This window comes from Scyliorhinus torazame, chromosome 8 (assembly GCF_047496885.1).
Source record: "Scyliorhinus torazame isolate Kashiwa2021f chromosome 8, sScyTor2.1, whole genome shotgun sequence".
Lineage (NCBI taxonomy): Eukaryota > Metazoa > Chordata > Chondrichthyes > Carcharhiniformes > Scyliorhinidae > Scyliorhinus > Scyliorhinus torazame.
In genome coordinates, this window is record NC_092714.1 from 231093223 (window position 1) to 231165311 (window position 72089).

General features: G+C 44.1%; 1 protein-coding gene across 4 annotated transcripts; it reads right to left on the bottom strand.

Annotated features, from left to right (window-relative positions):
• Window positions 1-7850: 7850 nt before the first annotated feature.
• On the bottom strand, window positions 7851-57657 carry LOC140428442 (YTH domain-containing family protein 1-like). 4 transcript variants are annotated; one of them, XR_011948782.1, is made up of 7 exons: window positions 57460-57657; window positions 57200-57224; window positions 56440-56519; window positions 35572-37095; window positions 17657-17696; window positions 15582-15686; window positions 7851-11861 (listed from the first exon to the last, which is right to left on the bottom strand). XR_011948782.1 is itself a non-coding variant. In XM_072514897.1 (6 exons), the coding sequence occupies exons 1-6, from the start codon at window positions 57484-57486 to the stop codon at window positions 11818-11820; spliced, it is 1740 nt and encodes a 579-aa protein (XP_072370998.1). In that variant the 5' UTR covers window positions 57487-57655; the 3' UTR covers window positions 7851-11817. The 4 variants fall into 4 exon arrangements, 1 of the variants encoding a protein (XP_072370998.1); XR_011948783.1 differs by lacking the exon at window positions 15582-15686 and adding an exon at window positions 27035-27088; XM_072514897.1 differs by lacking the exon at window positions 15582-15686 and having other exon boundaries at window positions 57460-57655.
• Between the last annotated feature and the right edge of the window lie 14432 nt (window positions 57658-72089).

A 72089-nucleotide genomic window follows, 5' to 3' on the forward strand; every position in this document is an offset into this window, starting at 1 on the left:
AGATGAAGGCTGTACCAGGGATAACAGACAGAATGAGAGAGTAATAGTTTTATTAGGAACTTGGGCATCAAATGTAAATTTGAGGGATTGGTTGAGCAAATCAGTAGCTGCCAAAATGTTGTGGTAATCGATGAAGCCGGATAGTTGGGACTTTGAAAGTGCAGTTGTAAGTTATAGGGAAGATAGCTCCACCCCCTCACCGACCGACCCCCGCCCCACCCCTGGGCCAGATACAGAAGGATATAGTGTTGGGATGTGGAAGAGGGGGAAGTGGGTTGTGAATGATACAAAAAAGTGATCAGGTATTGCCTTATCCACAAATGAGATGAAGGGACCATCGAGACTAAGTTAGATGGCAAGGTCATGGGGGTGGCCATGAATATAGTTTGGGGAGTTTACATGGAGGCAGAGGAATTTGGGAAGGATAAGAGGGCAGTGAATTCAGAGGAGCGAGAGTATGATGAGCTGAGGTGGAGGCTGAAATTACCAAGGATGGAACATTGTTCAGTGTTGAGGCGGAAGGAGGAAAGTTGTGAAGACATCATGGTGAGAAAAAATGTAATTGTGCTTGGGAGGGCGAAAGAGAACAATGATTTTGAAAGATAATTTTAAAGCACAAAAGATTTCTGTCTAGCACGCACCCTGTTGTCACATTTAGTTCCTGTGACACAATGTTATCACTTCTAGAAATCATGACTAAGTGTAAAACATTGGACTATTTTCAAATTAATGCTTAAAACATTTTAATAGGTTTCCATAATTACAACTAAGTGCTCATCCAATGTCCCACGGCGAGGTTATATAGTCGCTCCCAAAAGTCTGTTGCTTGTCCATTCATCTCGGTAGCGTGGCTGGCAAGTTTAAGTTTTTTAATTCATATTTCCATCTGCTTTATTGGTCTTTTCCTGCTGCTGCCACATCCATCCCCTGGTACCAAACTCTCGTGCCCTATTTTACCTATTTTAACAGGCTATTGCTTCAGATTTCCTTTCCCACTGTCTTCCTTCATTTTGTCAAAAATAATTTTTACAGGATGTGGGCATCATTGGCTAGGCCAGCATTTGTTACTCTTCTCTAATTGCCCTTGAGCAGCTGGTGGTTAGCTGCCTTCATGAACTGCTCAGTCCATATGTTGTAGGCACACCCATTGCTATTAGGGAGGGAGTTCCAAGATGTTGACCCAATGATAGTGAAGGAACGACAAATTATTTCCAAGTCAGGATGGTAAGTAACTTTTAAGGGGACTTCCAGGTGGTGGTGTTACCAGGTGTCTGCTGCCCTTGTCCTTCTAGGTAGTAGTGGTCGCGACCCTATTTTGCCATTGTATTACACCCTGACTTCCTATTTATCCCTGAGCTCACACTGCCACATCCTCTTCAGCTCCACAGCTGGTGTCCAATCTCTGTAGTTTTCAATGGCACACTCTTTTTCTAAACCACTATGAGCAGGAAGATGAATCTGACAAACCTGAACAGAAAAGATTTATCAAGGGCAGCACAGTGGCGCAGTGGATTAGCCCTGCAGTCTCACGGCGCCGAGGTCCCAGGTTCGATCCCGGCTCTGGGTCACTGTCCGTGTGGAGTTTGCACATTTTCCCTGTGTTTGGGGGGGTTTCGCCCCCACAACCCAAAGATGTGCAGGCTAGGTGGATTGGCCACGCTAAATTGCCCCTCAATTGGAAAAAATGAATTCGGTATTCTAAATTTAAAAAAAAAAGAAAAGATTTATCACTTGAAAAATGTAGGGAGAAACGTCGGTGGGTAAGAATGGAGGGAGTCAACTGATCAGTGAGTAATTACGTGGGAATAGGCATTGATGGTATGCTGACTGGAGTGATGGCCGTTGGTAGACGACAGGAGTAAGCAAGTGGGGGCGAACAACAGCAGCAGGGAGAAGCAAGAAAGCAGGAGATGGGGAAGGTGGGAGGAAAATTACAAAGGCTTTGGGAAAAACAGAGAGGGGTAGTGGCAGGCTATAGCAGCAACTCCCCCTGTCACGCCACACCACACACCCAAAGGGAAAGGAAAACATATGTCAGGAAGAGCAGTAAAGAGAAGAGAAGCAAAACATAAACAGAAAAAACGATAGGCAAGAGAGATTGTGTACCCCATCACCTACAGACCCATTCTAACATATATCAAACACAATTGATCACCATGGTGTATTGATCAAGTGCAGGTGATGGAAAGTCAGATACTGGGAGAAATAATGGAACCACAGCATGAGTTCCATTTTTAACTCATATTACATCGTTAGTTTTATATATTTTTAGCTACATATTTTTATATCCATACTGACCCCAATGCAACTGGGGTGGTGTCCAGCCACGGTCCGCCATTATGGCGGCCATCTTGCCGCACACCCACTGACCACCCACCTTGGCCCCTGGTTCTGCACAGTGACACCAGCGGTATGGGTGCCTCCATCCCACCGCCCCAAACCCCCTCCCTACTGGCCACCACCCACAGGCGGACCACCCAGGGCAACGCCCACGGTTGCCCCTAGTGAGGGCAGTGCCAGCCAAGGGTACCCCTGGCTGATGTAAAATTGTAATGGTAGAGTTATACCCTTCCATCAGTGAAGCTGTTGCAGTGTCCCCATTAGCAAGAGGGGGTAATTACAGCATGGCAAGTTCACAGGCCTGTTGCACTCAAAATCTCAGGGGTGGGATTCTCCGTTCCACCAGCCCCGTTTTCCGGCGCGGTGCACCCCCGACGGCAGTGGGATTCTCCGTTCCCGCAGCCAGCCAATGGGGTTTCCCAATGTGGACCACCCCACGCCATTGGGATATGCGTGGGTGTGGGTGCGTAGCTGGCGGGGTGGAGGATCCCGCCAACGGAGAATCCCGCAGCAGATCTTTGACTTAATTAGTCCCCAGCAGACTTATGACTATGTCCCACTGACTGGCCTAGCACGGCAATGTGCATAACTAAGGGGGCTACTATATTGTTTTTCCATACATTAAATATTGTAAATAATTTGTCAAAATTTTATATTTAATAAAAGTAAAAGTAAGTAAAGCCACCATAGTCCCAGATGACCATCGGCTGCTTTCCCCTTTTGAGGGGGACAGCTGACTGGTGGTGATCTAATCTGAGGAGCACCACACCTCAAGTGAGGGGCAAGGTTGAAAGCATAGAAACATTGGACAGAGGGGGGAGGGGCAACAGGCCGAGTGGCCGAGGTGACCCCCCCATGGGACTGGGGTGGTGTCCAGCCACGGTCCGCCATTACTGCGGCCATCTTGCTGTCCACCCGCTGACCACCCACCTTGGCCCCTGGTTCAGTACAGTGACACTGACCACGACCCAGCAATTCTCCAGCCGTATTCGCAGCTAAAACCGGGGGCTTTACGCTGCGTGCCTGCTTAGCACACCACCAGACAGAGGATCGGTGCAGCTTTTGTGCCGTTTTTGCGGGTGTAAAATGCCACAGTTCCCACACCGGTGTCAGCATCTCCAAATCGGAGAATCCAGCCCAAGTTCTCCCTGAACTTGCTTCAATTCCTTATCCTTTTGTGCTTGTATTTATTTTTACAGCTAGAATTCTCTTTCTCCATCTTGCCTGAAAATTCTAACTCCAGCCTCAGCACTTCAAGGGGAATTTTGGCTAAGGTAACCTAGTCTTAACCTGGTCTGTTTTAAGATTCTATGGGCGGGATTCTCCATTGGCCGACGCCGAAATCGGGAATGGCGATTGGGCGGAGAATGGCTTCCGACGACAAAATCGCGGCACGCGCCGATTTGACGCCAAATCGCGATTCTCCGTCACCTCGAAAATGGCGTCAATGCGCCGCATGCCGTTTAAACATCGTTTGCATAACAGTAGTGGGCCCACCCGCGATTCTCCGCCTCCGATGAGCCGTGTTCCCGATGGCGCGGTCCACGTGTACCATTACAAATCGTGATGGCTGCTGAGAGAGAGGAGGTAGGACACGGAGAGGAGCGACTGCGGGCTGCCGGCCCGGACACTGGCCTTGCTGGCTCGGTTGGGGGTGCCGGAGTGGCGGGGGGGGGGGGGGGGGGGGGGGGGGGGGCGACTGTGGGTGGAAACAGGCCGGGTGGCCAGGGTGACCCCCCATGGGACTGGGGTGGTGTCCAGCCACGGTCCGCCATTACGGCGGCCATCTTGCTGCGCACCCACTGACCACCCACCTTGGCCCCTGGTTCTGCACAGTGACACCAGCGGTATGGGTGCCTCCGTCCCACCGCCCCAAACCCCCCACCCGACCGGCCGCCACCCACAGGCGGACCATCCAGGGCAACACCCACGGTTGCCCCTAGTGAGGGCAGTGCCAGTCAACGGTACCGCTGGCATCAGAGATGGGAGCCAGGGTCAGGGGTCCCCACGGTGCTGTTCATGGAGTTCCTTCCTGCACGGCATGCCGGTACGGATCACATTGACCACGGCGCTAACCAACTCTGCCACCTGCACCCAGGCACGACGAACGGCAGCAGCTGCCAACCTCCTTCCCGGGCCAGAGTACAAGGTAATCCACCACTTCCAGAGGAGGGTCTCCAGTCCCCCGTCTGTGAACCGTGGAGCTGTTCTCCTAATAGCCAGCGTGTTGGCTGGGGAAGTGTGCGTGTATATGTATACGTATGTGCGGCTCCAGCTCGACAGCCTCCTGAATGTCAATCATGGACCCAGCGAATCTCGCACCGTTTTTCATTAGAATTGATTGTGTTCCACGTGGCACCGGTGATAGCCCATTAATAGTAGCGGAATCGGTGCAGGTGTGGTACTGGTTTTTCTGTCAAGAATGTCCACGGATTCTCCGTTGGCATCAACACTAAGGGCCGGATTCACCATTGGCTGATGCCGAAACTGCGAAACGCGAGTGGGCGGAGAATAGCTTCCGACGCCAAAATCGGGGTAGGCGCCGGCTTGACGCGAAATTGTGATGCTCTGGCACCCCAAAAATGGCGTAAATGCTTTGTTCGCCGATGGGGTTAAAGTATAGTAGGCATATCATTAGCAGGCCTGACACCGGGGCCTCCGAGATTCACTGCCTCCGATGGACCGAGTTCCCGTCGGCGTGGTTCACTTGTGATCCCTTGTGCGGAAATATATACACAGTCTGGGCCCTAGCTCCTATAAGCGAACTGTGCACTGCATCCGTGCCAACTTAACTGGTGTCTAACTTTCTGGCCTTACGAGCCCTAACACTACGCCTAGGTGGTTCCGCAGATGGTACAGCAGGAGTGCAGGCTGCCTGCTGTGACTCCTGCTCTGCGACAAGGGTCCCCATTGGCGCATGTCTCCTGGTCATCGGCAGGGGCCCCATTACTCCCTCGGGGTGGCCGATGGCCCTGGGCTACTCCAGTGGTGGGGGTGTGAGCGGCGCGATCCCCTGAAGCTCCCCTGCCACCTGGCACTGCCAGTCCTAGAGGCCCGCTCTGGTCTCGACCAAGGTCTGCACGCGAGCTGCCATGGAGCACAGGTCGCGGATCATTGCTGTCTTGGACTGCACCACATCATGCTGCGACTGTGCCATCTCCCTCTGGGACTGGGTCACACTGCCCAGTATCTGCGCAACGCCAGTCAGCATCTGGACAATGCCGCCACATTCCCAGCCATGGCCTGCAGTGACTGGGCTATTCTGAGGAGCGCCACTGCAATGTCCAGGTGGTTCTAGCACATGGCTGCCTGTGAAAGGGCAGCCCTGTCCTGGGCCTCGGGCACCGCCTGCACAGAAGGCATTGAACACGCTGATCCATAGCCGAAACCGTTGCCCACAATGCCTCCACCGCGGGGGCCACCAGTGCGGTGTTGGCCTGGGTAGCACACTTGGAGGTGTGGATGCTCACCGTCTTCCCCTCTTATGGTCCCTGGGTCTCTGACTGCATCTGCACTGTGGCTGGAACTGGATCTTCCAGAAGCCCGGAACCCACTTGGATGGTAGCTGGTTCCTTGGGCTTGCCTGCCCTCTGACCGTCCGGCCCCTCGGCTGCTCCTACCTCCACCTGCTGTACCGGATGCGATGAGTGGTGTGCACCAGATAGTGTCCCAGGAGTCTCTTCATAATGTGCTCAACCGCGGTGATAGTCTCTGGGATGGTGGAGGGTGTAGGAGACAGTTGTGACGGAAAGTCAGTGTCATCCTCCGACCCGAGCTCCGGGGTGTCCTGAGTCTCGGGCGGAGGGCTGTTCAGGCTGCTTTCAATGTCAGTGTTCGGCTGCCTGGGGGCACCAGCTGGGGATGGTGGAGCTTCGGATGGATCGGCCCCACTCTGGCAGGTCCTGTAAGACACAAGGCGACATGTATGATTAGACTGGGGGGGTGGGGGGGCACTGGTTGAGGAGGGTGTGGGTTGAGGGCTGAGGAGGATGCGGGCGGAGGGGTGTGTGGGGAGGGGGGGGGGGGTCGGTTGTACACACACGTGTCATGGGGATCTGCAACTAAGCAGAGTGTCACTTCCTCGCCCGCTGCCAAACTCCACCTCGGTGGCGTCCAGTGACCTCTGCTCGGGCATGGTGAGGGGCCGCTGTTCTGGTGGTCCACTTATGGTCTTCTCCCGCTCCCAGCGGTTGTGCGCTGCCGTCTCCTTTGGGGGGGGGGGGGGGGGGGGGGGCCAATGGTCCAACGCTTGCTGCCCAGGGGTTGGGTAGATGATAGTCTGTGGCCAAGGCACCCAACAATGGCGGCTGACATGTGGAGCAGGATGAGGGTTCGGCCGGGTTAGGGGTGTGGGCGGGGTTAGTGCCAGGAGCACAGAGCAGCCAACTCACCCTGGCCATCCTGAGGTCGTCATGGAGTTTCTTCCCGCACTGCATGCCAGTCCGGGCAACGTTGCCCATGGCTCGGACTGCCTCTGCCACCTGCCCCCACGCACGTCGAATGGCGACACCTGGCGTCCTTCCTCCTGGCTGGAAAACAGGGTCATCCTTCTCTCCTCCATGGTGTCCAGCTCGGTGACTATGAACCGTGGCGCTGCTGTCCTTCCAGCTATCTTGCTGACTGGGATGGTGTGTGTGTGTGGGGGGGGAAGTAGGACCGTTTAAGTGCGGCTGCAGCGTGAGCGTCTCATGTGCGCCAATCATGGACCCGCCCAACTCAGCCCCGTTTTCCATGGATTTGATTTCATTCCACGTGGCGATGATGCTAACCCATTTAAAGTAGCTGAATTGGTGCAGCTATTGCACTGTTTTTTCTATCGGAAAACACAACGATTCCTATGCTGCCGTCGGCACTGCATCTCAAAATTGGAGAATCCAGCGCTTAGTCTCAGAAATGGAAAATCCAGCCCTATATCTTCTGCCTATTCCAAATCTGGGGTGAAGCCAAGGTGCTCAGCCAGCATCTTTAATACATCTGGCTTCCCTGCTTTATGACATATACTACATTTTACCTGCTTAGCCATGGCTTTTAACTCATCTGTAGTTAGGTATGTTAATTTAGCCCAAGTCAGCCATTTTCCCTTAAGCTTACTGCTGTAATGATTTTGTTTGGTGCTTCATGAATTTTGTCTATGTCACTTTTCCCTTCTACTTCCAATTTTCCTTTAAAGTCAGATTTGGCTTGATTACTCCAATAGTTTTAAATCCAGGATAAAGTCTTACTTCCAGTAATCAGTATGTTTTTTTACAGGGGAAGTGACATGTCTTTTCTTACCCTTTGTGTATTCCAATTAAATAATTCAGCAGCAAGATTTCAGGAGTTTAAAAAAAGGTTATTTCTCATACTTTCCCCAAATTAACAGAATGTCACACACACAAAGATTGGTTATTCAATTTGGAACTTCCCAAAAGTTGAACAGTTTATGCTGAATAAGCAACGACCCCAATTTTAATAGAAGAGTAATTTAAACAAACAGTTTCAGAAGCTTCCATACAAATTCAGTTCATGGGTAAAGTTTTGAATATGACATACTTTTATTGGGCATGACACTATGTAAAAAGCATTAACAATTATGACATTTTCGATTGCAATCACAACATAGACAAGGAAATTTGTCTATGGAATTAACTTTGGTGTACCTGCATGTGTTACACTGTCAACCAATATCATTCACAACATTATGTTTCACTCTACGGTATCAAATCAAGTCTTAATGTAGAAATAGGTGCATTTATAAGACTGCTGGATCCCACAAATTATTTATTTTTAATAAACAAAAATTCAGTTTTACACATATGCACATACTGTACATTTCGGGCAGTGTTGCCATGGTGATTTCCAATGAAATACAAATGTAACATTCTTAAAATTCAGAAATGCAGGCATATAAATCCCTTCAAATAATATTCTTCCAAATGGGAAGCACTTAATTTTTAATGTTGTGTTTTACTTCAGGTTATTAATATTGTTTAAAAAATTGAGAAAATCCAGGTTTTAATTTCAGAACAAATCAACAATTGAACTCAGTTACTCACCATGAACATCTTCATCAGTTCTAAGGTAGGGCTGGACAGAGGTGTATCAAAATGAACCTTGATAGATGATTTATCCCACCCAGAACGTGCCAGGAGTTCAAGTACAGACTATAGATCCTATTTTGCCTACAAGCCCTGGGAACTATTACCACTTGCACTTATGTTTTGAATTGGCCAACCTTTTGCTAAAACTTTGTGGATCTGCAGGTTTTGGAAAGGGATATATATTTGTTGTTACCTCACTGGTGAATAAATCGATAACCAGCACATCCAAGTTCTACTGGTATCCAGAGCTTGAGATGCATTTATACAAGTTTACCAGTAACATGTCCAAAGGTGCTTTACAGATAACAAGTGACATTGAGCCCAAGAGACATGAAGACAGATGGTAAAAAAGCTTGGTCAAAGAGCTAGGTCTTAAGGAGCATCTTAAGAGGAGAGATGGGAGTGGCTGGGGTGTTAAGGGAGAAAACTCACAAGCTTAGGGGGCCACATAAAAGCCCAGAGTTTGGAGGAATGCAGATTTCTTAGTAGATTCGTTTGGGGGTGGGGACGGAAAGAGGTTACAAGAGGTTAAAAGATTGGGAAAATGTCAAAAGATGGAAAGGGAACACCATTAAAGGGTTTGAACATGAAGATGAGAATGGTAAGATATGGATATTGGTGCCCTGGAGCACATGTGTAATGAGTGAATGGTCAATATGGTAAGGGTTAGGATATAGGCAGCACAATTTTCAATGAGCTCAGGTCTAGAGGGGGACAATGGGAGATGGCCAGATGATCTCTGGAATAGGTGGCTCTGAAGGTAACGAAGTTGAACAAGGATTTCAGCAGCACATGGGCTAAGCTGGGGAAGAGGAACCTGTGGGAAGTAATGGAAATATTAATATAAACTCCAAACTTACAGGCTCCATAGTATAAGCCTAGCTAACATACCAAGTCAAACAATTTGGGCATTTTTGTCAAGTGGAAAACATACAACATGGACGGGAGATGAAGTATGCAAAGGGATATTGACTGGTTAAGCGAGTGAGGTGGCAGATGGTGTATAATGATGGCAAAATGAGGTTATTCAATTTGTTCGGGAAGAATTGAAAAATTGAATAATTTTGAAATGACGTTAAACTGTTTCACTGTTGGTATTTAGAGTGATTGATTGATTGGTGTCCTTGTGAGAAATATAGGAAGTTATCATAAAACAAAATGCTAGACATTCACAGGTCTGGCAGCAATGCATGTTTTTATTTCAGATTTCTGCACGGAACGTGCATGTACTGCAACAAAGCAAAATGCTATGTTGGCCTTATTACAAAAGGGGTTTGGAATAAATGAGAACGGCAGTCTTGCTGAAATTGTACAAGCTTGGTCAAACCAGGCTTGTAGTACTGCGTAGCTTTGGTCTCAATACCAAAGTAGTATGTAATTGCTTTAAGAGGGGTTGCAACAAAGGTTTGCTAATTTGATTGCTAGGATGAGATGGATGTCTTAGGATAGTTCAAACGGGGTCTAGAATGAGATATGCTTTCAATGAAACATATGATGCAGAGAGTGCGCAATGAGGTAGATGAGACTGTTTCCTCTAGTTGGAGAGTCAAGAACCAAGGGTCGTCTCAGGATATAGGTCGGAGCTGAGGATTCATTTCTTCACATAAGACGGTGGTGAATCTTTGGAATTTGCTAGCCAGGAAGACTGCAAATGCACAGTCATTCAGCATATTCAAGCTAAGTTTGATTGATTCTTGGAATGTAAGAGAATCAAGGGACTGTGGGGATCGGACAGCAATGTGGAGTTGAGGATCAGCCATGATATTAGATGCCAGAGCATGTTCAAGAGAACATATGGTCTAATTCTGTTCATATTTCTTATGTTATGTAAAGCAGAAAATAGAGCAAAAATACAAAGTCAAAGAAGTGGAGAAACCAAGATAAAGATCAAGCACCACAACATTTCCCCTTTTACTCCTTCCTCCTCCTTTTCCCTCCCCCCTCCCCCATAAAATTATTATTTGGACATTATACTATGCAATCAACATGATTATGCATAACTGAAAAATGAATTATTATCCATTACTATGTCTTTTAATGGGCGTGATGCAATTGCTAGTTTTTAGATTTTACCAGAAGTTGGTGAAACCAAGGAATTTGTTTACGTGACACTTTTGAATTGCAGAATGAGGAAATATTCAGCATCACAATTCTGAACCATACTATCTACTCATCAAGGTGTTCCACTTCAAGGTGATCACTAAATGTATCAGGCAGTTGAATAGTACGATGCACTTTTTTCCCCAATTGCATGGAGTTGCTAAATATTTCAAAATTCTCAATGGTGTAATCATTTGGCTTTTTAAAAAACAATAAATTTCTGAAACTTGAGGATTCAGATTTCAATGCAATTCATATAATTGTCCTGGAGTACAGAATGCAGTTTGGCTACCGTTACAGGAATGGAAAAAGTGCTGAATACAAATGAATAGAGGCATTAAGAACAGATCACTTGTGCTTGCTAAATAGATATTGTTTATTAAGGCTTGTATTCTCCTAGAGGAAAGAAAATCAACCCAATGATGTTCATTTACCTTACAGGCAATATTCCATAGACATAACTAAAATTGTCTAAATATAAGTCTAAATGATAGTTTATTTTATTTTCTTTTAAGCTGAGGTCCATTTTTGTAACTAGGTTCAGAAGAGTTAATTGTTTTCTTTCTAACGATAGTAAAGTTCCTCTACATAAACACGTGCAAGTTTCTGTGAACTAAAGCAACAGGCATGAGCACCGTTTCATGCTTTATCCAGTCGGCAGCAATTTCAATGGTTCCCTCATTCCACATACATACAGTACAGCAAAGTACAGCTTTCAGACAGAAAAACAATCATATTTCATCCCAGAAGAATCAAGAGACGTTTGCATCAATTAATATTTTGAGACATCAACCATCATCATTCCCACTATTTGCTCCTACATTAAAGCTCAGCTTTACAGAAGGAAAAAAAGAAATGGCCGTGGGATTTTTATGAGAATGCAAATTAACAGCGACTTGAAAAGAACACCAGAAAGCTCAAAGTTAACACACATCACCAAAAACTAGTAAAGTTGAAAGCATCACATCATCCAAACTACATACGGCTGATGCAGTAATATTTCCCATAAAGGGAGCATGAAGGGCTCATCTTTACAGGGTTGCTAAACAAACGCAGGCTAAAGCTTCAGTGTAACAGAAGTTACCAGTGACTGCTACAGCATTTAGGTGCAAATTACAAACAAAATGCAGACCAGTCTGGACAAAAAAAACAGAAAGAAAACAGAAATGTACTAAAAACGTGATGTAGTTTTTAATTCCCCTGCACATAAAAGATATCACTGGAGCAGAAAGCTTTGATTTTTTTTTCATTTTGATGCTGAATCACAGCACCAGGTTCATTTTTTTTTTGAAATTCATCAAGTCATATGTTTTCTCATCATTTGTTTCGGTTCAGGCGCTCCTGCAGAGAAAGAGAAAAGTTACTTTGAAAGAGCATGAAAAGTTTAAATCCATTTGACAGAGGTATGGTGCATTCTGTGTACTACACAATGCACTAATTCCACTCGAATTAGATTTTCAAACTACACAAATTATCATTAAAAATCTTGGTTGGTCAATGTCTTTTTGCTGTTTATTTGGCAAATGTGGACTTTGGTAGAAGTTTATACAGTCCAAAGTTAATCATTTACATGCACAGTATTTTGAGGTCTTCAGAAAACATAACATGCAGCTTTTTTGTTGGAAACTAGTTCGATGGAGTGCTAGTTGAAGAGTTAAACAGCATTGTCTGGAGCGATTGTGAACCAAGGCGTTCAGATTCAAATGACAATGATCATTTTCAGATATCTACATATTTTAGGTAATGATCCAAAGCCAGCAAAGCTTACAGAAGTGGTTTTCAAGATGCTAGTCGCTTTAAGGAATTCTCAAATTTCAAGTGTTTTTTTTACTGCATCTCATGCATAATGGCACCCTTACATGAAATCGCTCATCAGTTCTTCTCAACTAAATTACAACACGTGAATAACTATTTGATGAGTTTATTTTGAGCACCAGACAGTCACCCAAAATGGAGGTACTCATCACAGTTCTCATTGCAGGCAAGCATGGGTTGTAATTTCAGAGAATGTGCCAGATTCAACCAATGCTAATTCTTAACAGTTGAGGGAGGAGGCTGTACTGCTAACAAGTTTGGCTTGGAATGGAGGAGTTGCAAGAATCAGGTCCGATGACGAAATTCATAAGGTTTCGGACAGTTTACCTCCAGTTTCACCTTGCCATATAACGAAGCGCATCACTAATGTAATGGAGTAAGCTTCTTAAAAAGCAAGCTTTGCATTCACAACATTTTTTAATCTTTTAAATAAACATTTTATTGAGGTATTTTTTACCAACGTCCCCAAACTGGTGCCCTTGCATGAAGTCGCCTCCGTATGCTCTCATGCCGACCCCTCCCCCACCACCCACTTCCTGATCATGGCTATATTCACCGCCCAATAATAGTTACTAAAATTTGGTACACCAGCCTGCCCTCTCCCCGACTCCGCTCAAGCATTACCTTCCTTACCCGCGGGGTCTTGCCCGCCCAAACAAAGCCAGAGATCACTTTGTTGACCCGTTTAAAGTACTCCAAGGACTTGATTTTCCCAATCCCACACCACCCACTGACCCCTGGCCTCGGAGTGCCAAAGGTGGGTAATTGAAAACCTATTGTTTGCAATTTACCTACTGTTTTATTAAGGAGGGAGAAATGCAGCAGCATATACCAATGGGATACTTTTACTAGCTAAATGCATTTAATTACAGGCAGAATGGCAGATGGGTTTTTCCAAAATAGTCTTTTATTACCTGTACTGCCAACTGTTAACACATGACTTCTCCAACTGAAACTTGAATGTGAAATGGAAGAATTTGCCAATAGAATATCTTCCCCTTCTAGAACAGGAAAAAAGCCTACAACAATGAAAAAAATTCACACCGAGATGTGCAAAAAGTATTCTACAATTACGCTAGCCCTTGATGTTTCAGAATTTTGTAGAATATTCCAAGGTGTTGGGTGAGTGGTAGTGGTGCACGAGAGGGGGAAGAAGTGATAGAAAAACAGATTTTCTGCCAAGAATAACAAATTGGTCAAGATGTTATGTTATTTCAACAGAAACTGGAGTATGGTTAGGATTTGATGCAATGATAAAGATCAGAAGATGTTATTTAAACAGAAACTGGAGTATGGTTAGGAGTTGATACAATGATAAAGATCAGAAGAGGCTGTGGGGGAATAGGGAGAGAAGTTATAGTGGGAAGTTAAAGGGGAGATGAGAAAATAAAGAAAGATTCAGGCTGAAACAGTTGGAAGAATTAAAAACCACTAGAGGATGCAGAGAATCGGACTGAAGCCCAGATGAAGAGGTCACTTTGCTACAACTCAGAATACCAGTACGGTTAGCCATACTTCAGGGAATGACTGTAGGCAAGAAAACAGCAATGATTTAGTGTCACTGGGCACATTAAAATTGCTCTTATTCAGCAGTGAGGTCAACAGCATTAAAAATAAACATGAAGGTTTGTAGATTAGGGTCATTCTTCAAAGGCTTCAATGGGTACCTGGCAGCTATACAGGCAGGTAAGTAAGGAGCATGGGAACAGGTGGTGGTTATTCAGTACCTCAAACCTGTACCATCATTCAATTAGATCACAATTAGATCTGTACCTCAACTTCACTGACCTGCCTTTATTCAGAACTGAGGCCTTGGCTCACATCCTGCTATAAACATGTGTCATCCTTTATTGACAGAACTGAGTCACCATATGATAGTTCACAACTGTAATCTAGTGGTTTATATGACATCTTTATTCAATAAAGTTGTATCCCTAGTGATGCTGGCAACACCATGGTTTAAGTGTTTGGAATGCCAATCCAGGTATGTGCCAAGATGCAGCTCAAATTATGCAATATAAACTCCTGAACTCCACATCTTTGGGAACTATATTACATTAGTCTTGCTGTGATCTGCAAATTTTGGCTTTTCTTTAACAAATTTGGATACTACACTGGATTGATCAGTGACAACCAATAAAATTTATTCACTGGGAACAGAAGTGACGATCTAATGCATTGGTTTTCAAATTAGGCCCCTTGATCCTACAAGATCCATAAATTCTTGTATTTTTTGACTTACTAGTGCATTATTTATGTGGCAAGAAACAATTTCTGCACTGTTTTCCCCTGAGTAGGTATCTCTGCCTGCAAGAAGTTAGTGTAACATAGTTCCTGGAATCATTGCTCTAAGTCCATAAGCCAAGTCAGCATTCTAAGTTATTCCAGCTTTCAGCAGAATGGCCACATTTATAGTGCTTGACAATATCCAGTATTATAAAAGTGAAGCTGACCCTGCATCTCCTTCCCACCATTGGCAGTTCACCCTCCTGCCTGCCAAATAGACTTACCAGTGATGCTATTGTTCTTTCCTGCTAGAGTTCACCATAAGTATTTTTTAAATTATCAACTGGGGAGCAGGAATACAAGCTTGTTGACAAAATAAAGTAAAACTGGTGCATCAACAATTGCAACAGGGATCAAAATTAGACTCAACCTTCCCCCTTCCCTCGACACCCCCTCCCCCCCACCCCACTCATAACCACCCACTTTAAAATAAATACCAACAATAAAGTGTAGTTGATACAATGCAGTTCAGTTGCTGCAGAAACCCATTTAGTTCTGTAGTATTTTCTCTTCTTGAAGCTTGGTATAGGAATCACTATCACAGACTACTACTAGGGGCCACGTACCACATTTCTCCTGTCACCCAACAGTGCAGCTAGTGATGGGTCATGGTATTACATATATTTTCACCAAAAGATAGAAGGTAGTGCATGTGACCTGCACCAGTCCTAAAAGAGTCTGCCGCCATCAGTTTCCCTTCTTCACCTTTCTGGGGATCTGGACCGTGAAGATGCAAGGTCATGTAATCCATTTCACAATACAAGCTTGATGGATATAGAATTATGCCAAGTACTATATTTTGCAATGATGCAAAAATAGATTTAGTAGAAACCAGAAGCAAATCTTAACTCGGGGAGAAAACTGCCTTCCCAGTCTCCATCTTGCCACTTCGTTAGAATGAAAATCTATTGAACGATGATTCCTTTGTTGCTCTAGGTTAAGTTTTCTATTGATGCTTACCCGAAATCTTTGAAGCAAAGCTTGAAGAGGAGGATTGATGCAGCAGTTCTGATGTAGCTCATCCTCCCTGATGCTTGGATGACTGTGCCTTCATAGGAACGGTGGCTGGAAGGGGAAGAGGAGTGGGATGACTTTGAGCACTTGCCAGCCAGAGGCAAGTCAGATATTGATGCTTCAGCCACCTTGGACTTTCTGATCTAATGCATTAAGTTGAACCAAGGTTTCTTGTTTTTACTTTTCTCAGAATCTTTGACACAATGCAACATTGTGGTCTAGAATCAGGCAGTAGTCGCGATCACCAATATTGGGAAAGGCCAGAACATAGCAATGAACTAGAAACAAGACTGAATCTGGAACTTTTGCATTTCCGAGAGCAACACGATTCTGCCCAATGGGGACACTGTACAGGCTATGAAAACAAAGTGGGTAACAAAAGGGTCAGGCATCCTAAAATCTTCCTCCCTGTGAACACTGGCTTCGGATCATTACCAAAATTTGTGGAGGGAACAAATAGAAAATCAATGTAGTTAGTTTTTTCCTAATCGTCAATGATTCTACACCTCTTATTACAATCAACATGTACCATAACTTATAACTAAAGCATAAGATAAACCACTTAATGTTGTGAAACTGTCACACCGGTATCAATTGTGAATGACCAACCATAGATCACAGTGCAAATGAAGAGAATGTAAAATAAATTATCTTTAAAATGACAAAGTCAGATTCAGCGCTCACAGGTTGGATTGGTGGTTTCCTATAGAAACACTACTATCCTATATATTTTTGGCATATAATACATATGTAGTTCCACGTTAAAAATGTAATCTCCTTGTACTTAAATTTTATTTGTACGGAGAAGAAAGCACATCAAGACTGAAAACCTTTGAATTTATTTTACTTCATGGATTAGAAGTGAGCCAGGAAATTGCAAGGAAAATTTTCATTAAACATGTTGATTGAAGCACAGCTAGTTATCCAACCATTCTTCCATGCAACTATCCCCCCCAACATGGTTGTCAATCAGGTTACATATTCAAAGACCTCCTGCAAATGCAAGCCCTCAATTTTATTCCCAAAGGGAAACCATTGCACTCTTGCCCTTCCCTATAGTTTCTCTGAAAATCAGAAAAGTGCCATGCTGGAAATTCTAAGCAAAATTTACATCTTAGTGTATTGATAGAGGCCAGAGGCATATTACATTGATTTATTGTACAGAATGTATTTAAAATCATCTAGCATTATTATGAGCAAATAAAGGGCATGAGAGTTTATCAGTCATTAATTTAAGATAAAGATTAAATATTTTAAAGTAAAAATGTGGCACCAAATTAATGAAATGGAGGCATTAACTCCCAAAGATTTATTTTTAAAGAATAAACAATTTTACGTATCTGCGTTTTGTAATACTGCTTCAATTTGTAAATGTCAATTTCTTCCTTTGTATGATAGCTTTATGAATTTACAGTTTGTACTGATCATACTCCTCACCATAAGACATAGGAGCAGAATTAGGCCACTCGGTCCATCGAGTCTGCTCTGCCATTCAATCATGGCTGATATTTTTTCATCCCCATTCTCCCCCCTTCTCCCATAACCCCTGATCCCCTTCTTGCCAGAACATGCCAGTTCTATTTCCAGATTCTGGCTCTGTGGTCTGAGTATTGGGCAGCCTCAAAGCCAATGGCTTCATTCTGGTCATTGTTCTCAATTGCATTTGTCAGCTTATTATTTGGTCTCTGTATTCAAGTGCAATTGGCTCCAACCGTTTCCTAGGTATTTGTGGTAATTCTTCTTTATTTCTCTCCCCTAGCACAGACTAGAAACTGCAATCTTATCAAAATTTTAGTGGAATCGGAAACAAAGGGAAAGCGGAGATCTGTGTGGAGGTAGAGGCTCAAATGATTCCCACAAAAAAACACAAACAACAGCATTAATGCTTACCCAGGTGGGGAAGATTAGCAAAGCCAAGACTACCAGTCAGAAGATCATCAGTCTGGTCCAAGTATGATCAGGCTTTTGTTTACTGCTGATTAAATGTAAAAACTTTTTAAAAAACTAATCACAATAGTTACCTTGTAAATAATGAGAAGCCACGGGCAGAGGAACTTTGTCCTAGGATGTTAATACAAAAAGACATGTCATGCACAATACGTAAAAATAAAATAGACAACAGTAGTATGTTAACGTTCCCCACCAACAGGATACCCCTCAATAAGAATTCATATATGACACAAACTATTCTTTCACAAAAAATCACTTCAATAGAAACAAAAACAGAAAAGGTGTATTTTGAAGCAACTATATCACTGAATGGCATTTTAGTTGACTACTGTAAACTTGTTTGTCTCAATTTTCTCTCCCCCTCCAAATTGACAACACTACGGGGGATATTTTATTAATCTGGATGGTCTGTATCACCAATATATTCAGACACAATTTATTCAACCAACAAAAAAAGACCCGGTTTGCACATGTGTCAAAAAAAAGAGGACAAATAAATAGATTATCTTAAGAGCCCCATGATGTAGAAAGAAATATTCCATGGATACAGCAACCTCCATCTTAATTTACTTCAATTTGGGAAATAAAGGAAACCCAATATAAACATGACCAAAAACGATCTGTTAACCTTGTATAATTATTATTGGCCAAGACATTCCCATTTACTACCAGGAATTTACTTATCTTGTGACAAAGATGTGGAAAGACAGTATTCTAAACATTTGCATCAATAGATGAATCCAGAGATCTTGCAATTTAAAACAAACCTTTAAAGAAATAACAATTTGCAAAAATGTCCAAATTTTATATTTAAATTTTGTATAATGCCAAACTTAAAAAACTTGAAACCGATTTATTTCAATATTTTAAATTTTCATGAGGGTCTTGCTATCCATGACCGACGGAAAGTTGATTTATGGCTGGCAACATTTGCCTCTTAAGTGAAACCTATTTCTTGTCTATACTTTCACCACTTGGCCTACCCAAAATTCCCTGGTGGTGTTCTTCATCGCTAAATCATACCTTGATCGCTTCCTTACTCCATTTATGCCTTCTCTTCCTTCGAGCACAGGGGCCACGGTTTAAAAATAAGGGGTCGCTCATTTAAGACAATAAGGAGACAGGAGAGTGACTGCAAGTGAGGCAGGTAGAGGGATCCAAAGGACAACTGCAGGAGCTTCAGCCCTTGTCCCTGTCTAGGCTTTTGAGAGGGGACTGTAGGGATGGGCAAACTGACCATGCACCGTGGTTCAGGGAACCTTTCATGTTTTTTTTTGGGGGGGGGGGGGGGAAAGAGAAGAAAAGACAAATGCAGTTGTGGATAGTATAGTCAGAGGAATAGACACTGTTCTCCCTGTGGGAGGGAAAGGATCCAATGGTTGTGGTCCATTTAGCACCAATGAACATAGATAGAACAAGGAAGGTGATTCTGTTCAGCAGTTTGAGGAGTTAGCCACTAAATTAAACAGAACCTCCAAGGTTATCATCTCTAAATTATTACCCGAGCCACGTGTAAATTGGTAAAGGATACGTAAAATTAGAGAGATGAATACGTGGCTTAAAGAGAAATGGGTATTGTTTCGTGGGACATTAGCATCAGTACTGGCGAAAGTGTGGGCTGTACGATTGAGAAGCCTACGTCTGAACTAGGCTGGGACCAGTGTTCTTGTGGACTGTACTGGGGAAAGTGTGGGCTGTACTGTTGGGACGGCCTACATATGAACCAGGTTAAGAAGTGTGTTCTTGTGGACGTATAACTAGGGAAGTAAAGAGAACTTTTAAGCTAAAGAGTGAGGGTTCAGTTGCTTGGAAAATTAGGAAGTCAAAGTTAAAGGTAGCAGTGCAGGTTAGTGATCAATCTGTGTCAACAGAAAACAACAGGTAGGGACAGATCATATGAACATTATATTGCATCAAGGACTCATATAAGAGCTAAGGGGGGGTGGTATCAAGAATGGAAGGTTTAAAAATTCAGGGGTATATAAGACAGTGGTGGCAAAGGATAGTGAGGGGGAACTTGACGGACATAGTGTGATAGGCCAGGGCAGGAAACAAACAGGAATATGCAACAGAGCAAATCCAGTTGTAAACAACTGTAAAAAAAAAAAGCTAAATGTTTTTTTATCTGAACGCACAAAGAATTTGCAACAAGATAGAGAAGTTGATAGCACAGATTGCAACATAAGAGTATGAAGAATTAGCTATTTCAGAAACGTGATTACAGGGTGACCAGGACTGGGTGCTCAACAATGTTCCAAAAGGACAGGCCGAAGTGAAAGGAGGTGGGGAGCATTGTTAATCAAGTTTCAAGGCAGTGGATAGTGATGTAGATTCAGTTGGGTTGAAATCATAAATAGCAGGAGAAAGACATGGGTGGGAATAGCCCATGGACCCCCAAAATGTGATCTCTCAAGAGGTTAGAGCATAAATGGGAAATATTAAGGGCATGTTTGAAGGGAACTAAAATTATAATGAGAGATTTAAATCTGCATATCATTTGAACAAACCAAACCGCAAAGGTTAGCATAGAAGAATTTGTGGAGTGCACCAGGGATTGGTTTTGAGAGAAGTATGTTGTGGAACCTACCTGTGAATGGGTTATTTTGGATTTGTTTTGTGTATTGAAGGAGGATTAAGAAGGGATCGCGTGGTTAAGGATTCCCAGGGAATTCCTACAATTCCAGATACAGTTTAAGGGTGAACGCCAAAGGTCCATAACCAATGTCTTCAATTTAAATAAGGGCAATTATAATGGTATGAGGGAGGAGTTGTCCAAGGTGAACTGGGTAAGCAAGCCAAGATACAGGTCAGTAGATGAACAGTGGCAGATATTCAACCAGCTGGTCCATAATGCTCAGCAGAAGATCATTCCAAACAAAAAGGATTCCACGAGAAAGAGGCAGAATCCATGGTTAACAAAGGAGGTCAAGGATCATGTTAAATTGAAAAGCAGGACAGACAAAGTGGCAAGGAATAGTGGTAGACCAGAGGACTGGGAAATTTTTAGGATTCAGCAGCAAAAGACAAACAGCACATGAAGGAGAAAATTAATTGAGAACAACTTGCATGCAGTAATAAAACAAACAGTAGGTGTGTCTATGGTTATATAAACAGGAAACGTGAAGCTAAGGTAAATGTGGGACCTCTTCCGAACGAGGATGGTGAATTAATAACAGCAAAGAAATGGTGGACATGCCACATACATTTTTTGCATCAGTCTTCACTGTGGAAATCATTACAAATATCCCCAAGGTGGCAGATGGGCCAATTTCAAATAACATGGTAGAACTTACAAAAATCCCAATCACAAGGATAGAGACTCAAGGGGCTAAAGGCAGAAAGGTTGCCAGGACACAATGAATTGCATGCTTGGGTTAATGGAAGTGGCTGCAGAGATAGTGGACACATTGGTTGAAATTTTTCATAACTTGCTAAATTCCAGGAGGGTACCGGAAGTTTGGAAAACAGTCAATGTGGCTCCCTTGCGCAAAAAGGGAGAAAGACAGAAGGCAGGGAACTATAGGTCAGTTAGTTTAACATCTTTTATTGGTAAGATGCTGGAGTCAATAATCAAAAAGAGGAAATAGCTAATCATTTAGGAAAGCTGAATATAATCAAACCTAATCAATATGGCTTTATGAAAGGTAAATCATATTTGATAAATTTTGCTCAAATTTTTTGAGGATGTAACAGGGAGTGTAGATAGAGGAGAATCTGTAGATGTAGTGTACTTAGATTTTCAAAAGGCATTTCACAAGGTGTCAGATAAGAGACTGGTGCATAAAGTAAAAGTCCATGGAATTGGAGGAAGTGTGTTAGCATGGATTGAAAACTGGCAGCCACATAGAAAACAGATGGAATAAATTAGTCCTTTTCAGAGTGGAAAGATGCAACTAGTGGAGTACCACAGGGATCAGTTCTTGGCTTGCAATTTTTCACTATTTACATTAATCACCTGGGGGAAGGAACAGAATTCAGGTTCCCAAATTTGATGATGACGCAAAAATAGGTGGAAGAGCGTGATATGAGGATATTGTGATTCCGCAACAGGATAGACAGATTGGGTGACTGGACGAAAACCTGGCAAATGAAGAAGTGAGGTCATGTACTTCGGTAGGAGGAATCAAAAGGCAAATGACCTAAATGGAAAGAGACTGCAGGTGAGTGAAGTACAGAGAGATCCAGGTGTTCTAGTGCATGAATCACAAAAACCTAGGAGGCAGGTCCAACAAGTGGTTAAGAAAGCAAGCGGCATTTTGGCCTTTATTCCAAAGGGGTTGGAGTTTAAAAATAGGGAGGTTTTATTGCAATTGTACAGGGCGTTGGTGAGGCTTCACCTGGAATACTGCATTCAGTTTTTGACCTTTACCTAAAAAGGATACAGCAACATTGGAGGCAGTCCAAAAAAAGATTCACCAGGGTAATTAGGGGCTTTTCACAGTAACTTCATACTTGTGACAATAAAAGATAATTATTATTATTAATTCCTGGGATGAGGGGGTTGTCCTATCAAGAGAGACTAAAAAGTCTGGGTCTGTATTTCTTGGGAGTTTAGAAGAGTGAGGGGTGACCTTATTAATAAAAATAATAATAATCGTTATTATCAAGTAGGATTGCATTAACACTGCAATGCAGTTACTGTGAAAAGCCCCACAGAGGAAGAATTCGGAATATCCAATTCACCTAACAGCACGTCTTTCGGGATTTGTGGGAGGAAGCCGGAGCACCTAGATGAAATCCACGCACACACAGGGAGAACGTGCAGACTCCACACAGACAGTGACCCAAGCCGGGAATCGAACTTGGGACCCTGGAGCTGTAAGCAACAGTGCTACCCACTGTGGTACCGTACAAGATCCTGAGGGGGTTTGACGGGGTAGATGGAGAGATGTTTTCACTAGTGGGAAAGTATTGAACAAGGGGACATTAAAAAAAAGATAAAGAGCACAAGGTGTCACGTAAGATACTGGTGCATAAATTAAAAGTCCATGGAATTGGAGGATGTGTGTTAGCATGGATTTAAAAACTGGTTGTCACATAGAAAACAGAGTTGGAATAAATGAGTCCTTTTCAGAGTGGAAAGATGAGGCCGGCATAGAGCAGCAATGATCGTATTGAATGGCTAGGCAGGCTTCAAGGGCCTGGTGGCCTACTCCTGCTTCTATTTCTTGTGGTCCCGTAAGAAATCTTTTCTCTGAAGGTCATGAGTCTTTGGAACTCTTCCTCAAAAGGGAATATTTTAATATTTAAGGAGAGGTGCATAGGTTCTTGATTAATAAGGAAGTGAAAGGCTATCAGGGGTAGGCTAGAATGCTGGGTTGAGCTTACAATCAAATCAGCCATTACCTAATTGAATGGCAGAACAGGTTTGAGGGGCCAAGTGCTCTACATCTGTTCCTAATTCTTATGTACCTAATTTCACTTTTTTTTTTACCTCCTTTAAAATTACTATGCTCTACCACCCCTCCCCCCCCACTTTTCACCAGCCTACTCTTCCACCTTTCCTCAAGACTCTGCAACGAGCATCAACTCATCTTTACTGACTTCAATCTCCATTTCAACTTTTCTTGTCCCTCAAACTTACTCTCCAAATATGTTCTTCCATCCATATTCATGGCCATTCCATTGATTTTGCCATCTCACATAGTCTATGTGTATTGCCTGAATCATGGATAAGGCGAACTCCAATAACCTCTTTGGATCCCTCGCCTTCAACATTGCCATAACCTCTTTCAACCACACTTGATTCTGCTATTATCTCCAGTACACACTTACTTTCTCCTGCCTCAATCACTCCCGAGAGCCTGGTTCTGGTTTCTAATGGGTGCAGACACGAGTGTATCTATCCACAAGTTGTAGAAGTGCAGCCATCTAATGCCAGATTGTTGGACAACATCGAGCACTTCTGAGCTTGCTTTCCTATACCAAAACCACCTGCTACTGCAGAATCTTAGAAAGCAAGGAGCTTCTTTTCTCCATTAAACCTCCTCCGTGTAGCCTTACCAGCAGCTCATAGGCTAATGGCTATCATTCAATCAGTTGTGCTTCACTCTTCCATTGCCCATGAAGCTACAATTCCCTGCCCTAGCCCCACACTTGCAGCTTTCCCTGTTTTTTCTTCTATTTCCCCATATATCCTCTCCAAGTACATAACTAGAAGCAGGAGTAGGAAATTCAGCCCCTCAATCCTGCTCTGCCATTCAATACGATCATGGCTGATCTCTTCTCGACCTGATTCCACTGTCCTGCCCGTTCTCCATAGCCCGTCAACCCATTACTAATTAAATATGTGTCTACCGACTCAAATTTAATCAATGTTTCAGCATCCACTGCACTCAAGATAGCGAACTCCAGATTCATAACAGTTTGAGAAGTAATTTCTCATCTTTGTTTTAAATCTACCCATTATTCTAAAACTATGACCTCTCGTTCTAGATTTCTACCGCTCAATCTCCTCTATCATCTTATCTACCTCAATTAAATCTCCTCTCATTCATCTAAATTCCAGCAAGTTAGGCCTAAACTGTTCAATCTTTCTTCAGACAAATCCCTCATTTCTGGAATCAATCTAATGAACCAGCTCTGAACTGCCTCCAATGCAACTACATAATTCAAGGGAAACAAAACTGTACACTATACTCCAGGTGTGGGCTCATCAATGCCTTGTACAATTGGAGCAGCACGTCCCTACTTTTATACTCTATTCCTTTAGCTACAAATGCCAAAATTCCATTTGCTTTCCTTATTACCTGCATACTAGTTTTCTGCGATTCATGCACAAGGACACCCAGATCCCTCTGCACCAAAGCACACTGAAAATTCTCCCCAATTAGATAACAAGTTGCCTTCCTATTTTTCTGACCAAAATGGCTAACCTCTCATTTATCCACATTAAACTCCATCTGCCAAATTCTGGCCCGCTCATGTAACCTATCCATTTCCATTTGGAGATTCCTATTCCTTTGTTGCATCTTACTATCCCATCAATTTTTGCACCATCTGCAAATTTGGCTATAGTACCTGCTATCCCTGCATCCAAGTAATTAAAATATATTGTAAATATTTGGGCCCGGAGGACTGAACCCTCTAGTGGCAACCCACTAGTTACATCTTGCCAACAAAACCCATTTATCCAGACTCACTGCTTTCTTCGGTTAGCCAGTCTTCTATCCAAGCTAATAAATTACCCCTAACCCCATGTGATCTTACCTTGTGTATTAACCTGTTGTGCAGCATCTTATCAAATGCCTTCTCGAAGTCCAGATATACTATATCTAGGAGGGTCCCCATTATCCACTTTGCTTGTTAAATCTTCGAAGAACACTAGCAAATTAGTCAAACAGGATTTATTCTTCATAAAACTATGCTGACTCGAATGGATGATATTACTTCCTTAATAATGGATTCTAACAATTTCCCAATGATAGGTGTTAAACTAACTGGTCTATAGTTTCTTACTTTCTGTTTCTTTCCCTTTTTAAGTAAGGGAGTTATGTTAGCATTCTTCCAATCCACTTGAACTTTTCCTGCATCCAGGGAATTGAAATATTATATCCGATGGATTCACTATTTCTGCTGCCACTTCCTTTAAGACCCTAGGATGCAGGCCACCGGGCCCTGGGGACCCGTCTTTCCCGAGATGGTTTATTGTGTAAATAGCTCCATTTTCAACATCTTTACAAATAAACCCACCACTGTACTTGGCATAGAAACTTGCTGTCCCATTTCCAACTTTCTAATTGTCATCTCCCAAATCTGTGTCCATCTTTCCCATAAGTCTACGTTCAAATCTCTGCAAATAGGGTTTCCTCTCCTGCTACAGCACTGAAATGGACACAAAGTCACAACTACACCCTTAATTACTTGTATTGCAGTGCATTAACCTTCCTCTTTCTCAACTACTCTGCGTCTTTTGACAGGGTTGAATAAGGCTACCATCTCCTGCAACCCAACCTCTCCATTATCCTCAATGAGACTGCCTTCACATGTTCCATTCTTCCTCATCGTTGCCAGTTTCTGAAGCAATAGCCTCTTTTCCCACCATCACAAAACTTCTGGTGGAGTCCAGATATTATCTATCCATGGTCCCTCCCTTTTTTGCACCTACGCACTTCCCTTGATATCATCCACAAACATTGCATTAGATTCATGGGGTAACAATACCAAGCTCTCCACCACCTCTCAACTTCTCCAATGCATACGCGTGCGGTTAAGACTGCTTATCCAATATCCAAACACAGATGAACCATAATATTCTCAGGTTAAACATTGCAAAGATGAAAGCCATAGTTTTCAGCGCCTATCAAGCTCCTTGCCCTCACCACTGACTTGTGCAACTAACTCGGGTGCAAAGATGAAAGCCATAGTTTTCAGCTCCTGTCAAGCTCCTTGCCCTCAGCACTGACTTGTGCAACCAACTCTGGTGAACCAGACAGTTTACGATCCACTCCACCCCAGTTTCCAACACCCAAAGTTTCTCCATCAGAAAGATGTCCACATCTTTAATATTGTACACCTCCTTCCCTCCCTCGATATATTGTCAGTCTAAGCCTTCATATGCATCTGCAAGTCATCCCCAGACTCGACTATTCCAAAGCTGTTTTAGTTGGCCTCCCATTCTCCATAAGCTTCAGCTTCTCCAAAATTCTGTAGTAAGTATCTGAGCCAAGATCATAGCCTGCTCAATCATTTTCCCTGTGCTGCTGACCTATACTGGCTCCCAATCACAGATGAAATATCTTCAAATGTAAAATCTATTCTTTTTGTAGAATTTATTTTTAGTTCTCAACTATCACCAACCCTACAACCCTCCAAGGATTCAGTGCTTCACCTATTACTGCATTCCATCATGGGTGTGCATGCCTTTTTATTTATATCTAGGTAAAACTCTGGAATTGTCACCCAAAGTCTTAACACCTTTTACTTTGCCCTCAAGAGTTACCATAAAGATCAACCTCACTGGTCACATTTTTAGCCACCTCTCAGACTATCATCTTCTTTGGCTTAATGCCAATTTTTATCTGATCACATACATCAGTCAAAGCAGTTACATGAAGAGGTGCTATAAAATGCAAGCTATTGTTGTAAGTAGAACAAAATTTGACAGTCATAAATCAATCCGGAACAAAGAATTAAAAAGAGCATGAGGGAGATTTTCTTTTAAAATCAAAATTTACTAAAAAAAAAATGTTTATAAAAAAGAATGGAGGTTTTGCTTGTGTTTGGCAAAACACATTCAAATAATAGTGCTATGTATTAATATAATCAAAACAACTGCATGCATCAAAAATTAAGAACGTAAGAGATTTTGGATCCAGCCAGGAGTTGAGAGAAGTTGGAAAACACTGCTTATCCTAATCAGGCCAGACTGCATCTTCAGACATATCCAGGGCATCTATATTTTTGTCAGATTATGCATGGGCATTTAGTAAGCTACATATTGTTCTTACATTCTACTTTGCTGCAAGATTGGTGAATTAAGGCTGAAGGCCATGTACAATTTCCTTAAATAAAAAAAAACACAATTTGATTTAAAATAAATTTAAGCATTGACGTAATAAAACAATTATTACAGCTCATTCAAACAGAATTACCATTTGGCCGAACATATTTCCAGATTACTGAAAAACAAGAAATTTTGAATATGCATGTTTGTAGCTACGGTACCCATTTATTTTTTCCAATTAAGGGGCAAATCCACCTAACCTGCACATCTTTGGGTTATGGGGGTGAAAATCACAGAGACACGGGGAGAATATGCAAACTCCACAGACAGTGATGCGGGGCCGGGATCGAACCCTGGTCCTCAGCGCCGTAGGCAGCAGTGCTAGCCACTGATCCACCGTGCTGCACTTAAGACTTTGGGTGACAATGTCAAGTTTAAAACTATATGGGTAGATATTAACAGCTTGGTCTATGCAAGCACAAACCAAACAAGAAACAGTGAAAGAATCTGGACTTGCACTGCTACATTTACACTCGTGCTACAGCGCAGAGTAGATTACTTCTTCACCATCTGCATTAATATTTGGTGAAGCAGATCTAAATTGCACACCTTTCTCCCAACTTGCTAGGAAGCAGTGGAAGGAAAATAAAGAGGTTTTTACAAAAAGGTGGACAATTTACCCTGCTAGAATTTTGCCCAGTCATGAAGGTGAAAATCTACCTAATTATTTCAAAACCACTTCCACAATATAAAACATGCATCTGACTGCAAGGACTTTATTATTACAATTGTCACGACAAACCAAAATTAAGACAAATATGCTCGATATCGCATTATGTAACAGAACCGAAAGTGAATTAACAGTCACTGGATGCAAAATAAGGTCCATGTCCAATATAGTATTTGATATGAAATAATCCCATCTTATTAGGAATGAGATAGTATTTAGACGGAGGTTGGCTTGTGTGCAGGGGTCATGACCCTACCTCTGGGCCAGAAGCTCCAGCTTTATGTTCCATTCCTAGATTAATGTGAAATTGTCAGTCTGTAATTCCTTCCATTAAGTTTGATGGCAGATGCTAAGAGCAGGATTGTTTCATGGTCAGCATACTGCAGATGGAAATGGCAAACCACTGCAATACTTTGCCAAGCATAATCATGCACCAACTCATGCCCACCAACACTCTTTTAAGGCATGGCACCTGAAGGAGGAGTTATAGACTCCATACAGAGCTGGGCAGATGTACATCTCAGAAATAGATGCCTTCTACTAATAATAGGGAGCGAGGATGGTGTCAAGAGTGTGTCTATCAGCAATTAAATGCTTCAAAGTTCAGAATACTCATAGACCAATCATTAAGAGACACTCAGCAAAAGGACAATAACAAATGCACACTAACACCTCCATGAACATAGGACCATAGGAAAGCAAGCAGGCCATTCATCCCTTTGAATCTGTACTGCCACTCAATTCATGGCTGGTCTAGATCTCAATTTCATTTACTCACTGTTGATCCATATCCCTCCAACCTGATATCCTGAGAGCCTAAAAATAATTGATTTCAGCCTTGAAATCAGTCGGCTTTTTGGGAGAAGAATTCGAGATTTTTACTACCTTTTGCTTGGAAAAGTGCCTTCTAATTTCATTCTTAAATGGCAGTGCTCTAATTTGAGGATTATGGCCTCTTGTTTTGGGAAACAGTTTGTCTGTACCCACCCTAAAAAAATCCCTTTATCATTTTAAACATCTTGTTCAGGTTACCCTGTGCATTCAGAGCTCAAACCTGCCATCTTGCTAGCGAAATGACAGTGTGCTGGGCTCTACTGCTACTTTAATGATTTTTCCCCCCCGAAACTGTGCAAGGGTGGAGCTAGTTACAAAAAAAAAAAAAAAAAATCCTGCGGGACACAAAGGAGTACATACAATACATAACTTCCCTTGTAATAACATTACTGCATAATTAGGATTTTACATCCACTTTGTATAGTCCTCTTAATTTCACATTTTACCAACAGGGGAGGGTAGAGATTGTATTTTTGAGCTTAGGAGGAAAAATAAGATTTTTTGATCTCTGGGTCGGGGGTGCTAAAAGAAAATCACTAAATGAGCTCAATCTAAAATAACTTGATTAAATGCATTTGGCCACGCATGCTTTTGATTTTCCAAGATCACCTGTAGCCATCAAATTGAAATAAATTAGAGCAAGAAACAGTTAAAAGATAACAGTTCTGGAATACAATAGCAATATAATATGATGATTGTATTTTTATGCATTTTCTATGATGGCTAGAAAGCAATCATCGACCTTTTAAGCAGAAGTATCGGAACACATTAAAAGTAAATTTACGACTTCCAGTGGCAGCATGTAGCAAGTTGGCATACAAAGTAGCTCCTGCCAGGGTAGTTGGTCCTTTTTGCCCGGTTCATGGGGAGTTTGGATGAACAAACTCGGCCTAGCTAACGTTTTAGTAAACCCATCAGCAAAATAATGTCGAAATTTCAAAAAAGGCTGCTGGAAAGAAAAGTTATGAGTGGGCTGTTCAACGGATTCTGGGAATCTGCGAAGCTCACCAGTAGAGAAGATTGACAAGAGTTGTCTCCAGCAGATGCAGCCGTTCGGATCATGACAGATATGCTGGCCGAGGCACTGGTTCCGGAGTTTGAGAAGCAGTTTGGGAAAATGAAAAGCAAGGGCAGGTGATGATGTAAACCCTAAAAAAACACTTGATTGAGGCGGCGCTTGGTCCGATTTGGGAGAAGGTGGAGAAAATCTTGGAGGCTATGAAAAAGCAAGGAAATGTAGTGAAGGAAACCCTTGTCAAGGCACAGTGATCTAATCGACTCACTGGAGGCTGAGATCTCATTGCTGGGGGAAGAGAAAAACAAGATCCTGAAGGTGATAGTGAATGACCCGGAGAACAGGTCAAGGCGAGAAACCCCAGAATTGTGGAGTTGCCAGAGGGGATGAAGGTCCGAATCCCACTTGAGTATTTTTCTCAGATGTTCGGGGCAAACTGGTGGGGGGGCAGGGTAAAGAAGAGGGGTGAGATGGTCAGATGTCCCCTCCAGGGCCCACTGAACTCTCCGACAGAAGCCTTGGGTGAACAAACCACCATGGGCAGTGGTAGTTAAGATTCCACAGTTTGCAAGAGAAGGAGAAGGTCCTGAAGTGGGCCAAAGAAAATTGGGACTCGAGATGGGAGGGGAGCAGTATTTGGATTCATCAGGACATCGGAGCAGAGCCTTCAAAGAGGCAGGTGGCATTTAATAGGACAAAGTGGTGTTGTACCAGAGTGGAGTGAAGTGCGGGATGGTATACCCAGCGAGGCTTCGGGTCACATTTGAGCTAAAAGACTATTATTTCAACACGTCTGAGGTGGTGGAAGCCTCCGTTAAAAGAACACAGTCTTGGACTCAGTTAAACGGGCTCGGAGGGAACTGTTATGGTTGTTGATGGGATGGGTTTGTTTGAGATTGTGTACTGTATGTATTTGATGTGATTCGGGGTTTGGGTATGTTATATGGAGTGGGGGGACCAATATGGGTAGGGAGTAATAGTTAAGTTAATAGCAATGGAAATGCATGGTCCCTAGTGAGAATTTGAACATTGCAGAGGTGTTGGATTTTGTTTTTTATATGTGTAACAGGGACGGGTGTGGGAGCTTCTATTCTTTTTGTTCCTTACTATGTATGGGGCAACCTCACTAGCAGCAAGGTTTTAGTCAATGAACGAGGGGGTGGTGGTGGTAGGAGCTGCGGTCTGCGGGGGAGGGGGGAAAAAGAGAAGAGAGCATTGTTCTTTGAAAGGTTGTCAGCAGGTTCGGGGGGACGGAGAACAGAGAAAAACAGAAGTGGTTGGAGAGAGGGGGATGGGTACTTCTCTCACAATGACTATGACTGTTTCTTTGTCTCACCTTTTGGATGGGGTCAGCAGCCACCTTGGGCGGGTTTGGGTCTAGGTATTTGGTGTGGGTGCAGGATAATCCTTTGTGGTGTGAATGGCTGACTCTGGATTGCGGGGGGGGGGGGGGGGGGGGGGGAATGGCGAGACCCCCCACCCGATCAGGTTGGTCACAAGGAACGTGCCGGGTTGGGGGTCCCACTGTAGAATCAAAGTGTTTTCTCTCACCTGAAGAATTTAAAGTCCGATGTGGTGCTTCTGCAGGAAAGTGACTTGCGGATGCGGACCAGACCTGACTCTGGAGGGGTGGCTGAGCCAGCTATTTCAGTCGGGCTTTGATAGTAAGGCCAGGGGCTGGCAATTTTAATCAACAAGCAGATGTGCTTTTTAGGGGATAAGGTTGAAACAGATTTGGGTGGCAGGTATGTGATTGCTACTGGGGGATTAGCGGTTAAGTTGGTAGTGTTGTTGAATGTGTATGCCCCAGATTAGGATGATGATGGCATTTATAAGCAAGCTGTTGGCCTCCATACCAGACTTGGGACACACATCAGCTGATCTAAAGGGGAGACATGAATGGTGTGGTTGGAGCCGAAGTTACACCGCTCTAGGTTGAAGTCAGCTGCCCCTACGGGGGTAGCGAATGCACTGTTAGCTAGCAGATATAGGGTTTAGTGGACGCATTTCTAAGGCTATAGATGAGTATGTAAGGTTTAATGGGAACAGGTCTGTGTCTCCTTCCATGCTGTGAGATCTTGAAAGCGGTTATCAATCATACAAGGCACACATGGATAGAACATAGAACATACAGTGCAGAAAGAGGCCATTCGGACCATCGAGTCTGCACCAACTCACTTAAGCCCTCACTTCCATCCTATCCCCGTAACCCAATAACCCCTCCTAACCTGCTTTTGGACACTAGGGGCAATTTAGCATGGCTAATCCACTTAACCTGCACGTCTTTGGACTGTGGGAGGAAACCGGAGAACCCAGAGGAAACCCACGCAGTCACGTGCAGACCCCGCACAGACAGTGACCCAGTGGGGAATCGAACCTGGGACCCTGGCGCTGTGAAGCCACTGTGCTACCGTGATAGGGAGGAAAGAGAATAGCCAGAAGCTAGTAGACAATATTCTGGAGATGGGCCGCAGATATTCAAGTGACCCTACCCTGGAGCTCCTGGCAAACAGCAAGAAACTGCAGAAGCAGTTCGATTTGTTTTCTAGGAGTAAGGCGGTGGCGCCCATGGCAGCGTTTGAGGGGGGTCATTTATGAATATGGGTGGAAGGCCAGCTGTCTCCTGGCTCACCAACTGAGATGGCAGGCAGCCTCCCAGGAGATCATTCAGGTCAGGGCAGCAAGCTGGTGTCCGCCCAGGATAGAGTAAACGGCACACTTGAGGCTTTCTAGAAGAAATTTTACAGGTCGAAGCTACTAGAGGGGAGTCGGAGATTTCAGCATATTTGGACGGTCTGGAATTTCCGGGTAGGGGGGGGGAGGAGGAGCGTGAAGAGTTGGAGACACTGTTAGGTCCCAAGGAGGTCCCAGCAACTATAGGACGGATGCAAACAGGCAAGGCCGCAGGACTGGATGGATTTTCGTTGGGAGTTTTACAAGAAGCTTGACGGTCAGTTGGTTCCCGTTGCTGGTGGACATGTTTCAGGACTCTTTGACCCGGGGCTCCCTCCCAGTGACACTGGTGCAGGCATAGATTTTAAAAAAGGTTAGGATCCTGTGGAATGTGGGTCGTACTGTCCTATCTCACTGTTAATGTAGATGGCAAGGTATTGGCCAAGGTGCTAGCAATGAGGTTAACAATTTGTCTTCCCGGGGTGATAGGTGAAGATCAGACAGGATTTAAAAAGGGGGGGGGGGGGGGGAAAGAGAGAGAAAAGAGAGCATAGGGTCTCCCTACACGCCAATAGCCTGCTGTTTATGGGACGGACCCAGTCCCCACGATGGGGGATATTATGGAGCTCCTGAAGACTTTTGCCTCTTTCGAGATAAAAGTTGAATCTGGGGAAGAATGATTATTTTCCAGTGAACCCCATGGGGAAGGGAGTTAACCCAGGTGGTTACCCTTTCGAACTGTCAGATCAAGCTTCAAGTGTCCGAGTTGTCTTGCACTGGGTATAGCTCCATAAATTGAATTATACCAGTGTGGTGAGCAAGGTCAAATCAGGCCTGCAAAGGTGGTATAACCTGCCTTTATCCTTGGTGGGCAGGGCCCAGTCTACCAAAATAAATATTCTGCCAATGTCTTCCTGCTTTCCTCCCCAAATCGTGTTTGGGGGGGGGGGGGTAAACAGGTTGATAACATATTTTATTTTGGCGGGAAAGATGCCAAGAATTCATAGAACAGATTTACAGAGGGACATACAGTCTGGGGTCCTTGCCCTGCCTAATTTGCTATTTTATTACTGGACAGCCAACATAGAAAAGGTGCTGGGGTGACGCAGTGACCCAGAGTCCGTTTGGGTACAGGTAGAGGCGAGGTCATGTAAGAGGGGGTTGGGTGCATTGGTGACAGCTTTGCTTCCATTTTCACCAACAAAATATTCTGTGACTCTGGTGGTCATGCCACTTAAGGATATTGAGGTGGTTCACACAGCATTTTAGGTTTGGGATTTTGTTGAAATTGGCCCCTATTTGTTACAATCACAAGTTTGAGCTGACGGGGCTGGATGCCATGTTTGGTGTGTGTGGAAGGAAGGGAGAGAATAAGACACTTATTTTTGGAGTGACGATTTGCCAGCTTACAGGAACTAACGGTGAAATACGGGCTCTCGGGGGCGAATTATTTAGATATTTCCAGATCCAGAATTTAGTACAGAAGACTTTCCCAATGGTGCCCACAAAATCTCTAATGGAAAGGACTCTTTTGCGGGGTTGGAGGACGGGAACACGTCGGGAATCTATGGACGCATCCTACAGAAGCAGTAAAATCAGTTGGAGTGAAAAGCAGTAAGCTCAGTTGATGGAGTGAAAAGTGAAGTGGGGGCGGGGGGTTGTGGGAGCTGGGGCCTGTAGTAGATGATGAGGTGCAGAGTGAGGTCCTTCGTAGGGCGCACTCCACATCCTCATGCGAGAGACTGGATTTGATCCAGCTTTCAGCCACCCCGAACAGGAGCCGGAATGTGGCGACTAGGGGCTTTTCACAGTAACTTCATTTGAAGCCTACTTGTGACAATAAGCGATTTTCATTTCATAAGGGCGTGCCAAATCAAGGAGTGGATGAGCACTTTTTTCCTGGAGATGGGACAGCACAGTGGTTAGCACTACTGCCTCACAGCGCCATGGACCCAGGTTCAATATTGACCTTGGGGACTGTCTGCGGAGTTTGCATGTGTTTCCTCCCACAGTCCAAAGATATGCAGGTGAGGTGAATTGGCCATGGTCGATTGCCCCTTAAGTGTCTAAATGTTAGGTTGGGTTATGGGGATGGGGAGTGGACCTAGGCAGGGTGCTCTTTCAAAGGATTGGTGCAGACTTGATGGGCCAAATGGCCCCCTTCTGCACTGTGCGAATTCTACGATAGGTGTGAGTGGTGTTCCAGGGGCTCGGCCAACCACACAAACATGTTCACATGTCCCAAGCTAATGTGTTTTGGGGTCTCCTTCTTTAGCACCATGTCCGTGGTTCTCAATATCAAACTGCAGCCCTGCCCTTTGAAGGCTACATTTGAGGTGTTGGACACACCGTTGCTACAGACAGGGGAGGAGGTGGATGTCCTAGCCTTCGCCTCGTTGATTGCCCGGAGGTGGGTCCTGCTGAAGTGGAGGTCTCCAAACCCACCAAATTCCCTGGCATGGTTAGGGCATCTATTGGAAGTTTTTGCACCAAGAAAAGAGATTGTGAGATCAGTTGAGGAGTTCTACTGAAGGTGGCTGCCTTTTTAAAAAAAAAACTAATCACCATCAGTTGCTTTGGAGGGGGGGGGGGGGGGGAGAAATTGTGTTCTCATTCATATTTTTCCTGTTGGGATGTTTCAGGGGTCTTATAAAAATTTGCGTGTTTTGTAAGATGTTGTAAAATTGAAAAACCTTTAACACAATTTTTTTTTAAAAAGTACATTTTACTTCACAAAACTTTTCAAGCTCAGTTTTAATGGAGTGCCATAAATTCCACACAACCCTCAATTAAAATTAGTACATGGTTCTTTATACTGGATGCATAAGTTGTGGGAACTATCATGTGAAACATGATATGCAAATTGTCACGTTAAAAAGCGGTTTTGAATTGAATGCAACTAGGTTTGAACAATTAGTGCCATGCTTTGTACCTAAACATCAAAACAAATTAGCAACATATTTTTGCAATCCTAAACACTAAAAAGGTACAAATTGTGCGCGCGCGAGGGGGGGGTACACTTTCAAATTGTAACTTCAAAGGATCAATTCAAATTTTCGTTTTGCAAAAATGATAATGACACTGTGCGTGTCATTGCAGTTATAATTACACCTAAAACTCACTTCAGTTTAATTTTTACAGATGACTTTCACTGCAGGTGTTTTCTCCTCTGTAGCTAGTGATTGAATTGGTCAGTGATATGTAATCAAAATATAAATTTTACAACAAAATGTCACCTAGTTGGCTGGTTACTAGATCATAAATGTACAAATGATCAAACAGGACTTACCTTACGTACAACTTCCTCTTCTTCCTGACGCTTTTCATAATGTGAAAAGTCATCAAAAATTGAGGTGGTATGCTTGTAAGTAGCAATAATTTTGAGCACTTGCTTGGCTTTCTCTAAAGGAACCTCCTGCGTGTCCCGAGAGTTAGTGACTGGTTTATTATCATTGTTTTCCAAACGGATGTGCCTCAGCTGGTTATTAGGCACGTCCTTTACAAAGATCCACTTTACATCAAATTTTCCTTTCCACTTGTCCTGTGACCAAACCCCAGCACATGTACCATAGTCCACTGCTGATTTCATTTCTGCCACTCCACAGAAGTGTCCACTGCCATTCACACTGAATAGTAAGTAAACGGGAGCCTTTCCAGCCATCGAGCGATAAGCACTGTCCAAGCGTTTGTTGCCATGTTCAGTACTGCACCAAATGGAGTACTTGATAGAGCGATGGATATCATCCTCTGAGTAGCTCTTGATAATAAACACTCGGCCATTTTTAAGATTCCAGTCAAAGTCTTTTGGGTTGTAGCAGTACGCAGCCTTCAATTTTTCAAGGACGGGATGAGTCTCATTACTTGGTAGAGAGCTAACCGGTAGATTACCTACAGAGTTGTTTTCATTACCAGTTCCAGTATTTTGACCAAAGGTTGCCCCTCTATTGCGAGGGGCTATCCAACGGTTCTGTGGAGGTTGTTGAGGATTCTGATAAGGTTGTTGTGGAAGTTGCAACTGCTGAGCTGGAGGGGGCTGAGTCAACTGCTGCTGAGGAACTGCCTGAGTATTAGGGGCCTGATGGGGTGGAGGAGCTTTTGGTACAGGTCCTTTATTGTCCCATGTACCAATGTCCATATTGTGTTTTATAGGAGGTGGGGGCAATGTGGAACCTCCTACTGCTGCTCCAGTCTTTGGTTTTAATTTTGGTTGAGGCTTGGCTGGTTTACTTGCTATGGCAGCCCATGATGTTGGCTTTGGAGCAGATAAACCAGCTGTTGAGCCATTTCCAGGTGTTGTATTGGTCATACACTGACTGTTTACCACAGAACCTACAGTCTTTACACCTGATGTCACTGCTCCAATCTTTAGTCCAACCATCCCCTGTTCAATACTATTCATGCCTGGTGCCTTATTCAAGGTATCATTGGGAAACCCCGCCTGTCCATCTACTATTGTTCCTCCCAAAGAACTAGGTGGGTAACTATAGCTGCTGCCATATGCTGAGCTTGGTGTTTGTTGTCCCTGAGATCCACCAGTTCCCCATGCTGAAAACCCTGGATTTTCAGGAAAAAAGTTGAATCTATGTTGATTTAAATATGGGGTGCTCCCTAGTCCCCCAGGCTGACCAAATACAGCATCATGCATGAAATGATGGTCTCCATTACTCAGCTGTCCATAGGTTGTTAAATATGGAATGGGAGGATCACCGCCAGTGGACCATGGTGCTGCTTCACTAAGAGAATAGGAAAATCCAATGGAAGGAGCATAATAGCTCGACAAATATGGATCAGTCATTGAAGGATAGTTGTTGCTCTGTTGATTGAAAAAGAAAAAAAAAATTATTTAGAGCCATAATAGTTATTCATGAAGTTATGCATTCCTCACCTCCCTGCTCCCACCCCTCCTTTCCCAACCTCAATGAGAATCCAGCTCAGAGGATTTGTCCAGTCAGGACAAAGATTAATACAGTATATTAGACTTCACAATAAAGTCACACCCAAATCTCCACCAGCCCACCATTTTTGAATTGTGGAAACAAATTGCATACAAGACCAACTAACAAGGTATGCGGAATTAGAAAAAAAAAAAAAAATTGCATTTCACAAGTTTCCTTAAAGATACTTTGTATAAAAATATACAATATATCTACTTTAAAATAATATGTTACACAACAAGGACATTTCAGCAATATTAATATCTTTCTAATAAAATCTTTATATCCTAAAATCAAAATAGAAAATTAACCACATCTATTTTAAATGGCATTAGTGTTCGTGATGGAACACTAGAAGGCCATTCAGAAGTTTGAATGTAGGTACATCAGGTTCAGGAGCCACTGGGGCAACATGCCAAACAAATAACTTATTTAATGACAATTCAATTAACTTAACAAGCAGCCAGACAGACATATGAATTGTTTTCAGCCAGACCAATGTTTTCCTGTTAATCTTACCATAATAATTTGAGAAATGTTAGAATGTCACAACATGATTGCAGTCTTCCCTGCAGTGTTGAATGTGGTAACACAGCCAAACACAAGATAAACAGACAGAATGCATTAGCTTTATAAATTTTAAGGTATGTAAATAGAAAATTGCACAAACCTGGGAAATGGCAAAAGCAAAACTGCAGTCTTTACTTCCTGTTCTGATGCTTTAAATATTAGCTCTAACTGTTCCTGTGTTCAGTAGACATGCTTACATGATAGAAAAATTGAGCTGTAGCACAACTATAAATCGATTCTAACATTTACAGAGTCGTAAAGAAAATTCACATTATATTTCCTCCCAGAAACCACAATCTACAATGTCTACCGTTTTTCATGGCAGCAACATCAGTTTACAAATTGGCCAGAATTCAAAGGCAATATAGGTTTTAAAGAAACGGAATAATAAGATTTAACGTGTTAGAAACAGGAATAGGCCATTCAGCTCCGTCGAGCCTGCTCCGCCATTCATTAGGATCATGGATGATCGGACACGTCACTGCCTTTTATCCACACTATCCTCATAACCCTCTACGCTCTTGTTAATCAGAAATCTATCAATCTCTAAGTTAAACATACTCAATGATTGAGCTTCCACAGCCCTCTGGGGTAGAGAATTCCTAAGATTCACAACCTTCTGTGCAGAATAATTTTTCCACATCTGTCCTAAGAGCCTTCCCCATTATTTTGAAATTATGGCCCCTGGTTCCAGACTCCCCACCCAAGGGAAACATCTCATCTGCAGCTCCCCAGTCTATTCATTTCAGTAGTTTGTGCATTTCGATGAGATCACCTCTCATTCTTCAAAACTCTAAGAGAATACAGGCCCAGTTTGCCCAATTTCTCTGCACATCTGTTTCTTCAACCAAAAAATGCCTCACATTTTTCCACATTATATTTCATCTGCCATGTTCTCGCCCACTCAGAGTCTGCCCAAATACACCTGTAGCCGTTTTATATCTTCCTCACAACACACGTTCCCGCAAACTTGGAAACATTACATTTGGTCCCCACAACCAAATCATTGATAGATCCCTGGTATATTCAATAGGTTTGATATTAAAATGTGAAACAACAACTTTTCATTTTAAAAGTAGTATCTTAAGTCAATAGAAATCCATTAAAAGATTAAATTTCATACAATTTAAGGGTTTTAACTCAACAATTAACAAGTCAAACTGGCATCAAAACCTCCACCAGTCTTGGGTTGAAGACCAATATTTGCAATGGCTCTTTAATATAGCAGGCATTGTTTTGAAACCAGGACTTTAGAGTGATGCAAATAGAGAGCATAAAGTTCTACTAACTTCCACAATGTTCTTTGATCTTGTAAAGCATATTCAAGAGCTCTCTGCCCACTGGCATTCAAATGCAGTTACATTACTAATGCCAATAAAGTGGCAACAAGTTAGTTATTTAAAAAGTTTTAAATTGTCACTGTCCGTGTGGAGTTTGCACATTCTCCCCGTGTTTGCGTGGGTTTCACCCCCACAACCCAAAGATGTGCAGGGCAGGTGGATTGGCCAGGCTAAATTGCCCCTTAATTGGAAAAAATTAATTGGGTACCCTAAATTTTTTATTTTTTTTTAAAGTTTAAAATTAAGAAATTGGGAAGCTTGAGAACTTTTAAAGTTCCCTTGCACAGGTTATAGTCAATCAGAGGTTGGTGCAAGTTAGCTTTATATCACTTACGAAAAGTCAGTGACAAAATTGTCAACTTTTCCTCCCACTTCCACTGCAGAATTTGCATTGACATGATGCAAAACCTACATTGTCTCATTGCTGAAGAGGTCTTAAAATGAAAATTGTGAGGTGTGGGCATTGCTGGCAAAGTCAGCTTTCATTGTCCATTCCTAACTGCCCCGGAGTGGTAGTAGTGGAAAATTACCTTGAACTGTTGCGGTCTGTCCATGAAGGCATGCCCACAATGACATGAGATAGAGAATTCACCTGAGGAAGGAGCAGCGCTCCGAAAGCTAGTGACATCGAAACAAACCTGTTGGACTTTAACCTGGTGTTGTAAGACTTCTTACTGTGCTCATCCCAGTCCAACGCCGGCATCTCCACATCATAAGACCATAAGACATAGGAGCGGAAGTAAGGCCATTCGGCCCATCGAGTCCACTCCACCATTCAATCATGGCTGATTTCAACTCCATTTACCCGCTCTCTCTCCATCGCCCTTAATTCCTCGAGAAATCAAGAATTGATCAACTTCTGTCTTAAAGATACTCAACGTCCCAGCCTCCACCGCCCTCTGTGGCAATGAATTCCACAGACCCACCACTCCCTGGCTGAAGAAAGTTCTCCTCATCTCTGTTCTAAAGTGACTCCCTTTTATTCTAAGGCTGTGCCCCCGGGGGGTCCTAGTCTCCCCTGCTAATGGAAACAACTTCCCTACGTCCACCCTATCTAAGCCATTCATTATCTTGTAAGTTTCTATTAGATCTCCCCTCAACCTCCTAAACTCCAATGAATATAATCCCAGGATCCTCAGACGTTCATCGTATGCTAGGCTTACCATTCCTGGGATCATCCGTGTGAATCTCCGCTGGACCCGCTCCAGTGCCAGTATGTCCTTCCTGAGGTGTGGGGCCCAAAATTGCTCACAGTATTCTAAATGGGGCCTAACTAGTGCTTTATAAAGCTTCAGAAGTACATCCCTGCTTTTATATTCCAAGCCTCTTGAGATAAATGACAACATTGCATTTGCTTTCTTAATTACGGACTCAACTTGCAAGTTTGCCTTCAGAGAATCCTGGACTAGGACTCCCAAGTCCCTTTGCACTTCAGCATTATGAATTTTGTCACCGTTTAGAAAAGAGTCCATGCCTCTATTCTTTTTTCCAAAGTGCAAGACCTCGCACTTGCCCACGTTGAATTTCATCAGCCATTTCTTGGACCACTCTCCTAAACTGTCTAAATCTTTCTGCAGCCTCCCCACCTCCTCCATACTACCTGCCCCTCCACCTATCTTTGTATCATCGGCAAACTTAGCCAGAATGCCCCCAGTCCCGTCATCTAGATCGTTAATATACAAGGAGAACAGCTGTGGCCCCAACACAGAACCCTGCGGGCCACCACTCGTCACCGGTTGCCATTCCGAAAAAGAACCTTTTATCCCAACTCTCTGCCTTCTGCCTGACAGCCAATCGTCAATCCATGTTAGTACCTTGCCTCGAATACCATGGGCCCTTATTTTACTCAGCAGTCTCCCGTGAGGCACCTTATCAAAGGCCTTTTGGAAGTCAAGATAGATAACATCCATTGGCTCTCCTTGGTCTAACCTATTTGTTATCTCTTCAAAGAACTCTAACAGGTTTGTCAGGCACGACCTCCCCTTACTAAATCCATGCTGACTTGTCCTAATCCGACCCTGCACTTCAAAGAATTTAGAAATCTCATCCTTAACGATGGATTCTAGAATCTTGCCAACAACCGAGGTTAGGCTAATTGGCCTATAATTTTCCATCTTTTTTCTTGTTCCCTTCTTGAACAGGGGGGTTACAACAGCGATTTTCCAATCCTCTGGGACTTGCCCCGACTCCAGTGACTTTTGAAAGATCATAACTAACGCCTCCACTATTTCTTCAGCTATCTCCTTTAGAACTCTAGGATGTAGCCCATCTGGGCCCAGAGATTTATCAATTTTTAGACCTCTTAGTTTCTCTAGCACTTTCTCCTTTGTGATGGCTACCATATTCAACTCTACCCCCTGACTCTCCTGAATTGTTGGGATATTACTCATGTCTTCTACTGTGAAGACTGACACAAAGTACTGATTTAGTTCCTCAGCTATTTCCTGGTCTCCCATCACTAGATTACCAGCGTCATTTTGGAGCGGCCCAATGTCTACTTTTGCCTCCCGTTTGTTTTTAATGTATTTAAAGAAACTTTTACTATCATTCCTAATGTTACTGGCTAGCCTATCTTCATATTTGATCCTCTCTTTCCTTATTTCTCTCTTTGTTATCCTCTGTTTTTGAAGCCTTCCCAATCTTCTGACTTCCCACTACTCTTTGCCACATTACAGGCTTTCTCTTTTGCTTTGATGCATTCCCTGACTTCCTTTGTCAGCCATGGCTGCCTAATCCCCCCTCTGATAACCTTTCTTTTCTTTGGGATGAACCTCTGTACTGTGTCCTCAATTACTCCCAGAAACTCCTGCCATTGCTGTTCTACTGTCTTTCCCATTAGGCTCTGCTCCCAGTCGATTTTCGTCAGTTCCTCCCTCATGCCCCTGTATTTAACATGCCCCTTTATTTAACTGTAACACCTTTACATCTGATTCTACCTTCTTTCTTTCAAATTGCAGACTGAATTCTACCATATTATGATCACTGCCTCCTAAGTGTTCCCTTACTTTAAGATCTTTTATCAAGTCTGGCTCATTACATAACACTAAGTCCAGAATGGCCTGTTCCCTCGAGGGCTCCATCACAAGCTGTTCCAAAAAGCCCTCCTGTAAACATTCAATGAATTCCCTTTCTTTGGGTCCACTGGCAGCATTATTTGCCCAGTCCACCTGCATATTGAAGTTCCCCATGATCACTGTGACCGTGCCTTTCTGACATGCACTTTCTATTTCGTGGTGCATTTTGTGCCCCTGGTCCGGACCACTGTTAGGAGGCCTGTACAGAACTCCCATTATGGTTTTTTTGCCTTTGTGGTTCCTCAACTCTACCCACACAGACTCCACATCATCTGACCCTATGCCGTTTAGTGCTATTGATTTAATTTAATTCCTAATTAACAAGTCAACCCCGCCCCCTCTGCCCACATCTGTCTTTTCGATAGGTTGCGAATCCCTGGATATTTAGATGCCAGCCCTGAACCCCCTGCAACCACATCTCTGTGATGCCTACCGCATCATACCTGCCAGTCACAATCTGGGCCACAAGCTCATCTACCTTGTTCCGTACACTGCGCGCATTTAAATATAGCACCTTTAATTCTCTATTGACCATCCCTTTTTGTTTTCTTAGTGTGGTGGACCTTGGTTTACTGAGCCTTTCCATACACTGTCATATTTTGTGAGATGGGGACTATCGTAACCCCTTCGGAGTTCTGTCTTTTCGTGCTTTTTTGTATTCCTAAGCAGCTACGATTCCCAATGATTACTTCACCTCTTGGTTCCCTGACTTTCCCTTCCCCCCCAATCTCTCGTTTAAAGTCCCTATTTACTCTTTTCGCCAGAACACTGGTCCCAGCTCGGTTCAGGTGGAGACCATCCCAACAGTATAGGCCCCCCCCCCCCCCCCCGTCCCAAAACTGATGCCAGTGTCCCATGAAAAGGAACCCCTCTTTCCCACACCACTCTTTCAGCCACGTGTTAACTTCCCTTATTCTTGCCTCCCTATGCCAATTTGCACGCGGCTCGGGAAGTATTCCGGAGATTATGACCCTTGAGGACCTGTTTTTTTTTTTTTTTAAATTTGAATCCTACCTCTTTATAATCTCTAAACAGGTCCTCTTTCCTAGACTTGCCTATGTTGTTGGTACCGACATGGACCACAACAACTGGATCCTCCCCCTCCCTCTCCAGTATCCTTTCAAGCCGGTCAGAGATGTCCCGCACCCTAGCACCAGGCAGGCAACATACCATGCGGGACTCTTTATCCTGCTCACAAAGGATACAATCTATCCCCCTGATAATAGAATCCCCTACAACTACAACATGCCTATTTACTCCCTCCCCTTGAATGGCCTGCTGAACCATGGCGCCTTGGTCAGCTGACTCATCCTTCCTGCAGCCCTGTTCGCCATCCACACAGGGAGCAAGTGCCTCGTACCTGTTGGACAGGTCAAGGGCTGAGGCTCCTGAGTTCCTGACTGCTGGTTCCCTTTACCTGCCTGACTTGCAGTCACACCCTGCTGTCCCTGGCCACTGGCAGGATTTAAACTACTTACTCTGACAGGTGTGACTGCCTCCTGAAACAGTGTCCAGGTAAGTCTCCCCCTCCCGGATGTGCCTCAGTGTTTGAAGCTCAGACTCCAGCTCATCAACTCTGAGCCGGAGCTCTTTGAGCAGCCAACACTTACTGCAGGTGTGGTCGCTGCAGCTCGCAATGGGATCTGCCAGCTCCCACATCAAGCAGCTCAAGCACATCACGAGATAGAGAATTCAAGATTTTGAACTAAGATATAGTTGCAAATCAGGATGGCGTGCGACTGGGAGGGGAATTAGGAAGTGACGGGATTCCCTTGTCCTTCTAGGGGTAGAGGTCACGGGTTCAGGGGGTTTTGCTTGTATGTTGTGAAGGGCTCTGTTGCTCTCACCCATGAAATGAGTATTCCTACAGAGTGCATTATTTTGATTGAGTACTTGGTTTGGATGGTCTGAGGTTAATACAATTGAATTCATCAACATTCTATTTTTGGACAAAATAAATGGCTGGGCAGAAAGTAATTGCCAGTAGATTATAGTTGAAGTGCTGATTTCCAGCTACAAAAATAGTTTCAGACACAATGACATTTCATACCATTATTATTTTAAACGGTTCCGTGTTATTTGGAAAAAGCATGCAATGGAATCATTCCTACTCCAGAGTCACAATAATCACAAAACCATTCAGCCCAATAATTCTATGCCAGGTTTAGCAATTAACGGAAGCTAATCTCATTTCCCAGCCTTTCCTTCTATTTATTTCCTCCAAGCTGTTGCATTTTGATCCATGGATGATTTATAGACATGTGTCTTTAAGGTAGCCTGTATCTTTAATTCAAGCAGCAGGAAGTAGTGGCCTGTGTCTTTAATTCAAACAGCAGCATTCAGAAGACTATGCTGGCTTCGACTGGTGATTGCCGATTGGCCAGTGATGGCTCGATTTAATTGATTTGGCTGGTGGCCAATGACTGGGCCCAAAAGGCTGTGCTCTGCCCAGTAACAGGTGGTGATTGAATCTAATCCCACTGGAATGTTTCAGAGCTTCAAGGGTTGCATCAGGGTGTCATTCTCTCGAGACTACAAAGGCTTGAAAGTCAAACCACAAGCTGAAAGCAAGGTTTGATGTGAAATAAAGTATCTATACAGAAAGATATAGGCCTGAATGTGATTCTGAAGCTCCAATTGGATAAGAAATAAAGCTTCCCTCAGAGTACGAAATAGTCTACCCTACCCTGAATGAATAACTCTGCAGGGAGACCATTACCAGCTGCAAACCAAGGACTTTAGATCAACCAGCGTGCTGTGGGAAACCCCGACGACAGAACCACCATTGGATGCAAAGGCACTTATCTTATTATTTCTACCCCCCCTTGGTGTTTGTCTGTCTTGTGTGTGTGGGTAGAAGGTGGGATAGTTGAGGTGGGTATTGGGTTAGCTGGTGCTACTCAGTTGCATTTACTGCATATTATATCATTATTCCTGTTATAAATTAAAATAGATTTTCCAGCTTTTCTCTTTTGGTTTCAGGTTCCTGCATCCGCAGTAAGTTGCTTTTATCCAGTGTTTAACTCACTGCCACTTCTCTTCCAGGAATGCTGGCCCTGAAGTACTGCTCTACTCTCCGAGAGGATTTCCCCGTGTCCCTCCTCCGCTATCCACCTTCACTGCCTTCCATTTCTCTTAGTGTTGGACAAGGTATTTACCAAGATTCACTTCCACAGCCATATTTTCTTCCTCAGTGACCGTCTTCGTCTCTGCCTTACTCCATGGGAATTTCAACTTAAATTCCACCCTGCACGTAATCTCCAGGATATACAATATTCTTCCAACTGCTGCACTCGCCGCATCCCGAAAGTCACACAGTGCCATGTGGTGCCACATGAAGACACTCGACATCTCTCCCCAGCAGCACCGTCTTACTATCTCTCAAAGCTGTCCCTGTCCGCAGTTTAATTTCATCCTTCGGATCATTCAACGCCTTAACAAGAAACTTTTCCTATTTCTTGCAGATGTTAAGGACGCAAGCTTCAACAGCTTAACACCACTGCCCATCCTAGGCCCTCCACCAGTCCCAATCCCTCGTACCCCATTTCTTCTAGCCCCAGCCCTTGCCGCGTGTTCACCTTACCCTCCGACCTTCCCCCTCCGAGGCGGAGTGTGCTATTCTCAGCAAAAGACTCAGCATTGTGACCTTACGTCCCCACCTCAAAGAATTCCGGTCTCAACATGTTGAACTTTTCTTCCGTCGTCTTCGTCTCTGTGCCCACTTCTTTGGGCACAAGTCCTCCCCCTGTTCCACAGGTCCTTTCATGTGCCTCCAACAGGACACCTCCGCCAGGACAATTACCTGCCCTCGATCTTTTCATTGAGAACCATCAACGGGACATTGGCCATCTTAATTTTTCTGCCCCCCGCATCCATTCCAACCTCTCTCCTTCTGGACTTTCCGCTCTTCACGCCATCAGGTCAAACCCCGACTTTGTCATCAAACCTGCCCCACCGAACTTATTTCCTCTTATCTTGACTCCATTCCCTTTGGTCCATTCCCTCCGCACCTACATCCAGGATTCCTCGGATACCCTATGTCATATTGACAGCTTCCAGTTCGCAGGCCCTAACCGCCTCCTATTCACCATGGATGTGCAATCTCTCTACACCTCCACCCCACATCAGGATGGCCTTTGAGCTCTTCACTTATTTATCAAAAAGAGACCTGGACAATTCCCATCCACCACCACTCTCCTCTGCCTGGCTGAACTCGTTCTATCTTTCAACAACTTCTCCTTTAACACATCCCACTTGAGCAAAGGGTCATCGGGACACAAAACGGTAGCTCTTTTCTCACACTACAGATGCTGCCAGACCTGCTGAGATTTTCCAGCATTTTCTCTTTTGGTTATAAATAAACAGTAATTGTGTTTCAACTTTCAAACAGGTGACTGTAATTATTGGGCAGCGAAGGGCCAAAGACTTTGGGAATTTTAATAAGAATTATTGGTTAATTCACTTGCGTTGCGACTTCAGGACACGTAGGGCTGGAATTGACCATGCACTTGCCCAGGGTGGTATAACAACAATAGTGCCTTTACTATAGTAAAATATCCCAAGTTATTTCATTTCAATGCATTAACAAAATCTGACACCATAGAACATTACAGCACAGTACAGGCCCTTCGGCCCTCGATGTTGCGCCAACCTGTGAAACCACTCTAAAGCCCATATACACTATTCCCTTATCGTCCTTATGTCTATCCAACGACCATTTGAATACCCTTAGTGTTGCAGGCAGGGCATTCCACGCCCTTGCTACTCTCGGAGTAAAGAACCTACCTCTGACATCGGTCTTATATCTATCACCCCTCAATTTAAAGCTATGTCCCCTCGTGCTAGACATCACCATCAGAGGAAAAAGGCTCTCACTGTCCACCCTATCCAATCCTCTGATCATCTTGTACGCCTCAATTAAGTCACCTCTTAACCTTCTTCTCTCTAATGAAAACAGCCTCAAGTCCCTCAGCCTTTCCTCGTAAGATCTTCCCTCCATACCAGGCAACATTCTGGTAAATCTCCTCTGCACCCTTTCCAATGCTTCCACACCCTTCCTATAATGCGGCGACCAGAATTGCACGCAATACTCCAAATGCGGCCGCACCAGAGTTTTGTACAGCTGCAACATGACCTCATGGCTCCAAAACTCAATCCCTCTACCAATAAAAGCTAACACACCGTACGCCTTCTTAACAACCCTCTCAACCAGAGTGGCAACTTTCAGGGATCTATGTACATGGACACCGAGATCTCTCTGCTCATCCACACTGCCAAGAATCTTACCATTAGCCCAGTACTCGGTCTTCCTGTTATTCCTTCCAAAATGAATCACCTCACACTTTTCTGCATTAAACTCCATTTGCCTACCACCTCTCAGCCCAGCAGCTTATCTATGTCCCTCTGCAACTTGTAACATCCTTCCGCACTGTCCACAACTCCACCGACTTTAGTGTCATCTGCAAATTTATTCACCCATCCTTCTACGCCCTCCTCCAGGTCATTTATAAAAATGACAAACAGCAGTGGCCCCAAAACAGATCCTTGTGGTACACCACTAGTAACTGGACTCCAGTCTGAACACTTCCCATCAACCACCACCCTTTGTCTTCTTCCAGCTAGCCAATTTCTGATCCAAACTGCTAAATCTCCCAGAATCCCATGTTTCCATATTTTCTGCAGTATTCTACCGTGGGGAACCTTATCAAACGCTTTACTGAAATTCTTATACACCACATCAACTGCTTTACCCTCATCCACCTGTTTGGTCACCTTCTCAAAGAACTCAATAAGCTTTGTGAGGCACGACCTACCCTTCACGAAACCGCGTTGACTATGCCTAATCAAATTATTCCTTTCCAGATAATTATACATCCTATCTCTTATAAACCTTTCCAAGATTTTTCCCACAACAGAAGTAAGGCTCACTGGTCTATAGTTACCGGGGTTGTCTCTACTCCCCTTCTTGAACAAGGGGACAACATTTGCTATCCTCCAGTCTTCTGGCACTATTCCTGCAGACAAGGATGACTTAAAGATCAAAGACAAAGGCTCAGCAATCTCCTCCCTAGCTTCCCAGAGAATCCTAGGATAAATCCCATCCGGCCCAGGGGACTTATCTATTTTCACCCTTTCCAGAATTGTTAACACCTCCTCCTTATGAACCTCAAGCCCTTCTAGTCTAGTAGCCTGAATCTCAGTATTCTCCTCGACAACATTGTCTTTTTCCTGTGTGAATACTGACGAAAAATATTCATTTAGCACCTCTCCTATCTCCTCGGACTCCAAGCACAACTTCCCACTACTGTCCTTGACTGGCGCTACTCTTACCCTAGTCATTCTTTTATTCCTGACATATCTAGAGAAAGCTTTAGGGTTATCCTTGATCCTACCTGCCAAAGACTTCTCATGTCCCCTCCTGGCTCTTCTTAGCTCTCTCTTTTCGGTCCTTCCTAGCTTTTTTGTAACTCTCGAGCGCCCTTACTGAACCTTCATGTCTCATCTTTACATAAGCCTCCTTCTTCCTCTTGACAAGTGTTTCGACTGCCTTAGTAAACCACGGTTCCCTTGCTCGACCAGGTACATACCTGCCTGACAGGTACATACTTATCAAGGACACGCAGTAGCTGTCCCTTGAACAAGCTCCACATTTCCATTGTGCCCATCCCCTGCAGTTTTCCTCTCCATCTGATGCATCCCAAGTCTTGCCTCATCGCATCATAATTGCCTTTCCCCCAGATATAACTCTTGCCCTGCGGTATATACCTATCCCTTTCCATCACTAAAGTAAACGTAATCGAATTGTGGTCACTATCACCAAAGTGCTCACCTACCTCCAAATCTAACACCTGTCCTGGTTCATTACCCAGTACCAAATCCAATATGGCCTCCCCTCTCGTTGGCCTATCTACATACTGTGTCAGGAAACCCTCCTGCACACATTGGACAAAAACGGACCCATCTAAAGTACTCGAACTATACAAGCAGCCAAAGGAGATATTACGGTAGATGTCTAAAGGTTCAGTCAAAGACATGGGTTTTGAGGAGAATCTTAAAAGACCCAAGAGAGAGGGAGAGAATTTCAGAGTATGCCCATGGTTTGAGCTGTGGAAGGCCAACAATAAAATCTGGGATGCTCAATTGAGCAGACTGGAACAACTTGCATATCTCAAAGGATTGTGTTGCAGCAAATTACAGAGATAAGGGGGGAGGAGACCAGGGAAAGGTTTGAAAACAAAGATAAGAGTTTTCAAATTAAGGCGTTTTGCTTAAGCAAGGACAAATGTGGGTGATGGGCGAACAGGACTAGCTGCACTTCACAACAAAGTTTAATACTTTTAAAAATGAAGTTGCAGATCTACTTGTGCCAGATTCTAATTCTGGGAAGGATGTGAACCTATCAGAGAAGGTGCAGAAAAAGTCTGAGAATGGTGGCAGTGATGAGGGACTTCAGTTATGGTGATTGATTACAGAAACTGTGCTTATACACATTGAAGTTGTAGAGAAGGATCCGAGATGTTCAAAATCATGAGGGGTCTCGAAAGAGTGGATAGGGAGAAACCGTTCCCATTGACGCAAGGGTCGAGGGCCAAAGGACACTGATTTAAGATGATTACTAAAACATGGATGACTTGAGGACGCATTTATTTTACGCAGCAAATGGTTAAGATCTGGAAAGCGAAGCCTGACAAGTGTGATGGAGGCAAATTCAATCATAGCTTTCAATAGGGAATTAGCTAAGCACCTGAAGAGAAAGAATTTGTTGGGCTACGGGAAAGAATCGGTGGAGTAGGACTGGCAGAGTTGCTCTTTCAGAGGACTGGCATGGACACAATGAGCTGAATAGCCTCCTTCTGTGCTGCACCAGTATATGAAGCATTTTTCTAAACTTCCTCATACAGACAAGACAATAGTACATACTCTTTCACTGCATATACAGACGGTTGTTCTTTTCCTTTAATGCGCAGTGTTTAATGGCACTTTACTGGATAGTGGCCACCCTAGGTTTTGCAATACAATGTTAGCTAAATAATTCAGCGCCACTGCACTGAGGTACCACTGTTCACTTTAAAGAGTGTAGTTTCTCCAGATCTCTAGCACATAACTGCAACAGGCACTACTTTTGTACTCCTGCTCAGAACACCCTACAGGTCTACAACAGAGATTTCCAAACATTGATCTGTATTGACCTCCTCCTGTCATCAAGGAATGTCAGAAAAACAATGAAGCGGAAAATAAATTGTTTTAAAACATCTCTACACACAGTTGCTATTCTGTTGCTGGCAGCGATGTTAAGCCTATCCCACAGTATATATATATATATATATATATTATAAAAAACAAAACTGAATGAATTAAAATTACACAAGAAGCTAAATTACATTACACAGTAGCAGAAAAGGAACTTGAACTTTAAGCCAACAAAACACCTTTGACCAATGCCCAACACATTACCAACATAAAAGCTTGAACCTATATTTAAGTAATTATTAGCTTCAGTATCTGCACAAGAATGTGGGGTCCGAATGTTTCGACATATCCATACTGGTTGAAATATAAACATTGGATAATTAAAAAATGATTTGCCTGTTCAAACTACAAAAATGATTGTTGATGGGGTTTGGATTTTTCTTAATGTAAGAGAGGATGCACAAGTCTTTGCTCATGTATATAATTCTAGGGCAAGCCATCTCATGGCATTGAGCTTGGCAAAAAAATGCAATCACAACTACAACTGAATGAGAATTAAATTGTCCAGTTGGGCAAAAATCACCAATAAGCCACTCAGCTGTTGGCTTGGACAAGCAGACAACTTGTTTTGCCAAACCCAGCTTGTATAATTCTGGAAGTGAACTAATATTACCAATAGACTTTAAGATTTTCAAAGTAGGTTACACCCCAAACTTTTTCACTTCTTTCAGATGCTAAAATACATGTTATTATTTTAGATTTCTATTTTTAATTGCACATTACAGACACAAAGTTGGACACAAATTGTTTTGTTACTGGGACAGGGAATCAGGGTGTGGGATAGAGAGAGAAAAATAAAATGTCATACCGTCATTTAGCACAGGGCTAAATCGCTGGATTTGAAAGCAGACCAAGGCAGGCCAGCAGCACGGTTCAATTCCCGTACCAGCCTCCCCGAACAGGCGCCGGAATGTGGCGACTAGGGGCTTTTCACAGTAACTTCATTGAAGTCTACTTGTGACAATAAGCAATTATTATTATTAGTCTACAATTCATGGGCGCTATTCATTATGCACTTTCGAGAATTGGATTACATCGAACATTACATCGGGCTGGAAGGGTTGGGGGATTGTATGTGTTAATGGTGACTATGGGTGATTCTAGATTCCTTTTTGTCATTTGTTTATGTTAACATGCGGGCAGTTGTTTGGGGTTTGGTGGGAGGATGGGATCATTGTTATTGATATGGAGATTGACATTGCATTCGTTAGTGATTATTGTTGGGTGTAAATTTGGGGGAAAATGTGAAAAAGGAGAATTTTTTAAAAATATATATATTTTTTTAAACGGGCGGCACAGTGGTTACACTGCTGCCTCACAGCTCCAGGGCCCCGGGTTCAATTCTGGCCTCGGGTCACTGTCTTTGTGGAGTTTGCACTTTTTCCCTATGTCTGCGTGGGTTTCCTTTGGGTGCTCCAGTTTCCTCCCACAGTCCAAAGATGCGCAGGTTAGGTGGGGTTACTGGGTTACGGGGATAGGGTAGAGGTGTGGGCTTAAGTGGGGTGCTCTTTCCGGGGCCAGTGCAGACTCGATGGGCCAAATGGCCTCTTTCGACACTGTAAATTCTATGATTCAATTTATAAAATAGACATTCTTCAGTAAGTTTCCCATTTTTAACTATTATAAAACCATTGCACAGATACTGTTACCTTTGTATCCCAGCCATTCGTAAGATGAGCAAACTATCATTTAAAAATGCATAAGGTGCAAACTTACCAATGAGAAACAATTTTATTTAACTCCGGTTCTATAAAGAGTTATTAATGCTGTAACAATGCTACAAAGATCGGATAAAAGATGCCTGGTAATATTAAACGACTGTACTAAAACTACAGGTTAACAGCCATTTTTATGTGAATGAAACTAGATCAATTTATTAAAATTTAGTTTGATCATAATAAATAACTAGTCCCTCCCCTTACAAGTTGCATCTGCATGGTGATTTATAGATCATGCAGTATGAACGATGAACATAGTTGTTTGATGTTAGGAAAGAACAGCCCCAGAATACTCATCAACTAATGCGTAATGTTTCTTGAAAAATGTGTCTTCCCACCACGTTTTTCAAAAGTACAAACTATGTTGAGGGAGGTTTCTTACTGAAGTGTACTTGTTCTTCTCCTTCAAACAGCACAGAACTGCAAAACTGCCTGCAAAAGCACCAGTTACGAACATTTAAATAAATCTTTTGCAATTAACCATATTTAGATTCTATAGATTTCTGCCCAAAATTAACCATTTAAAATTTATTACAACAGCCACACCAACCTTCCGACCTCCTTAAGCATTCACTCCCACCACCATTAATGCACCCGACCCAAGACATCTACCGACTAGAAGGACACGGGTAGATGATTGGGAACACCACCACCCTCTGAAAGTTCACCTCCAAGCTACACACACAAGGAACTCCATTGCTGCTCCTTCGCCATCGCTGGGTCAAAATCCTTTCGTTGACCACTGTGGGTGTACCTATACCACAGAACTGCAGCAGTTCAACACAATGACTCCCCACCATCTCTCAAGGGCAATTAGGGATGGACAATAAATGCTAGCATAGCCAGCAAGACCCATATCCTGTGAAACCCACATCCTGTGAAAGAATAAAGAGCCCATCCAGAAACAATGGACTGGTTCTCACTTCATACAATTTGCAAATACATTTACAATGGTTTCTACACTTAGCTTGCCGACAGAAACTTGTGCCAAAATTTCCAAATGTCTCCTTATGTAAAACCAGCAGTGCAACCAATTAAGACCTGAGGTAAGCTCAGAACGTACGATATCTTTCTTTAAGTTCCCCTTATATGAAGTTATAAAAATTAAGTTTTAAAATCACATATGCACAGTAAGCACAACACATTGTAAAAAAGGTAATCATGGAAGTTTGCTCCTTTAATTTGACAGGTTCTGATACCATTAATGCAACAATATGTGGGACACAGTGCAGGTCTTCGTAAAGAGTGGGGAAAAAACACAAATAGAGCGTGATGCTGGATTCCCCCCCCCTGAAAATTTGGGTGTAATTTCATACGAGAAATGTGTTAATAGCAATACTTTGATCTTTTGCATAGCAATGAACCATATTAATTAGCCAAGTGGTTATTTTGATGATGTAACTTGGGAGCAGTGCAAATGATCAAAGAAATCGCATATAAAAGTGAGGTTTCAGCGTAAAATCAGTTACACACAAATTTCCTTCCTTCAAAAAACACTGCACTGCAAGGCTGTTACACCGAAAATCAGAGGACAGTTCTTGGCCAAAGTTTATGGGTTGCTAAGAGACTGAACATCCTGATATTGATCCTATTATAATCTCACCACTTGAGGCACTTAATGATTTCAGATTTATAATTGCATACCTGAAAATTTATCAGCAGTTTAATCAGTATTGCAATTTTCTATTGCACACAATGTAATCACTAGAATGGAAAATTACGCACACATCAGGTCAGCAAATTAATTTTTTGAAAAATTAAAAATGGAAATTTAGGTAGAGTAGGCAGGCCCATGATCAAAACTTCAGTTTGTCTCAATACATCATTGCTGGGTGTGCCTCATGGTTTAGGTTTAGATGGTTACCTTATAATGGACTCTGTTTACGTTTATGTTATGTCAACCTAACTTGCAGAAAAAGGTTTTAGCTTAGCTCATTCCCTTTCAGTTAAAAAAATCAACCCCAACATCATTGCTAATGATTAAATTGGCAATGAGAATGCACAAAGAATTCTGTGGGAGGCTCAACCAGCAACAACGTTTATGTTATGTCAACCTAACTTGCAGAAAAGGTTTTAGTTTAGTTCATCCCCTTTCAGTTAGAAAAATCAACCCCAACATCAACGCTAATTATGAAATTGGCAATGAGAATGCACAAAGAATTCAGTGGGAGGTTCAACCGGCAACATCACCTTATTTAAAAGCAAAACTTCTAAACTTATATCAGGTCAAATACCATGAGAATGATCATATAGCAGTGACTTCACATTGGACACAGCTACAAATGCAACGGTTTGCATTATTTACAGATATTTTAAGTTACATCAATGATACTGTGACCAATTTCAGTGGAACACTTTCTTCAATCTGGTATCAGATATAGGAACCAACTCAAAGCTACTTTCTACTGCACCCATATGGATGGAGTATGTGCCAGGCTCATTTTAAATGCCACACACAAACATTGCAAATAAACAGTGCCCTTCAAACTAACAAAGCCAATTAATCGGAGGAAAAGACTGCATGAAAATAATGGGAATAATTTATAAAGCTTGATAGGGAAGGAAAGGGGTGGGTATCCCTGACAGTACTAGCATTTATTGCCCATCCTTTGCTTGAGAATTTAGTGCTGTACCTTTTTCTGAACTACCACTTTTCATGATGCACAGGCAATGCAGCTAGTTACAGAATTCATTCTGCAACAATGGAGGACCAGCAACATGTAGCTAACTCATAATGATATACAACTTAAAAGTGGGAAACTTGGAGGTGATTGGGTTCCCATACACCTGCTGTCCTTTTTCCTCTCGGTAGCTGAGGTCGAATGTTTCAGAAGTGCTGCCAAAGGAGCAATTGCAAGTTTGTGCAATATATCATAGAATCCCTACAGTGCAGCAGGAGACCCATCGAGTCTACACCAACCCTCTAAAAGAGCACCGTACCCTATCCCTGTAACCCCATCTAGCCTTTTGAACACCAAGGGTAATTTATCATGGCCAATCCACCTAACCTGCACATCTTTGGACTATGGGAGGAAACCAGAGCACCCGGAGGGAACCCACACAGAGACGGAGAATATGCAAACGCCACGCAGTCACTCAAGGCCAGCATTGAACCTGGGTCCCAGGCGCTGTGAGGCAGCAGTGCTAACCATTGTGCACCTGTATCCTGTAGTGAGTCCTTACTAAAAAGTGGCCGTTGCGTTGCTGAAAATCAACATTTAACTGAATCTCCTTAAGTGAAGCACAGATTCCCATAGGAATTAATGTTAACGTGTGCTGTTAGGTAATTTGGACATTCTGAATTCACCCTCTGTGCACCCAAACAGGCGCCAGAATGTGGTGATTGGGGCTTCACAGTAACTTCATTGCAGTGTTAATGTAAGCCTACTTGTGACAATAAAGATTATTATTGCTGGAGTTAGGCTCGAGGACAAAATTTGCCTGGAAAAATCAGTGCAAAAATTGAAACACTGCACCATACATTCTGGAATACTGTACAATATGTGACTTTTAAAATTGATGTCTTGCTTGCAGCCTTCTTCCTTGCAGAGGCCTCTTTAAAATGCCAAGTTGACAACATATTCCTAAAACACAGGTATCGTACAGTAGAGCAGCACCCCTGTGCAGCAAATAATTATTTTAAATCAGAAGTCCACCTGCAGTTCCTCAGGGACATACTGTGTCAAAGAAATTTGAAAACCAAAGTTTACAGGAAAGTACATCAACTGTTTGGGTCCTGTACTGGCTAAGGTTATCCATGTAGGCCCTGCCTCCTCAACCTTGCCTGAGATGTGGTGACCCTCAAGTTAAGTCACCACCAGTTAGCGCGCTCTCACTCTCTCAAAAGTAAGACCAGCCTATGGTCCTCTGGGGATGTGGTGACATTTTGGGTCTTTTGGGGAGTCTAATGGCTGGATGGCTGATTTGTGATGCAGAGCGGTGCCAGGTTCAATTCCCATACCGGCTGATGTTAATTCATGAAGGTGCTGCCTTCTCAACCTTGTCTCTTGTCTGAGGTGTGGTGACCGTCAGGTTAAATCACCACCATCCAGTTCTCTCTCAAAAGGGGAGCACAGTATATGGTCCTCTGGGACCATGGCAACATTTATAGATTAGATAATGTCAAACTGTTTATCAGTTTACATGCCAAAGAATGGGGGGGGGGGGGGGGGGGAAAGAGTACAATTATGGACTACCCACTAATTGCAGTTCTGTTTGCCAGATTATGCTGTGCTCAAGAGATCTGATCATAAAATGGATATTTAACTCACCTGATTAGACTGGCTGCTTAGGTATGGCTCAAAATCATTGTCGTGTACTGTATCCTTTTGATGCAGCGAACCATTTTGTACTGCAAAAGTAAAACAGCCCGGTAAACCACACAATTCCCGCAACCTTTCAAAAATTGCAATGACTAAGAACAACTAAAAATGCCGGAAATCCAACGCAAAAAACGGACCAAGTCTACATAGTCAACACCAGCAAGGAGAAAGGCAAGCTAACGTATCGGGTTGCCAAGGCATTTCCAGCATTTTCTGTTCTCAAAAGTTTCAACTGGTTAAATTTCAACACTCTGGAGATGACTTATTAAATAGGGGAAGGGGGGGGGGGGGTTGTGAAGAGAAAGAAAACCACTCGGCGTTTTGTACAAAGAGCGAATAGAAACTTCGTCTTGCAATTGCTCTCCTGGATAAAAGGAGGGAAGTGCAAAGGGAAACATATGACGTCTCCTTAGTACAAGTCATCCTAAAGCGGGAGGAGGCCGATCGATCCCACGATCCGAGGGGAAACTTGGCCTCAACTCCCCAACTTTACCGAGCGTTTGTTTCCGCCACATTTACTCCCGGGCGTTACCGCCGACCCACGATCGCCAAGAGCCCGGGCGGGAAAGAGAGAGAGAAAGACGGACGGATTTCTCCCGACCGGCGCCCCAGCAGATAAAATAAAAGCCACTTATGGCAACTTTCCACGTTATTTCAGGCATCTGAAGCAGCCCAGGCCCGCAGGCCAGCAGCAGCAGAAGCACCTTACCTTTATTCTCTTGTCCTTTCGCTCTCTGTTTCAGGGCCACCAGCAGACGGGCGCACGGCGGGCAGCAGATTGGGGGGAGGGGGGGGGGGGGTTGAAGAGAAAGTACAAAAAAAGAGAAAAGTGTTAATGTAGATTTGCGAGAATGAACCAGGGGCCTAGGTAAATAGGAGAACAAAACCCGCGAGGAATATTGGGGGGGGGGGGGGGGGGGGGGGTGGCAAGAGACAACAAAGACTCGGCCGCATCCCGGCCCTGCTTACCTGAGGGTCAACGCTCGTCGCAGACATACTTCATTAATCGCCACTTGCGCCCGGGCTCGGATTCCGAAGGTGGGAGAGGGGGCCGTTCGGGGCTCGGGGGCGGGTTAAGTAAGCTCAGAAGCCGTGCTCTCTCTCTCTCTCTCTCTCCCACACACACACTCCGCCCACCCCCCTCCCGCCCCTTCAACTTGGCCGCTCGCTTCGATTTCTCAGGCGTTTAACCCAATGGCGACCATACTCGGGATCCGATGACGTAGCACGCAGTGACGCCAGGGAGGGAGGGAATCCGCCACAAGTGATGACGAAATGCGCAGGTTCCCAAATGGCGGCGAGTGTCGGAGGGCTCGCGGTCTCCCGTCGGCCCCACTCCCCCTCAACTGCTCCCCTTCCGCGCGCCCGATCCCGGAGACTGCAGGCTTGAGAATGCGTTTTAATCACACGGAGTACTGCCTAGATTATTAATTGTGAGTTTCGTGTCAAGTTAATGCTAAGGTAGGGCAGCATGAAAGGGAGGATGCAAGAATGGTCAACGGAAGGGCAGCACGGTGGCGCAGTGCTGCCTCACCGCGCCAAGGTCCCTGGTTCGATCCCAGCTCTGGGTCACTGGTCTGTGTGGAGTTTGCACATTCTCCACGTGTTTGCGTGGGTTTCAGCCCAAAGATGTACAGGGTAGGTGAATTGGCCACGCTAAATTGGAAAACATGAGTTGGGTACTCTAAATTTTAAAAAAGTAAGTTAATGCTGAGGCTTTAGACAGAAACAAAGGAAGGGGAGGGAGGAGGAGACGCTGCTGTGGACAGACCCACCAGCACACAGCATCGTTGGCTCCTTCAAGACTACGAAACCTGGGCCGAATTGCTCTAAATTGGCACTTCTTGAGGCCAACACGAGATTTGAAAGTGAAATGAATGAAAATCGCTTATTGTCACAAGTAGGCTTCAAATGAAGTTACTGTGAAAAGCCCCTAGTCGCCACATTCCGGCACCTATTCGGGGAGGCTGGTACGGGAATTGAACCGTGCTGCTGGCCAGCCTTGGTCTGCTTTCAAAGCCAGTGATTTAGCCCTGTGCTAAACAGCCCCTTTTTTTTTTTGTTATGGGGACAGATTTTGTGAGAAGGCCTTTGCCCCACGACACTCCCACAGCGCCCCCCCCCCCCCCCAGTAGTCAGCCTCCTGTTCCTCCCCATCCTCCTCAGTGTCTGCCTCAGCATCCTGTAAAGTAACGCATTTGTTAAGTACTTCTAAAGTGCTTGAATCATTCCAATACTTAGATAAGTTGCCGTTGCAGTTTGCAATAGTGATTAGGAATTATGTCAGTATTTGTTATTTTTATTTTGAGCTGATTTGAAGAGTTTCCACCACGTTCAACATTCCTCAAGGCATCCCAAGGCACTTCACACCCAATGAAGTACTTTTAAAGAATAGTTGTGTTTGTAAAGTAAGGGCACATGCCAGCATGGACTTATTTTTAGCGCTTGGCTCAGATCACAGGCATCCATCGAGATGGAGGCCGAAATGAAATGAAATGAAAATCGCTTATTGTCACAAGTAGGCTTCAAATGAAGTTACTGTGAAAAGCCCCTAATCGCCACATTCTGGCACCTGTTCGGGGAAACTGGTACGGGAATTGAACCGTGCCTTGGTGTGCTTTAAAAGCCAGCTCTCTAGCCCTGTGCTAAACCAGCCCCTAAAGCTAGACCCAGGAGGAACATATGCACCGCATGGTGGGTGGGTGGATCCTTATGTACATGAAGCTGATCAGCCAATTTGTGCATGACAAGGCACCACAAACAGCAATGAAACAAGTTACCAGTTAAGATATTTTTAATGACATTGAGAGATAAATATTGTGGAGATCACTGGGAGAACTGCCTTCCCTTTTTGCAACAGTCATGATGTGGAGATGCTGCCGTTGCACCGGGGTGGGCACAGTAAGAAGCAACACCAGGTTAAAGTCCAACAGGTTTATTTGGAATCACTAGCTTTCGGAGCTGTGTTAGCTAGTGATTCCAAATAAACCTGTTGGACTTTAACCTGGTGTTGTGAGACTTCTTGTTGTATAGTGTCATGGAATTTTTGACATCTGAGAGGGCAGATGAGACCTCAGCATCTCATTTGAAAGCTGGTATCACCAGCAAGATAGCATTCCCTCAGTACCGCAATGAAATGTCAGTCAAGGTAACGTGCCAAGTTCCTGAAGTAGGGATGAATCCACAACTTGACCAAGGCAGGAATGTTCCCATGAGACACGGCTGACCTGCACCATAATTAGGAAGCAACAAATGAATTTGTAAGAACTATTACGTTGTAGAAATTTTATCAAATCTTTGAAAGAAAAAAACTGCTGGAATCAATATGTCAAATCATTCTCTTATATGCAGTTGTATTGTCCAGTCAATATGGAACCTTTCTGTGAACATTTCACTGCTCAACTCAGCCCCACTAGAATGATTTCCTTCTGTTCACCGTTGCTAATTGTGACGGTTTATTAGAATTTCATTATGGCCTCCTTTAAAAACCTGACTGTTGGATATCTAATGTTGCAAAATACTGCAGATTCTGGAAATCTGAAATAAAAAAGCTGGATATGCTCATCAAGTCTGGCAGCATCAGAGAAATCAACAAAATTAGGCTTTCAGGGCGATGAATTTGGTTCTGACAAAAGGTCATCCATCCGACTCAAATGCTAGCTCTGTCCACAGATGCTGCTGGACCTGCTGTATATTTCCAGCATTTTCTGTTTTTTATGTCTTATAACAAAATAAACCAATCACCATCTGTATCTAGTTTTGATCTCCCACCCATACCTTTTTTGCAAAACTTCACAGTATATGTAATAATACAGGCTGGGACAGTGCTGAAGGTGTCTTTTAAAACTCTTTAGATATTATTGCTTAAATGAAAGGGATAGCTACTGGACCAAAATAAAAGCATAATAATAAAAATAATTTTTTCAATTTTGTCAATCTGATAAAACATTTCCAAGGAGTTAAGTTTACAATTTCCTTTAACACTCGTGCTGATAACCAGTGGAACTTAAGTTGTAGTCATTTGTACTGATACATTTTCATTTTCTAATCAGAAAGTTGCAAGGAACAAGAGCAAGCAAGAAAATAAATGGAAACTGAAAGGAAAATAAAGTAGGCTGTATACAATCTCAAGGCACCTATGTTCCAACGTCCACTTTTCAGACCAAGTTCACTTGTGAATTGTCTTGCCCACCTGTTGGACTTTTATTTTACCTTCTAATAAGAATCGGTAGTCCGGTCGGTGGGAGGTGTCAAAAATCTGACTTTATTGTTACTTACTCACTGGTATACACTTGAATAAAAACTGAATAAAAACTTACAAACAAAATATCAAACAATACATAAGAAAAAGTCAAACACGTGGCAAAAAGCATAAAGCACAAAAAGAAATCACTTGAAACACAAACAGACAGATGATTCAAGAATTCAGGAACAAAGACATCAACCACGAGGTCCTACTTTTAAGGGAATTCTTATCTCTGGTTCAACCCTTCATTTACTTTCATTGGCTTCTAATTCCCAGCTGAGACCTGGTTTGTTCAAATGAATGCCTGTTACTTAGAGGATGATTTGTTAATCAAATATTGGACATTACTCAAGATTGACTGGTGCCTATCAAAACTAGCTTAGCATCTGCAAGTGTAGTCTTAGGAAAAGTACTGTAGGTTTTCCACATCTTGCTATGTCTCATAGCTTGTCTGAGACCTTAAGAATTGATTAGTTGATTAGACAGAGAACAATACTTTCTCAGTGCTGAATACACTGGAATACAATGGTTAATTCATTATATGAGACAATGACTGAGTTCCCACAGTAATAATAATAATCACTTATTGTCACAAGTAGGCTTCAATGAAGATACTGTGAAAAGCCATGTTTTGCATTACAAGCCAGCTGAAGACACTATTATTGAGCTTCTTCAGCTATATGCATTCAACTAGCCCTATATAAATAAAACAACGAATAAAACTAGACTCTTATTACCACCTCACCCTGCATTGCTGAAAGATCTTCAGCTGCTTAACCATATGTAAGTCAGTAAGCAAAAGGGTGATGGGTGAAGGGGTTTGTTAAGAGTAAGGATACAAGCAGCAGAGTTTTGGATGAACGTAAGTTTATGAAGAGTGGAAAATAAACCAGCCCAGGAATATTCTAGAATAGTCAAGTCAAGAGGCAACAAAAGCATGGGACGATGGTTTCAGCAGCAGATGAACTGAGGTGGATATAACAGGGGTGGAAATAGGTAGTCTTAGTGATGCGGCAGAACTGTGGTCTCAGAGTCAAATATGATACCAAGATTTCAAACAGTCAGGCTCAGCCTCAGATAGGGAAAGAGATGGAGTCATTGGCTACAGAATTGAATTTGTGGCAGGGGGCCAAAGACAGTTTTTCTAACATTTAGTTGGAGGGACATTTAGATCTGAGTTGCTAAACCTAAATTCATATGCCATACTTAAGATTTTTCAGTGACATATATTCATAGAAGGCAAGCCCAACGCCAATTTTATGACAGCCCACAGCCCCAAACAGTACTTAACCTGAGAATCACTCAAGAATTCTCCATCCTGGTGCACTGCGGGCTGATGTATGTTGGATCTGTGTCTAGTTTCCCATTTTATGAGATTCTAATTTTAAATGTACCACCTTGGGAGTTGCTGCATTAAGGAAAGCATTTTCCCACAGGAAGCATGGAAAAAATCCTTATAGGGCCAATAATTCCCTTAAAGCCACAGAAATGTTTAATAATTGTCACAATAGAAAAGATCCCCAAGAGATAAAGGGAATTAGCATCTAATTAAGATTTCATATAAACAAGAAACTGATCAACTGCTCAGGGACAGCTTGGAGGAGCTTTTGTATCCATGGTTCACCTAAGACAATTTTCTCTCAATGTTTTATTAAGTTTTCAATAGCTGACAAGATTTTTAAAAGAACAGAATGTCGAGAGCAAAATGTAAGAAGTCATGGGGGAGCAATTTGTTCCTCTAATGCTGCCTCTAGTGGCTTTCCTCATTGTCACCATTGAAGAATGTCACGTAGTAGCAGCCCTTGGTGCTGTCTGCCTTGGTGAATTGAAAAATTCTGTGACGCTCGCAAACAAATTTCTTCCTTAATGTCTTATTTATCTTAATGACTTGGATTCAGAAGCTTAATGCAAACTAGTAGGATTTGAAATTGATACTAAGCTGAGGGGGAGGGTTGACATTGTTGAATTATAGCATTTTACATCACAGGAACATATATTTGCCCCGTCAAGACTTCACCGTTATTTCTGTCCACACCTGGTGTAGTCCATTGTCCTTGCTTTCTTCCCAAATCTGTTAACATTCCATTTTGCCAAGCCACTAATTCCCTTTTTTAAAAATGCATTCCCTTTCAGTAAGAATTTCTGGTACAGAAGTCAACATTTTAACTTTCCTCTAAATATTTTTTTGAAATAAATTCAGAGTACCCAATTATTTTTTTCCAATTAAGCGGCAATTTAGCATGGCCAATCCACCTAACCTGAGCATCTTTAGGGTTGTGGGGGTGAGACCCACGCAGACACGGGGAGAATGTGCAAACTCCACACAGACCGGGACTGGGAACGAACCCAGGTCCTCGGCGGAGTACGGCAGCAGTGCTATTCACTGCGCCGCCTCAATATAAAAGTGCTTCCAATCTTCCCTGTAATTCTTACAATTGTAAATTTTTGTCATGTTGTTACTATCCCATCAACCATTGGAAACAATCTATCACTGCAGTATTAAAGCTCTTTCCAATCTTTAAGTCCTCTAACAGATCACCACTTAACCTTTTCAGCTCTAGTGAATATATAAGCCTAACTTTCTTGCCTCTCATCATAATTATAACTGAATTGAAAAAGACAACCAAGCAACGATAAAATGAATTAACTAAAAAATTAACTGACATATGGTAGATGAAGTGTAATACAAATGTAGGAGAAAAATATTTCACATACGAGGATAAATGTATGGCAGTCCGCTACGGTATTGAAATAGCTAAAAATAAAATTGAAAAGATACTGAGGAATTGGACATGGCGCTTTACATTTTCACTTCGTTCTATTGAGAGGAGCAATCAAAACATCAAATAGAAGGACGAAGAAAATAGCCAAAACAATGGTGTACAAGTCAGAAGAAGTCATACTGAAATTGATCAGGTTTGACTGTGTGAATATTATTTCCACTTTTTATTATTATTTCTTGGGGTGTGGGCAGTGCAGACAAGTCCACATGCTATTTTCCCTTCCGCAGTTTGAAAAATGTGAGGGAGATCTACTTATCAAACTGCAGCAGTCCTTGAGGTGATGGTGTTCTCAAATGGTTTGGTTATTGAGGCACAAAGGAGATAAGAGCCCATGGTGTTGGGGATAATATATTATCATGGTTAGAGGATGGGTAAACTGATAGCAGACAGAGAGCTAGGATAAAAGGAGCATTTTCAGGATGGCAACCTGTAGCCTGTGGGGTGCCACAGGGATCCGCGCTGGGACCACAGTTATTTACAATATAAATGACCTATTTGAGGGAAGTGAATGCACTATTTCCAAGTTTGTGGATGACACAATAATAGGTGGTAAGGCAAGTGGTGAGGATGACATAAAGAATCTACAGAGGGGACTTCCGATGGCGGCCATGGGGTGAAAGGTCGCACATTTGCAACTCACGCTCCAGGTGATCTTTCTGTGGCTTTTACGTCGGATTGTTGCGGGAATTTTGAAAAGTAAAGGTGTAGAAGCAGGAACAGAAGGAGGGGACCCCCAGTTTATGGAGTTGCGGCCCAGAAAAAAAATCGGAAATGGAGGAATCAGAAGTTGGTGGCGAGTGAGGACCAGATATCGAGTATGGCAATGGCAGATGCGCAGGGTCTGGCCCCGACAGCTCAGTTGGTGAACTTCCTAAATGAGAACAAAGAACAAAGAAATGTACAGCACAGGAACAGGCCCTTCGGCCCTCCAAGCCCGTGCCGACCATGCTGCCCGACTAAACTACAATCTTCTACACTTCCTGGGTCCGTATCCCTCTATTCCCATCCTATTCATGTATTTGTCACTATCGTCCCTGCTTCCACCACCTCCTCCGGTAGCGAGTTCCAGGCACCCACTACCCTCTGCGTAAAAAACTTGCCTCGTACATCTACTCTAAACCTTGCACCTCTCACCTTAAACCTATGCCCCCTAGTAATTGACCCCTCTACCCTGGGGAAAAGCCTCTGACTATCCACTCTGTCTATGCCCCTCATAATTTTGTATACCTCTATCAGGTCTCCCCTCAACCTCCTTCGTTCCAGTGAGAACAAACCGAGTTTATTCAACCGCTCCTCATAGCTAATGCCCTCCATACCAGGCAACATTCTGGTAAATCTCTTCTGCACCCTCTCTAAAGCCTCCACATCCTTCTGGTAGTGTGGCGACCAGAATTGAACACTATACTCCAAGTGTGGCCTAACTAAGGTTCTATACAGCTGCAACATGACTTGCCAATTCTTATACTCAATGCCCCGGCCAATGAAGGCAAGCATGCCGTATGCCTTCTTGACTACCTTCTCCACCTGTGTTGCCCCTTTCAATGACCTGTGTACCAGTACTCCTAGATCTCTTTGACTTTCAATACTCTTGAGGGTTCTACCATTCACTGTATATTCCCTGCCTGCATTAGACCTTCCAAAATGCATTACCTCACATTTGTCCGGATTAAACTCCATCTGCCATCTCTCTGCCCAAGTCTCCAAACAATCTAAATCCTGCTGTATCCTCCGACAGTCCTCATTGCTATCCGCAATTCCACCAACCTTTGTGTCGTCTGCAAACTTACTAATCAGACCAGTTACATTTTCCTCCAAATCATTTATATGAAGTTCACTCAACAATGCAAGAAGTGTGCTGAGGACCTGGCACGGGTGGTGGACTCAATCAGGGCAGTGGTTGGTGAGACTGACGACCCAGGGACAGGCGATCCAGAGGCTGGAGGAGCTGGCAATGGAGCAGGAGGAGCAGTCCACCTTGATGGCAGCAGAGATAGGGATGCTGCAAGACCAGCAGAAGCGACTGCTGGAGAAAGTGGAGGACCTGGAGAACTGTTCTCGGAGGCAGAACATTCGGATAATGGGTCTGCCGGAGGGAAAAGAAGGATCGGGTGCGTGTCTGGGGAAGATGTTGGAGAAGCTGCTGGGAGAAGGTGCGTTCGACAAGCCACTGGAGATGGACCGGACCCACAGGGCGCTTATGCGTAAGCCCCAGGGGGGTGAGCCCCCGAGGGTGATACTATTGCATCGGTTCCTGGACAAGGAACGCATCATGAGGTGGGCCAGGCAGACAAGGCGATATACGTGGGAAGATGCTGAGATCCGGGTGTACCAGGCAGAACCCGCAAAGAGGAGGGCGAGTTTTAACAAGGTCAAGTTTGCCCTGTATGAAAAGGGAATAAAGTTTGGACTGTTGTACCCGGCCCTCCTGTGGGTGACCTATGAGGGTCGGGAACTGCACTTTGGCTCGGCGGAGGATGCGGCGGACTTTATGAAAGATAATAAACTGATGAGAGAAGGAAGACGTTGAACCTCGACTGTGGGGAACTGAGCCATGTTTTGAAATAATTTGTAACTTTTGACTTGCGATGTTCGGACTGACTTTGGAGGTTCTGTATATATTTGTTCCATTTTTCTTTCCGTTCTGTTTGGGGTTAGGTTAACAGATAGTACTCTGTTAAGGGAGGAGGGGTGGGCCTTTGTGCTCGGACCTTGAGAGGGACTGTTTGTTTGTTTTTGCTTATTGCCATTGTTTTGATTGCACGAAGAGCAGGGGCCAGGCTAGCTGGGAGGGCGAGTTCACGGAAGCAAAGTGGGGGGTTAGCTGAAAAACAATGTAGGGGGGCAGAAGGGAGTGGCTGGGGGTGGGTTGGGTGGGGGGAGGTGTTAGACTTCTGGCAGGGAGAGGACTTTTATGTTGGTGAAGGAGGAGAGTTGATGGCGGTAGCTGCCGGGGGCGGGGCAGGTCAGGTGCAGGACATGGGCCAAGGACTGGCCTTGGAGAGGCTATGACTGACCGGAAGGCTGGTCACGTGGAACGTTCTCAGGCTAAATGGGCCAGTCAAAAGGACCCATGTGTTTGCACACTTGAGGCAACTGAAGGCGGATGTGGCCATGTTGCAGGAGACACACCTGAAGGTGGGGGATCAGGTTAGGTTGAGGAAGGGATGGGTCGGACAGGTGTTCCATTCAGGATTGGACTTTAAAACGAGGAGGGTGGCAATCCTGGTCAATAAAAGGGTGGCATTTGAGGTGGGGAGGATAGAGGCGGACCTGGAGGATAGATTCATCATGGTTAGTGGGAAGCTGGAGATAATGGCCGTGGTATTGGTGAATATATATGCCCCAAACTGTGATGATGTCGAGTTCATTAGGAGGGTGCTAGGGAAGATCCTGGATTCTGGATTCACATTGACTGATTATGGGGGAGACTTTAACACGGTCCTGGATCCGAGACTGGACCGGTCAAGTCCCAGGTCTGGAAAGGTGTCAGCTTTGGCAAAAGAGCTACGGGGGTTTATGGAGTGCATGAGAGGGGGGCACCCATGGAAATTTGGGAGGTCAAGGAGTAAGGAGTTTTCATTGTACTCCCATGTGCATAAAGTATACTCCCGGATAGATTTCTTTGTGCTGGACAAAACACTGCTGGCTGAAGTGGTGGATACTTAATATTCAACAATTGTGGGGCGGGATTCTCCGCAATCGGCGCAATGTCCGCCAACCGGCGCCAAAAACGGCGCAAATCAGTCCGGCATCGCGCCGCCCCAAAGGTGCGGAAGTCTCCACACCTTGAGGGGCCGAGCCCTCACCTTGAGCGGCTAGGCCCGCGCCGGACTGATTTCCGCCCCGCCGGCTGGCGGGAAAGGCCTTTGGTGCCCCGCCAGCTGGCGCGGAAATGACTTTACCGTGCGATGCATGCGCGGGAGCGTCAGCGGCCGCTCACGGCAGCCTGCGCATGCGCAGTGGAGGGGGTCTCTTCCGCCTCCGCCATAGTGAAGACCATGGCGAAGGCGGAAGGAAAAGAGTGCCCCCACGGCACAGGCCCGCCCTTGGATTGGTGGACCCCGAACGCAGGCCAGGCCACCGTGGGGGCACCCCCCGGGGCCAGATCGGCCCACGCCCCCCCCCAGGACCCCGGAGCCCGCCCGCGCCACCTTGTCCCGCCGTTCGAAAGGTGGTTCAATCCACGCCGGCTGGCGTGGGTTGACAGTGGCGGGACTTCGGCCCATCGCGGACCGGAGAATCGCCAGAGGCCGGCCCGCTGACGGGCGCGATTTCCACCGACCGGCGCAGTGCGATTCCCGCCCCCGCCGAATCTCCGGTGTCGGAGAATTCGGGGCATGACGGGGGCGGGATTCACGCCGGCCCCCGGCAATTCTCCGACCAGGTGGGGGGGTCGATGGTTAGGAAGTGGGTAGTGGGGGAGGGGTCGGTGTGGGAGCGAGTGGAAGCGGCATCCTGTAAGGGTACAAGTTTGGAGGCTTTGTTAACGGCACCTCTGTCATTCTCGCTGGCTCGGTACTCCACAAGCCCAGTGTTAGTGGCAGCCCTGAGGCAATGGAGGCAACACATGAGACTGGAGGGGGCATCGGTGTGGTCACCGATCTGTGACAACCACCGTTTTGTTCTGGAAGGGCTGGATGGGGGCTTTAGGAGGTGGCAGCGGGCAGGGATTGAGAGATTTGGTGATCTCTTCATTGAAGAGGGTTTTCCGAGCCTGGAGAGATTAGAGGAGGAGTTTGAGTTACCGGGTGGTAACGGATTTCGGTACCTGCAGGTACGAGACTTTGTCCGGAGGCAGGTTTCAAGCTTCCCTCGCCTCCCTCAAAGGGGACTGCAGAATAAGGTGATGCCAAAAACAGGGGTTGGGGATGAGAGGGTTTCGGTAATATATAAGGAATTGATGGAGTGGGTAGGGGTCCCAATCGGGGAGGTGAAGAGGAAGTGTGAGGAAGAGTTGGGAGGGGAGTTGGAAGTCGGACCACGGGAAAACTCCTTGAGGAGAGTCAATTCATTTTCATCGTGTGCCATGCTTAGCCTGATCCAGTTCAAGGTGGTCCAGAGGGCTCATATTACTATGGCCCAGATGAGTAGGTTTTTTGAGGAGGTGGAGGACAGGTGTGGGTGGTGTGGGGGAAGCCCGGCAAATCATGTACACATGTTTTGGGCGTGTCTGAAGTTGAGGGGATTCTGGCAGGGATTTGCGGACGTCATGTCAGAGATCCTGGGAGGGATGGCTACTCGGAGTCCAGAGGTGGCAATATTTGGGGTGTCAGAGGATCCGGCGGCCCAGGAGGGGAGAGAGGCTGACGTTTTGGCCTTTGCCTTTCTGGTGGCCCAGAGACGGATTTTGCTGGGATGAAGGGACTCGGAGCCTCCAAAGTCAGGGGTGTGGGTCAGCGACATGGCAGGGTTTCTCAGGCCGGAGAAGGTAAGTTTGCCTTAAGAGGTTCAGTTCCGGGGTTCGCTCGGAGGTGGCAGCCGTTCATCGACTTTTTTAAGGAAAACTGACCGTCAGCAGAAGGCGGGGGGGCCGGAATGGAGGCATGGCATTGTAGAATAAGGATAGGGAATCTAATATACGGGCAGTCAGGAGGTAGGGCGGGGGGGGGGGGGAAGTTGGGTATGTTATTGTGATGTGTGTGTCGGTCCACTCAGCTGTTTAGAATGTTTAAATGTTAAAATTATAAATGCTTCAATAAAATGTTTTCTAAAAAAAAAGAGTCAACTGAGGGATATAGACATGTTTTTTGTGAGTGGGCAAAAATTTGGCAGATGGGGTATTATAATAATGATAATAATCGCTTATTGTCACAAGTAGGCTTCAATGAAGTTACTGTGAAAAGCCCCTAGTCGCCACATTCCGGTGCCTGTTCGGGGAGGCCAGTAATGGAAAATTTGAAGAGTTGCACTGGAACACAACAGTTTTTGTCCCCTTGCCTAAGGAAATATATACTGGTATTGGAGACAGTCCAGAGAAGGTTCACTAGGTTGATCCCAGGTATTGAGGGATTTTCCTCTCACGAGTGGTTGAGTAGATTGGGCCTGTGCTCATTGGAGTTTAGAAGAATGAAAGGTGACCTAATTGAGACATTTGGGTTCTCACGGGGCTTGACAAGGTTGATGCTGAGAGAATGTTTTATCTTGTGGGAGCGTTTAGGACCAGTGCGCATAATCTCAGAGTAAGGAGTCACCCATTTAAGAAAGAGAGGAGGAATTTCTTCTCAGACGATAGTGAATCTGTGGAATTCTTTACCACAGAGAGCTGTAGAGGCTGGGTCATTAAGTATGTTCAAGGCTGAAATGAAGACAGATTTTTAATCAGTATGGGAATCAATGGTTATGGGAATAAGGTGGGAAAGTGGAGTCAAGGATTACATCAGATCAGCCACAATCTGATTGAATGGTGGAGCAGACTCGATGGGCTGAATGGTCTTCTGTTTCTACATTTTATGATCTTATAAGAGATAGTGAAGTCCTGAATCTGGTTGAAAGAAGAGGCATTTAACTGATACCTAATGCGAGAAGGTTGAATTATGATGGAAGATATATAAGGAATTGATGGGGACCCAATCGGGGAGGTGAAGAGGAATTGGGAGGACAAGTTGGGAGGGGAATTGGAAGTCAGGCTATGGGAGAAGGCCCTGAGGAGAGTCAACGCATCCTCATCATGTGCCAGGCTTAGCCTGATCCAGTTCAAGGTAGTCCACAGGGCTCATATGACTATGACCCGGATGAATAGGTTTTTTGAGGAGGTGGAGGACAGATGTGGGCGGTGCGGGGGAAGTCTGGTGAATCATATACATATGTTTTGGGCGTGTCCGAAGCTGAGCGGATTTTTGCAGGGATTCTCAGATGTTATGTCAGAGGTTCTGGAAGAGAGGGTGACTCCGAGTCCAGAGGTGGCAATATTTGGAGTGTCAGAAGACCTGGGAGCCTAGGGGGAAGAAAGGCCAACGTTTTGGCCTTTGCCTCCCAGGTGGCCCAGAGACGGATTTCGCTGGGATGGAGGGACTCAGAGCCTCCAAAGTCAGGGGTGTGGGTCAGTGACAGGGCAGGGTTTCTCAGGCTAAAGAAGATTAAGTTCGCCTTAAAGGGTTCAATACAGGGGTTCGCTCGGAGGTGGCAGCCGTTCATCGACTTCTTTAAGGAAAACTAACCATCAGCAGGAGGAGGCGGGGGGAAGGGGGGGCATGGAGGTGAAGAATAAAGGCAGGGAATCTAAAATATGGGAGAATGTGCAAATTCCACACGGACAGTGACCTAGAGCCGGGATCGAACGTAGGACCTCGCCGCCATGAGGAGGCAATGCTATCCACTGTGCCACTGTGCTGCCCGGAAAAGGTATATCTGAAAAACAACTTCAAATTAAATCATGAGAGCATCACAAAAGGACTCCAATTCAAACCAGCCAAAAGACAAATTTAGGATTTATGTCAGGAAGTTGTCCACAAAAGTATTCCGCTCACGGGTCCATTATAGGCCAGTTAGTCTCACGTCGGTGGTGGGCAAATTAGTAGAATCAATCCTGAGAGATAGGATTAACTGTCACAGAGAAAGGCATGGACTAGTCAGGGATAGCATGGATTTGTTAAAGGATGGTCTTGCCTCACAAATTTGATTGAATTCTTTGAGGGAGTGACAAGAAGGGCTGATGAAGGTAGTGCAGTGGATGTTGTGGATTTTAGCAAGACGTTTGACAAAGTCCCACATGGCAGATCAGTCAAAAAAGTAAAAGCCCATGGGATACTGGGCAATGTGGCTTAGTAACAGGAAACAAAGGGTAATGATCGATGGCTGCCTTGGCAAACAGATAGTTGTTTTGAGTGGTGTTCCACAGGGTTTGGTGTTGGGACCCTTACTATTTGTGTTATGGTGGCACAGGGGTGGCACAGTGGTTAGCACTGCTGCCTCACAGCTCCAGGGTCCCAGGTTTAATTCCGGCCTCAGGTGGCTGTGTGGTGTTTGCACTTTCTTCCCGTGTCTGTGTGGGTTTCCACTGGGTACTCCTGTTTCCTCCCACAGTTCAAAGATGTGCAGGTTAGGTGGATTGGCCATGCTAAATTGCCTCTTAGTGTCCGAAAGGTTAGGTAGGGTCACGGGGATAGGGTGGGGGCCTGGGCTTAAGTGGAGTGCTCTTTCCAAGGGCTGGCGCAGACTCGATGGGCCGAATGGCATCCCTCTGCACTGTAATGTCTATGATTCTATTAACGATTTGGACGTGAACGTGGGGGGAAATTTGCAGATAACACAAAGATTGGCCGAGTGGTGGACAGTGTAGAGGAAGCTATAATCTCCAAAATGATATAGATGGGTTGGTGGGCAGGATGATAAAGTGGCAGATGGAATTTAACACAGAGAAGTGTTAGGTTATGCATTTAGGGAGTTGAAACAGTTATAGGGAGTACACAATAAATGGGAATATACTAAGAGTTGTAGATGAAGTGAGAGATATTGGGGTACAAATACACAGGTCCCTAAAAGCGGCAGTTCAAGTAGACAAGGTTGTGAAGAAAGCATATGAATGCTCTCCTTCATTGGCAAAGGTATAAAAGATGTAAAAGTAAGGATAT

Bases quoted from the DNA above. Each gene is read 5' to 3' on its own strand.
- LOC140428442 (XM_072514897.1), bottom strand. From the start codon at position 57,486: ATGTCTGCGACGAGCGTTGACCCTCAG. The intron at 56,520-57,199 runs GTAAGGTGCTTC...TTACTTTTGCAG, and splicing joins GAAAGGACAAGAGAATAAAG to TACAAAATGGTTCGCTGCAT. The intron at 11,862-17,656 runs GTAACTATTGTG...CTTTCTCTGCAG, and splicing joins GGCTTCTCATTATTTACAAG to GAGCGCCTGAACCGAAACAA.